The sequence below is a fragment of the Poecilia latipinna genome, unplaced genomic scaffold, assembly GCF_001443285.1.
Source record: "Poecilia latipinna isolate Pla-1442-1.1 unplaced genomic scaffold, P_latipinna-1.0 Scaffold2392, whole genome shotgun sequence".
NCBI lineage: Eukaryota > Metazoa > Chordata > Actinopteri > Cyprinodontiformes > Poeciliidae > Poecilia > Poecilia latipinna.
Window position 1 is genome coordinate 1 of NW_015115008.1, and position 58,118 is coordinate 58,118.

The 58,118-nt window shown below is 37.7% G+C and overlaps 4 protein-coding genes across 5 annotated transcripts; 1 reads left to right on the top strand and 3 right to left on the bottom strand.

Annotated features, from left to right (window-relative positions):
- Positions 1–12,176: 12,176 nt before the first annotated feature.
- Positions 12,177–25,945, bottom strand: caly (calcyon neuron-specific vesicular protein). Of its 2 annotated transcripts, none has more exons than XM_015019227.1 (5): positions 25,856–25,945; positions 17,619–17,781; positions 16,880–16,999; positions 16,613–16,726; positions 12,177–13,758 (listed from the first exon to the last, which is right to left on the bottom strand). In XM_015019227.1, the coding sequence occupies exons 2-5, from the start codon at positions 17,745–17,747 to the stop codon at positions 13,516–13,518; spliced, it is 606 nt and encodes a 201-aa protein (XP_014874713.1). In that variant the 5' UTR covers positions 17,748–17,781; positions 25,856–25,945; the 3' UTR covers positions 12,177–13,515. The 2 variants fall into 2 exon arrangements, with proteins under 2 accessions (XP_014874713.1, XP_014874714.1); XM_015019228.1 differs by having other exon boundaries at positions 17,619–17,813; positions 25,856–25,927.
- A 10,721-nt stretch (positions 25,946–36,666) lies between these two features.
- On the top strand, positions 36,667–39,472 carry LOC106937622 (trace amine-associated receptor 13c-like). The gene has a single exon (XM_015019231.1). The coding sequence runs from the start codon at positions 37,031–37,033 to the stop codon at positions 38,012–38,014; it is 984 nt and encodes a 327-aa protein (XP_014874717.1). The 5' UTR covers positions 36,667–37,030; the 3' UTR covers positions 38,015–39,472.
- On the bottom strand, positions 39,387–43,641 carry nsmce1 (NSE1 homolog, SMC5-SMC6 complex component). Its single transcript, XM_015019232.1, has 8 exons — positions 43,534–43,641; positions 42,360–42,482; positions 41,869–41,990; positions 41,687–41,764; positions 41,351–41,497; positions 40,336–40,452; positions 39,740–39,866; positions 39,387–39,527 (listed from the first exon to the last, which is right to left on the bottom strand). The coding sequence occupies exons 2-8, from the start codon at positions 42,475–42,477 to the stop codon at positions 39,493–39,495; spliced, it is 744 nt and encodes a 247-aa protein (XP_014874718.1). The 5' UTR covers positions 42,478–42,482; positions 43,534–43,641; the 3' UTR covers positions 39,387–39,492.
- Positions 43,642–43,742: 101 nt separating this feature from the next.
- On the bottom strand, positions 43,743–53,083 carry vps37a (VPS37A subunit of ESCRT-I). Its single transcript, XM_015019230.1, has 12 exons — positions 52,596–53,083; positions 51,198–51,272; positions 50,771–50,888; positions 48,138–48,241; positions 47,731–47,944; positions 46,972–47,042; positions 46,745–46,872; positions 46,591–46,649; positions 46,440–46,508; positions 46,083–46,226; positions 45,087–45,175; positions 43,743–44,951 (listed from the first exon to the last, which is right to left on the bottom strand). Exons 1-11 carry the CDS (start codon positions 52,703–52,705, stop codon positions 45,095–45,097), a joined length of 1,173 nt encoding a protein of 390 aa, XP_014874716.1. The 5' UTR covers positions 52,706–53,083; the 3' UTR covers positions 43,743–44,951; positions 45,087–45,094.
- Positions 53,084–58,118: the final 5,035 nt, after the last annotated feature.

Sequence of the window (58,118 nt, forward strand, 5' to 3'; positions counted from 1 at the left end):
TTGAAACGTTAAATGTACATTGAATTATGGGATTATGTAAATGTGTTCTTTAATTAAACACTGAGAAAGTGTGTCTGGTCATCAATGTCGATATAAAAATCGGAATAATTTCTAGCAAAAACATTGTGCTCTTAATTCAGAAATGCCCCAAAACAATTAAATAATCACATCAAAAGTTAGAAACTCTCTTTAGTCATTTCTTTGATTGCCAAATATATTAATGTGTGAGAAAATGTGTCAATGACAGGAATTAATTTAAAATACTTTATAGAACAGCAATTTCTGAAGTTCGGTCCATTTACTTGTATTAGCTTACTGGCAGAGAAGCCACATTCAATATGGCGGACGCTGTGACGTATCGCAGCAACGGGCCGACCCGCTCCATGAGGGTCTACGTGTTCATGTCTATGGCTGAAGAGATGACAGGGGTTACCCCAGAGGATGTGACGTGTTTGGAGGGATTCTCCGCGGCAGATTCCTTCCGAATAACCAAACCAATAAATATCAATAAAACCTCCACAGAGGTTTATTGTCCTCACATTTGGCTCTTGTGCTGCGCCACGCAACAAGAGCCAGCGGACTGAAGAAAGTGTCTGAAATTGACAGAGACGTTTTAATTTCCTCCATGAAGGACGATGGAACATGTACGGGCAGACAGAGATCCTCCAAATGACAGAGGACCGTGTTGTCCTGCTTTGGAATCTCGGTAGGATTTGCTGACAGGTCGCCCTCTGTGTGAGTGACCTCTCACAGTGGGGCTTCAGGCAATCAAGCCATCAGCGGTTGCATTCAAAATTAATCTTGAAAAAAATCAACCACAGCTGCCTTTTAGCTCCAAAATGACAGATCAGGGAATGAGGCCCTGGAGGTACTGATGTGGAGTTTAGCATTGGACCCACCCGAAGCAAGCTGCACCACAGGGTTCAGTGTTCACAAGGAAGTAAGTGATGACTGAAGCTGAAAACTTAATATCTAGTCATATTCAGCTATGAAAAGTATGCTGAGGCTTGTTTGTTTTAATAATAACCTCATAATTTTTGTAAACCCCGCATTTCTATATTAAACCTGCATCATGCAATTTTTATAAATATGTTGGGGTTTTTTCATATTCGTCATGTCGGGACAGTATGAGGCAAGGAACATTGTTCTACTCTACTTCCTCCCTTAGCTACTGCTGTCTTTAAACAACAAAACAGGCAAAAACAACCAATCAGAGCCAGGAGGAGGGTCTTAACGCTGCCAATCAATCTCATTAGCTCAATGTGCTAATGGCGGAGAAACAACTTGCCATTACAGGAAAACTGTTAATCTGCTGTCGTCGGTGGCTATGCTAACTAGCCTGAGCATTCGTGACAGGCTGTGCTAGCTGCAGAGAGCAAGTGGGAAAGCTGGAGGGGCACATGGATAATGATTGGCAGCACTAAGACCCGCCTCCTGGCTCTGATTGGTTGTTTCCAGTTGGCACTGGGAGAAGACAGAGGAGATCGATTTTTTTTCCACACATTATCTGTTTCATATCATGCTGTCACGACATAGTGATAGCTCCAACAAATATGTCCAAAAATATATTTTCTATTAATGTTTTCTTTAATTGGTCTGATGTAATATTCTAATCTTAAATGTTGTATTTTCATCAGCTAGTCTTAAATAACAGGAAATAAAAAGACTTGAAATAATCAGTCTGGATCACAGCGGGTTTTGAGGAGCCAAATCACAGACAACCATTGGAGTGTAGCATTAGGCTGAGTTATTTTCTCAAAACAAAGCAAAACCTTAAACAGGCCGGGCATGAACAAAGAACAGACAAAGCCTGCAGTGAACAAAGAAAAGCCAGACACTTAAATAGCCGGTGAAACAGGTGAGCAGCATGACTAAGACGAGGAAACACAGATGGGTTCAATGGACTTGATTACTGGGACAAAGTAGCTGAACTGAGGAACCAAAAGGAGAAACAGGCCTGACTATAATCTAAGAAAAATAACTAAATACACAAGAAGTGTAAGAAAAACATAACAGAGCAATTATTAGCCAAAGAAATGAACATCAGACCTGACCGGCACAAATGAAACTAATGAGGATGGATGAAAACCAGAACACTGACACAAGAACCTTAGAGGAATTAAGAATAAACTATGAATATAGAAATGAACTGGCAAAACCTGGTGAGGAAGGAAAGAAGGAAATGGACAGAATATAAAAAGACTTAAACCAGAATAAACTAAATCACCAACAGAAACAACACAGGGAAACTATTGAGGAAGGGAAACAACAGAATAACATATGAAAACAGACCAACAGACAGAACTAATAATGTAAAAACTATGAACCATAAATAACAAAAACCGCAAAACTCAACAACCACAACAGTCTGAGTATAAATCATCTACATGATGTATTTCCCTTAGTAATGGCTGCACTGGAACTAGTGACATTTTCAATAATACTGCAACTAATAAATATTTGATAACAGAAAAGAAATCATTTATTATCACTAAAAGATTTTGAAGTCTAAAGCAGGAAAAGACATTTAAATGAGCTGCAACACATGAAAACAATATTTTAAAAACCATCTTTTTTTTTATCTGCTCAGTTTGCTCGTCTGTTTTGCATTTGTGTTCTTTGTTTCGATCTTGTATATATTTAGTGAACTGAAATGTTTGTAAAGTCTTCACTTTGCTGTTGAATTCAGGGGATTGTACAGTTTGATATAATAAATGTGTAATCTTGTGGTTAGTAGTTGTGCTAATAGCAAAGTACTAACCGAAGACACGGCCTGCAACTTTAACGTTGGCTCAAAATCTGAATGTGTGACACATGCGCGTGTTTCACATGAATCACCGGTTATAGCATTTGTCAGTGTTTGGTAAATTCCTACACAAATAAAATAAAAACTGTCCCATTAATTGGTTTGAGTCAATGTGTGGATGTGAAGGACATGACAACACACAATTTTGGAAATTTAACCAAACCATCGGTTTTACTTTCCATGCATTGATCAAATTTGATCAAATTAATCGTGAGATGCTATGCGTTGTTTTTGTTTAGATCTACTCTGCTAAAAAGCAACCAGAACACGGTGCATGTGGCACAATAGCAAGAAGAACGTGTCAAAGATGGCAGAACTCGTAAAAACAAAAGCCACACGCATCTTATTAGAGCTTCTGATAATCTGATGTGTTAAAGGAACAGAATGAGACCTTGGACTGAACCCTGAGGAACACCATGATCCGAAGGAGGGACTTTTTTCCATGTTACTTTCAAACATGGAAAAAAGTTCTGGAAGAAAACCACTTAAGAAATTCCCATCTCACCCTGCCGTGGATGTAGCAGAGTTTTGCGGTCTGCTGTGTCAAAAGCTGATGACAGATCTAATAAAACTAATGCAGTTCACTGACCAGAGTCTGCAGCCATCAATTTATCATTAGGCTTAAGGAAATCTCACAAAAAACAGCCTACAGTCGGTTAAGAATGTCCTTTAGAAACTTTGTGTGGGACAAAATATTTGCATACAACAAAGCAAAGATTACAATGAAGTACCAGAGGAACATTCAGTACAAAAACCTAATTCTGCATGAGTCGGATCAGTACCAAGAACACAATTTGTGCTACCAGAACATGATGGCTTAACCAGAGGCCAAATGATCCAAAACTGTCTTAAACATCGACTAAAAACTGTAATGCTCTTATATCGTAACACTGAAGAAAAGCACACGCTTAATCAATATTCCACTCAATTAAATATAAATATTGGCCAAGTTGGGATCCAAAAGGAAAATAACAAAATGAATTGTTTTTGTTCATGTTGTTATTCAGAACATTCCCAAACCTCAGTCCTGTTTTGTTTTTCTCACAGATGTCTTTTGGATCCTTAATTTGTTGGATTTACATCCATGAACTTTCATGAATGTGTGTGAAACCTACTGGGTATTTCACACACAGTAGGTTTGCCGCTTGTTGCCATACTTGCAAATAAAACCCAAGCAGAGCTAATGTTGCGTAACGTTGCAATCTTACAGCATAGGCTGACTCTTTTTTCACTCCTTACTCCATTCTCTCCCAGGTTACTGAATATGTTCATTCTATGTCTTAGGATTTATCCTAGAATCCAAACAAAATGTAAGGAGCAGCACGGGGCCTCTCAGCCACAAAACAATGACAACACTGCTTTGAGACCAATTAAATCATGAGATACTTAAAGTATTTAACAATTTTAAAGAATGTTGCATATGCAGCAGATTAGATACAGACATATAACTCGAGGTTATCAAGGGGTTTGATATTGAAATTTCTTCTATTTTTGAGTAAAACTTAGAAATTATCATTATGACTTTTAGTATAAAGATGACATGATTAGAGGCAGCAAAGACCAATTATAGGCTCTTATATTTGTTAGTTTAAATTTCAAAGGACCTAGGAATTTGCTGTGCAAACAAGACAAAAAAAAAGACAAAGAGTAAGACATGTGGAGAAGAATCCTATTACCAGATAGGAATTAGTACACCACAGCGCATGTTAAATGTGAACAGGGATGAAATGAATTATTACCCGCTAAAACTCAGATATATCTTCTCCCCACAAAGTTTTTAAAATATTTAGCATTTCTGAGAAAAAGAGATGCTACTTGCTGGCTGTTGCATTGTCACCAGTGAAAAATGTTAAATGATTAAATTTGGGTTTTGGGTTTGGATTTTCAACACCCTTTATGGGAAACCCGCATGCCGGACTGCTACTCTGGAAAAAGTCAAGAGTCTGAAACTTGTTGGGGGACAGAAAGGTGTTGGTAGAGCTCTGAGGATTTTATTTTTTTATTATTTTACCTTGTTGCTGCTGTTTGCTTGAACCTGTCAAACTTAGCATAGACGTCAAAACAGCGTCCATTAAATAAACAATGAGATATAATTCTGTTTTGTTGTTTGAACTTTGTTCTTCCTCCTTCCACCTCAAGTAAACAAATTAATGTGATCGGTACTTGAGTTTAGGTTAGCTTAGTTAAGTTTATTAGCTGAACATGGGATATCTTAGCTCAGGACCTGTTCTGGTTTAACTTTTACATCAGAAAGCTCTCATTAGCAAGTGCTAAAGGGTACTTGGTTTAGCTCAGCTTAGCTTAACTTAGCCTAGCTAAGTTTAGTTTGTCTCAGCTTAGTTTACTTTAGCTTAACCTGGCATATGTTAGCTCAGTTTTACTTAGTTTATCTTATCTTAGAAAATCTCCTTATATTAACTAAGTTCAGTTTAACTTTGTTTATATTATTTCCGCTCAGGTAGTTTAATGTAGCTTAGCTTGGTTTAGCCTAGCGTGTCCAAGCTAAACTTATTGTTGCAAGGTATGTAAAAAATACATGATATTGGGCGCATTCATGTTAAATGAAATACAAAAAAATTAAATGTATATCATTTATTATTAAGACATCATTAACATAAGCGACAAAAACGTTTAAACTACCTTGAACTCAGTGGGCTAGGGTTTACACGACGTTTACGAGAACTCCATGTAGGATTTTATGGACAGGACTCTGTAATAAAACAATATGTATATTTCAAACAGAGGATGAGAATTGAGATTAAAATGTCAGAGCTCTGTTGCTGTGGAGTGTAATGAGTAATTTGCTGTGAACATTGTGTTCCTATAATTAAATTATGGAATCCCAAATATGCTTTGTCACCAGAAGAGATAAATGAGAACACCCACATGAACAGATGAGCACTTCAACATGAACATCATCTAAAATATTGCACGCAGGACAACAAAAGTTGTGCAAAAGTAGAGGTAGAGAGAATATTCTATATATAGTTTGCAGACAGATGGGTGGCGTTATAGTTGGGAATCAGGTGGGAATTGATCATGTACATTTGCAGCTTGTTCTGGCAAATTCTACACCGATGGTTTTTCTTTAAATAAATCAAATTCAACATCTGAAGTTGGTTAAGCTGAACAATATTTTAAAGCGTAACCAAACAACAAAACCTGAATCATCCCAGATTAATCTGTCATATGCTCCATGGTTTTCTGACAATAATTGCCAGTGATTATAATGAACATTAGGCTACCAAACAGCAAGTTCATCTTCATTAAACTGCTCCCACTGCAGCTCCAACATAACTGGAGACAGAAACCAGATCTCCTGTCTGGAGACATTTACAAACCAAGTTTGCTGAAAAACAAATGTGTTTGCGCGACCACTTTGGTTATCCGAACAATTCATTTTGTTGTATATTTGGTTTCCTGCTACATTTCTGCAGCGCAGCAATCTGCATTTGTCCTGCAGATGTTCATTTGCGCCGACGACTCGACCCATCTTACTTTTTAACTTTTTTTTGCCGCGGATTCAGCGGATCACCATAAATCACAGCATGACCTTCCTTTTAACCAGCCCCATCGACGGCATCACTCATTCCCGTTTGCCACGCAGCTCTGCGGGTCGATAATTGGCAAAGCAAAACACAGATTAAACCCAATTTGAGAGGTTTGGACTTGAAGTTGAGCAGAGACAGCCAGGGCCCGGGCTGAACTGGAGTTCACTGCTCTCTCTCTCTCTCTCTGGTCCCCTCTGGTTGTCTGAAGCTGCACCGGGAGGGAACCGCAAAAACCCAAATCAAACCAGTCTGTGCTGTTTGTGTGTGTGTGAGTGCTAGTGCACTATCCTACTCCTCCCTGCATCACTGTCACTAAAAGAAACCGACTTTCTGCGTTCAAATTTAATTTGTCTCATTAACCTATTCCTCTAAAGTTTAATTGCAGGATGTCGTAAAGTGACTCGGTCTGTGAGTAATGACAATATTTCAGCTCTGTAATCGCCAGAACAAAGCGAATCCGAATCTACGCAAAGTAAAGCTGCTTGTTTTTTCCTGCTGAGCGTCTGGGCTGCAGCTTTGGGCCATGCCGGTCGGATAATTATTTACTGGCAACGTTTTTGTTGCGTGAGGGTAACATCACTGCAGGCTAACAAAGTAATGACTAATTTCATGGATATTGAGTCATTTTTACAAATGGAACAAATAAGGAAGGTCAACTTTAATCAGCACCTGGAGTTCATCTGATTGCAGGGTATTCTAGTTAGGACCAATGAGGTAAAAATTTACTGGGGAAACAATCACATCGAGATTAAAAGGGCTTTTTTTTTTTTTTTTTTTTTAGGACCGCTGCTCAAAGTAGATGCTTCTCTTTTGCAGTAACCAGGAGCGCCCTGCAGGTGGCAGAGCGTCTCCTGAAAACTTCGCCTGGATGTATCACTGCAAATACAAAACACCGTCTCATTTGTACTCATGTTACATTATTGTTTTATGATTATTATTTTAGGAAAATAAAACCTGCAGAGCTTTGTGTAAGTTATGATCAGCTGGCCCGGCTCCTCCACGCAGCCTTTAAACAGCGGCCTGTTGTGATCCGTGGGGCTTGCTGGGCTTGTATAGTGTTACCCTCATCAAAGGGGGGACTGAACGGTGGTGAATGGAGGATGATGTGTGTGCTCCCTGTGCTTAGTGGAGGCATTTCCAGCTGGCGCCAGGGCAGAGGAAACCCACTGAGACACACAACAACACACACAGACAAGGGGGTCAGCTTGGATCCACCCTCTTCCTCCTCCTCTACCTCCTCTTCCTTCTTTGCTCAAATCCCCCCTCCTCACCATCACCACCTTCAGTTCCCAGGGATGGTCACTGCTCCCATCTTTATCTCTTACTTTTCTTGTACATTTCTGTCCTGCCTTAGCTTCATTAACTCTTTACCCCTTTTGATTTTTCGTTAAATATCTCGAACTGCGTTCAAAGGAACCGTAAGGAGCCAATTTTGGGGTTTTGTGCTGCTAAATAAGAGCAATCAGTGAAACATTTTTTCAATAGACTTCGATTAACAGCAACCTTTAACGAGCTCTGCCATGCAGAAAGAGCCTATCAGGAACCGTCTCGCTACGGTTTGCACAGTTGCTCGATATATGGATGTGGTTTCGGAGGTATTCTTCATGGTATGTTGGAGATTGCCATTTCCTGAGAAAAACAATAAAAAGCGAAATCACGTACTCTAATTTAGCTTCCAATAAAGCCCTTTTATGTCCCTCCATATGCAGCAGAGCAGCTGGGTTCTCACCAGAATCCATACTGCCATGCTCCAAGCAGCATGTTTGTGGCCGAGGCACAGTTGATTGGGACCACTCGCCGCTCTCGCTGCACAGTTGTTTACGTGTGGCGAAGCAGAAGCTCCAGCGAGAGATAAGACTTGTGTCCTTTAGATAGATATCAAAACTTTAAATAACTAAAAAGAAAAAAAGAGCACATTCATTTATTGTTGATGAAGGACATTTTCTTTAGTGCTCCGGATTTGTTTTGACAGGGTCTGGTTGGAGCAACACAGTTGCAGGGAACAAGAGACTGATTATCAGCAGCAGATTTTGGTTCGAGCTTGACTCAGTGAAATAATGTGTCCAACCAGTGACAACAGTCAGTGCTATCACTGGATGTCTGTTATAGAAAAACAGGTGCTGGTATTCAAGGTAAGGCAAGGCAAGTTATTTATTTACTATTATTATTCACAAGGTAATCCAACATGTTTTACAGGAGACCAAAGCAAAGACTGTAAGAAAATTTAACTTAAAGTTGCAGTGTGTAACTTTTATAAAGAGTATTTTATTTACATATTTGTTAAAAATGTCACCATGCCGTGACGGTTTGTTATGAGACAGATAATCTGTGCTGCTGTTGCCTCTGAAGAAATCAGATTCAGGAGGAGGCGCTATCACTCAACCTCGTGTACTCTCTGCTGAATGTGCTAATGGCAGAGAAACAATTTACCATTAGAGAAAAAACGTTTATCTGCCGTTATTGGTGGCCATGCTAACTAGCCTGAGCATTTACAACAGGATCTGCAGATGGGGGGGGGAAAACTGTAGCGATAGCATAGAGCTAGAGGGAAGGTGGAGGGGGAAGGAGATTATGATTGACAGCGCTAAGACCCGCCTCCTAGCTCTGATTGGTTGCTTCTAGTAGCACAGGGAGAAAGCAGAGGAACTGAATTTTTTGGCGCTGTCTCATACTATGCTGTCACACCATAGGAACTGTTTCAACAAATATAAAAAAAAATAGGTTTTTAAAAAAGTTACATACTGCAACTTCAAGCACATAAACAAAGAAAAAGATGTTAAAGTACGGACATCACACCTCAATGTCAGTTCAAGTGGAAAAACAATGATCCTCACTGTTAGATTTTTTTTCAAAGGTTTTATTGGCTTTCATGGCCTTTATTTGATCGTGCATTGACATGGAAGAGAGTAATGAGAGAAGGGGGAAGACAATGCGGCATCAGGCTAGGAATCGAACCTGCAACAGCCACGCCTTGGTCCTCCACACGTGGGCCACTGTTAGATATTTTTGGCCTCTTTTCACTTTGATGCCCCTAAATGAAGTCCAGTGCAACCAACTGACCTGTGCGGTTTATCTCAGTGTGAATGCAGCTGTTCTGTGAAGGCCTCAGAAGGTTGAGAACAGACATAATGAAGCTCTATGAACCTACTGAGACATGATCGTCCATCTAAACTGAAAGATACAGCGTGGTATATAGAGCTGCCCTGTGATGGATTGGTGATGTGTACAGAGTGTATCCCATCTCTCGTCCAGTCACCGCCGGAGAGAGGCATAATCTCCCCCATCGCTCCAGGAAAACTGGTCAGATCTGATTGGAAGATAGGCCAACATAAATTTAGAAGAATACTTCTTACAAGCACCAAAACGCTTGTGATGGAGGCCCAACGTCTAGCAGGACAGCAATGCTAAGCATGCAGACAGAGCTACAATAAAACGATTTAGAGATTTTTATCACCACATCAGTAAATGTTACGTTTTTCCAAGTACCGGCATCAAGACAGACACTTTTAAACAGTAGAACAAAACATTTTGGGGGATTTTACCATCTATTACTGCTACTTGAAATACAGATATTTTCTCACAAAAGTTAAGATTTTCATAATTGAAATTAAGAAAAAATTAAGAGAGCGGTCCAGATGGGAAGCTCAAAGGTTACTTACCAGCATTGCCCTCATAGTCCAACATGCCCCCCTTGAATGTAGTATATAGTGACAGGACAAACTAGAGAAATACATCAGCTTTAGTAGCAGTAATTAGCTTTTGTTACTAAGCAATGCTTTTCCGTTTCTCCTTTAAGTTTTTGAATAAAAGTGTTTCTATCTTTTAAATTGCGTCCAAGAATTCAGCTGCACCTGTTTGATAAGTCTGTGTACCCACTTGTATTATTTCACAGTACATTTCATTTAAACTAAAAGCCAAACACTGTGGGATGAGATACACATGGAAAAACAGAAAGATGGGAGCACTTAGGCTTAGTCACCCAGAAGCCCTTCTTCTCTGCTTCAGAGTCGGGTGAACCAGGTCTCAGAGGAATGTGAGGTTTGGGATGCTAACAACCAAATAACTCTTGGGAAGGTGATAAAATGGTCAGAAGGAATAATTTAAAAAAAAGAATATAATAAAAAAAAAACAAGGTGGGAGAGGCTCCAAAACAGTCAGGACAAATTAAAAGCTAACCTGCTATTTTACTGTTCGGTTCTGTTGGTGCTACAAAGTCTAAGTGACTATTCGGCTGATTTTACATGATTTTCCTCCGGCCCCGACTCTAAGCCTTTCTGGCTCCACTTGCTCTGTTTTGATGAAACCTGGGATCCGTAAATGCCCTAGTAAATATTTTTTAGTACTTCACTTAATTCCATGCCCTGGGCCAACAGCATCTAAAGTACTGTGTACATCTAAACTGTGTGTAATGTAGATTTAATTAATAGGCCAAACATGTTCTCTCTCTGTCACACACACACTTAGAGACACACAAGATACGCAAAGTTTATTACACATAGTTTAGGTTAATGATTTCATAGTGATTAGTGACACACATGCACACACACACGCATTCACACACTTCAGACCCACACATCTCCGGGTTTAAAGCAATGGTGTGAAAAAATGTGACTGTAAATGAGATGCAGACTGGCTCACACCAGTGAACCCAGAAAAAGTGAGGGAACCAGAGGATGTGGCTTGGCTTTGAATTGCTAAACTACAGTTTGAGGAGAAGGAAGGAGCCATATTTTGAATTCTGTGCATACTGAGCATCCCTGAGCAACGGAGTGTAAAGGATCTGCACATTTTCTTCTGGCTTTAACACAGTGGTCTGCACAGCAAATATTCCACTAAAATTGTTGTTTTAGTGGAATATTTTACACTGCATATACAACCCATTGCCTTCTTTGTGTTCTAATTAACTCCTGCAACATTTTTCTTCTCTTTTGTTGCTTTTTGTTCTTTTGGTTAATGTTTTTAAACTGAGCTCAGTTCTACGATGCCAACCGAACGACAGTGGCTCAATTGAAGCATTAAAAAAGTCGTACGTCTGGTTCCAGTTTCATCTGCTGTGTGTCCATGTAACACTGTGGAAAAGCCCTTTACCTCAAGTTCGCACTGATCTGGATATGAATGTTTAATTTGACCTGAAATAAAAATAATAAAAGGAACATTAAATCAAGATTACCTTTGAGTCAAATGACAATCTGATCTCCTTCCAATCAGCAAGATTTTTGATCCACACAGACCGGTTAGCTGTCCATGAGGTGCATTGACTGTTTCTGCCTCTTTAAAACTCCTTAGCTGTCACGAGAATACCAGCAGGGGCAAACTGGGGCAATAACACAAGTCAGGAATTTGATACCATCCCAGGCCACCACCACTCAATTAAGACAAACCACCAGGAAAGAATTTCATTTTAAATTAAATTGTGCACTTTACCATCAGCAGCAGAATATAAAAGCTACTATCTCTTAGACTGCACCCATTCCACTGATTTGTCACAGAATGCCAAAGTATTTGTGTTGTTGATAGAAACAACAACACAAACTCCATCAGACACCAACTTTAGACATTTGACTCAAGCATGTTTAGATAAAGGTGTTACAACCATAATTTATTTTATTAATCAGCAAAAATAAACCATTTTTTTCAGGATGTTCATAAATAAGAAACATATTAATGTGATAGATCTATTTTTAAAAGTTTGGATGGATGGAGCTGTAAACGAAGTAGAATTTGCTTATTGCAAAAATAACAACACTTTATATTTGGTTTGTAACAGAGCAGACTTAACAGGGAAAATCTGTGGCAAACAAAGCAATACGAAACAACAATTTTGTCAATCAAGTGCTGTTTATTTCTTGAAAAACAATATTAAGATTGACTTTGAATGACGTCCTTTACACTAACATGTCTATTTACAAAACACTATTTTTCAAGAGAGAAAACATTAATGTGTGATAAATTAATCAAGTGAATCTTTCAGTGCAAGCATAATACCCATGAATAACATTTATTTATGAGATAAAAGCTGCTATTTTACACATTCATGTGATGCAACACTGTGGGTATTATTCTAAGCATTAATGAAAACAAAGGTAATATTCTGAGAAAAACTGAAAATTAATGGAAAATTAAACACCAAAAGAAGCAAAAACAATGGTGGCACTTTCCTGCATTGTGTTTACTTCTAGCCAACACACATAAAGATACAGTGTTGTAGAGATGTAAGTTTTGTCAGCAGTAACACATAAATGGCTACATTCACAATACTGTAAGAAGCTTATATCAATCTGTAACATAAGATTGTTCAAATTAAATTGATTTATGGCTCTGGAATCATCAGATCCCCTTCACATGTTTACAACAATTAACTTTTAAAAAGAAAGTAGATGTGGTTTGCAAAAGAAATCCAAAACACTATTTTAAAACAGTACAAAAATGTAATTTATGCCTAATCTAGCATGAAATTAAAATATCGCAACATTAAAACTGGGCAGGGCACAGTCATTTATTACTTTAAGCATTCTGCTCTAAGACTAATGAACAAATCACAAGATGTCAACGACTTGCAGCAATCTGATTAGAAGCGTGTTCGATTCACTCCTCACCCCCAAAATCTTACGCCACCTCCTTGCTTTCACCTTCTACTTTCTCACACATAAGTGCACATTATGCAGTGTAGGTATGTACACATGAAACCATGAACGCAAATACGCATACACTGCATATCTGCCTGTAGGCAATGATGGCATTTGGGGTTTTTACGTGAGCGCATGCAAATATAGAATGCAAAATGGCAAACTTTGTTTAAATCCATGTTGAGTCGCGCTCTAAAAGTGAACCCCATTCCTGTCTCTAAACACAACGATTTCACCCGACGTTGCAGATTTTAATAGACTGTGTAGTTTTAAAGATTTGGATAATTCACACAAAAATACAAATACAGACCTAATGCTATTTTAAATTAAAGAATCATACCAGTAATCAAATCAGATTTCCCAAAGAAATCTCCTATTCCCTAGGCTATTTGCTCTGATAAAAACAGGTCCTCATAAGTTGGTAGTCAGGTTATGGTCCCCAATACCTGCAGAAAACAAGTATAAATACATGCACACACATCTTCACGCCATCATTTCCAGCTGGTTCGGCTGTATTTCTCAATTTTATTCTTCAATCCTCTCCTTCCATGTCTTCTTTTAGAGGCTCGGTGTTTTCTTTGGCTTCCTCAGGCTCCTGCCTGATTACTGGTAACCACTGCGACATCAACCCAGGCCCAGTCCTCTTGACCTGGTTGAGGTGGCTGAGAGCTGCGTAGAGCCCGGTACCGGCACTGCCACGGGCGCCTGGTTCCTCCCCGTCCTGCTGCTGCTCGGTGTAGTACATCTCCAGAGCTGTGGGGGTGCAATGCTTCTGCTGTTGTAGCGTAAAGAAAGAAACACTTTTGTTTGCTTCAGGACCCAGTTACGACTGGTATATTTTGTAGATATTTTAATAATACCATTAAAATGTAAATGCTATCAATTTGCACACAGTAATCATGATATTAAATGATGACATCATGACACCTGTAGCTATCTCTCCCTTTCCTTTAATATTTTTTTTTTACGCAGGTTATCTTAGCGATTGCTTTGGTGAACATTTAAGTTTGATAAAAAGCAAAAATAAAGAAATTCTGTGGGGGGAGGGTATTTATTCACAACACTTTTACTATTTATGTCTCCTGTTTTTCCTTGAAGATCACCATCACATGTAATCTAATCAAGCAACCAGTATGTTTGGAAGCCCTTATGAAATATAATGTAACACTCCAAAAAGGTGAGACAAAGAATTCACAGGCCTGTATACTCTACATTATTTTCCCGTCAAGTTATTCAATGTCAGAAACAATAAATAAAACTTGTGTTTGAGCCACACTGTGACTGTCTCATAAGCCTAACAACCTAAATGTAAGACTTGCTCAGAAAAGTGTGTGAAATGATGGATTTATTGACCTCCAAAGCTCACTAAACCATATGCCTCTCTGATTCCTTTTAATGTCTCAGACAATGTATTAACGGGAAAAAAGCCAAACTTGTAACCTGCAACAACTTCAAAAGCATTGCCAAAGGTCCTCTCCTCCTTCCACCTCCTCTCCTCTCCCTCACATCCTCCCCTCGCCCCCCACCCACTGTTAAGCCTTTAATCACAGTTTAGTCATGCTGAGTCCTAATTAAAGACCCCTCTGATTCACAGGAGGCATCCCAATCTGTGCCTGACCAGAAAGCAGGATCCATCGCTCCCTTCCCCCCTCTGTCTCAGAAGCAAACCCACCCTGTGGTTTGCTTCTGCGTGACAGGCTCTTTAGCTTAACATGCATGGCAGTGCTGGTGTGGTGCACGATGCCTCCAAGGTGTCGCTGGGAGATAATGAGTTTAGATTCCCAGCCCCATTTTTCAAGGAATCTCTCTGAAGTGACGGTTCTGAGGGTGTGACGAGAAACAAGCCACTACAACCAAAACCGCCCCCAATCATACAATATTCTTCCAATCTGACATAACAAAGCTTAAACATTTGCGGTAGGTAAGTGTAGCTTTTTGTAGAAAAACATTAGGTCTGTCCTGCTATCCTTAAGATATTAATTTAAGTTTAACTGTGTGTCAAAGTATAACCGAACCTTTAACATTACCTGGAAGTGTTTGGGAAAAAATTTTGCTTGTGCCAACATAATTTCAGAGAGAAAGTATAAAAGAAGAAGGAAAAAAAAACTGTGATGTGCCTGACATTTGGAGGAACTTTATGCTTTAACATGTTTTAAATTACGGTGGCAAAACAAAATTATTTTCAGTACGAACCAGTGAAGTGGGCGCTGAGATGTTGCCTGGTTGACCTTCACTTGAGCTTTTATAATTATCATTATTTTTCCCACAGAAATCAGCATTGGCGATCACTAGGAATAATGACGTTTGTTATCACCATGGAGACGGTAACCTTTGGATAACCATTCAGACTTTAAAAACTAAGGTGGCCAACAAATGTCTTTGCTTCACAAACCAGCACAAACCCAGCACAAACATCTGACACCGTTTTTGTTAGATTACAAGAATGTGACGTAGGAAGGCATTTCTACTTAAGGCACTGCTTGGTAAACCTATAAAGATCTTAAACTCACAAATAAAGACCTTAGACAGATATCAAGTAGCATCAAACTTTTCTGGAAAAAAATCACATGGTGTGACTGCCTCTTCAAGTGACACTTTTATTAGTAGCTGCATTCCCATTAAACAAACATCATGAAAATAAATTTACTTAATGGAAACAAAGCGACTTCAAAAAAATCTCACGTTATTCTAAAACATTTTTTCACTAAGATGAGGTGGTTTTTCGGCCGTAACGAAATAGATGTACTTTGCAGAACTGCAGTGGAAATATATTTTTCACGTCATGTGAGTCAGATGATCAACAGACGGATGTTACTACTGGCGAAATTGACAAAGAAGATGACAGGAAGTGGTAAGAGGATGACAGTAAAGCTGTTTTTGAATGTGTTGGATCCCCAGCTCTTCTGTAAAATCACCAACTATAATTTCCTCAAACGCTGGGTACATATAAAGAGCCTGTTCCTGTTGCTGCAACACCTGAATAAGACGCCAACGTCTCCTCTGGTTGGCTGATAGATGATGAATTATGACTATAATCTCAAGTAACTGTTTACAGCCATCACTGTGATTGAATTGTAATGACATATTGCACAAACAAGGTTATTCACGCTAGTACTTCATTCCATTTCTTATTTAATAGGAACACAGCAACTGCGAAATTGTGGGGGGTTTTTTACATTAGAAAGATGAAGACAAAATTTTACGCACATTTGTAATGGAAATGCAGTGTCTGTCTTCTTTTTTCCTCCAGATGAGTAATTCTACAACTCTCTGGTTTTTATTACACATCTTTTTAAAATCAAGGATTAAACGGAGATCAACTGAGTCACTTTATTCATCTATCTCCTTCCTGGATGAAACCATTGATGGAGGTCATTAACTACTCTGTGTTTTTCGTGTAGAAAGTACCTCTGACCCAATGTTTCTGTCAACAGATTGATATTTGTGTTGGATGTTTATGAAACAACTCTGCTGCTAGAAAACATAACATACAGCATCTATTACATTTTGCCTTGTTCAGATGGACAATAACTTTGAACAAAGGTTGTAAGGGTTTTTTCTTTTTCGGTGTAACTGGTTTTGATTGTATGTTTTGTCAGTAAATAATTGAATGTAGTTGTTGAGCCCACCTTCAGGACAAACCCCTCTGGGCAGGTGAGCTGGTCGTACCACATGGCTTTGTACATGAGGAGGAGGAGCAGGCTGGTCAAAAACGCCAGCGTGATGAGGATCAGGCCTGTGATCTGGGCAACGCAGAAACAGAGTGCATGTATAAGTTGCGCATGTTGATTTAGAAAACCTCAACCCGTCTTTTTATTCAGGGATTTAAGCTTAAACAGTAAACACCCAGACACTCGTATAATCAGATTTCTGCTTCCTGACATGCGATGCTGTACCTTAACTTTATCTGAGACGTCATTGTAGAAGTTGATGTTCAGCTTCTTGATGTTGGGAACGTACAGCCTGTTCCTCTGCTGCTGCTTCAGCTGAAACTGCGTCTTCGTCTTCACGATGACCTGGAGACGAGATGAGGGAGCAAACTAAGCGGTGCGGAAAACGACCGCAACCTCCGTTCATCTCCAAGGGCGAGTTTCCCTCTTACGTTCAGCTCTAGGGTTACTATGATGTATCCAGCAGCGATCTGAATCTCTGTTTTCCAACTTGTAAAACAAACAGAGCACATTTGCAAAAGCAATCAGTTTTACTGCCGCCCTTTAAGAGGACGTTTGGGGACTGTAGAGTGTTTTCATGATGTTTCCAGACCAGCTTCCACATCAGTGGAACGTTTTGCAGAACTAAATGCATCATCCAACTACAAACTGAAGGCTTTCTGCTTTCATTATGCATTCACAGCAGTGTTTATGTTGTGTGGGCTGATGCCAAGGTTTTCAGCTGGGACAAAGGGAAAGGAGCTCTAAACACACCAAGCTTAGCGTATAGTGGCCTTATGAAGGGACGGTGAGTGTACTGGTGGGAAATGTATTCATATTTGTCCCAGAATTTCTGTATCGACTGCTAATCTGTTTGTTTTATTTCATAGCAAAATGAGATTTTCTTAAAAGAAAAGAAGCCAAATCGAAACCACGGACAATTTGTGCCCGGACGGGAACCCGTCGCTAAGTGGATTGGACCTACCTTGTCAGCCAATGGCTGCTGGAGCTGGCTGACCTCCAACGGCGTGATGAGGGGGATGTTATCGAAGCCGTCATCTGCAGATGGCTGCTTCTCCAGCTTATCAGAGAGATTACTACCCAGCTTCACCATGGCTGCTCAGCTGCCTGGAATGGCCTGGACAGATCTAACCGACAGGGATGCAAAGCTCAGGTCAGCCTGATTCGGTTTGTGAGCTTTTTATCCAAATGCAGACCAAACACACACACAAAAACACAAGAAAGTAACGTAATATGGCAATATTATGCAAATCAGAAAACAGAATCAGATCAGATTCACAGATGAAGCTCAGCACCAGCTGCTGGTGTACTTTCTGTGAGTTTGTCAGCTCCTCTGCAGATATTTTCACACAGATGTAGGCAAGTTGCAATTAGCAATAAATCAATTAATTGCATGATAAATTAAAACAAATTTAATTTCTATTTGCATGATTTGTTGTTTTACTCCTTTTGCTCTTTCTACTAAACTGGATGACAAAAGTCTTCAGTCTGCTGCTTTGGTCTCAACTATTCCTATTTTGAAGAACAATTTAGTTTACAGAGATGTCAGTGTCCATTTTGTTTAATGTTTCTGTTCTGTTTATTTATTTTGGATATTTCAAATGTCTTTCAGTTCCAGTGTTAAATCTCCATTAGAATTTAAAGTTTATTATCATTAGATACTTGAAAATGGTCTCCAAACAACAATATTATCGTTTATTGCAATGACTTCTGGGACAATTTATTGCCCAGTGATATCGTTTCATCTCGGTAGGCCAGTGAGCATGGCTTGCAAAACTATATTAAGAGACATGGAGAATATGATGCTGAGCTAGCATATCATTGTTTTCCCCCAACCATCTGTGTCATGTCACCTGTTCTATCCTCAGATATAACAGCTGAAACAATATTCATTAAATATTATGTTGTTAAAAGCAGTGTGCTAACTTTATGATTTTTTTTTCACATTTTTCTACAAGTATTTAACTGGAACCACAGTATGCTATCACAAACAAATGATCAACAAGTCATATTAAAACAGGGCGCACACAAAAGATTGTTGACCAACCAGTCGAAAAACTTCATAAATCTTCCTAATAAAATGGTAAGATTAGCTTTTAACATTCCTTTAACCACACATCTTTAGCCACAGATATAGCGCTCCAGGGTTTATAAGGTTAAGCTGAGAAAATCTTTTGTACATCTTTATATCCTAATGCTAAACATAATCATCTGCTCATTGCACCATGTTTACTTTTGATTCTGTCGCTATCTGTATGTAAACAATTGTCGTGCAACACAAGACAAAGTTTGGACTTGCTCTGAAAATGAAGAAATATTGTATTGTGTCGTAAACAAGCTAACGCTAGCTTTCACGTTAGCAAACTTTTTTACATAAAAACATTGTCAGCAGGAGCAAGATGTAAGTTTATTGACAAGCATAGCTGCATGTTTAGATTCATATTGGAAATAAATGATAAATTGATACAAGTTGGTAACATAATATCTGCTTTAGTGAACTTTGTGTTTCAGCAGCATGCTAAGGCTAACAGCAAGCTACCGTCAGGAAAAACAGACAGAAGTCTTAAAAATTAATAGTAAGTTTGCCACAATACTGTCCACTTACCGATTACTTGTGTCTCTTGCTTTTATCATACTTAAACATTTTTGAACATCAAACACATTTTAATATCAGGAAAGATATTGAATGAACTCAAAATGTATTGTTAAATCCTAACTTAACTCTGACTACATTTTTGGTTAAATTTCATGAACCACACACAGGTATAAATTTTGAACAATTCAGAGGTTTTAAATTAAAGAAAAAAACAATTCCTTTCATTTTCTATTCAGATTTATGGGATCTTCTAAAGTTTTTTTTTTTTTAAGGGAAAAGCAGTCAAAGACCTTGAGAAACCCTGTCATGTAAAAGACAGTCTTGGAAGCAAAATATAAAGGCGTGGTCTGTCGCAAAAACCACAGGATTTAAGCAGATAATATAAACCATTTATTTTTGGTAGAATAAAATAAAATAAAATAAAAGTGTGGTTGATGGATGATTTACTTAAAACTGAGCAAAACAAATCCAACTGTGGTAGAGAGAATTTCAAAAACGCCGTGTTGTAATTTATTGGCTTAAACGGAAATTACTTTTATTATAAACTGACACCATATAAATGAACAGAATCGAGTCTAAATTAATTTAGTGTTTCCAAGTAATTCCAGTGTCAATGGCATGTTGACTAACCATCACGGTTTCCTCACGCCAGCAGGCCGAGGCAACTTCCTGTGCGTCATGAACAAAGGGAAAGCAGCCATTTTTGTTCATCACAGTCGAGAAGAAATGCAGCAGTTTTGTGCCAAAGCTTTAATCCTGATGTAAATTCCAGGCACACAGACAGAGTTGTTACATCTTCTGGAGGAAGTGGACTGAACGGGGAGTTTTCTGTCTTTCTCAGGCGAAAGCTTCATGAAAGGTCTGCTGCTGGTGGAAATATTTGGAAGCATGCATGTTGATTTATAGGTTATTTTCACGTAGCAATCAGGGCTGAGTCTTGCTCTCTCAGAGTTTTCAGTGAATATCAAGCAATCTCCTGAAATACTTCTTTTAAAAAGCTGCATTATGTCCACACAGGTAGCTGTTTTGGCTTCGTTCCTGTCACTTTTGCTGTTAAACTTAATCAACAACAGAAATAATTTATGACTAAAAGCAGAATCCTCAGTCTCAGCTCACAGATGTGAAGTTTTGAATATTTCCTCAGCTGCCATCTGTCCGACCTTTGCAGACGTTGACACGTGTTAAAGCCTTGCAAAAGCGTTAATACTCCCTGAACTTTGCCACATTCTGTCACGGTGAAAACCAATAAATGTGACAGACCAAGACACCGTGAAATGGAAAGAAAAAGAAAACACTTTTAAGGGAGAATTAATCAGAGTAACAAATAGGTCCATAGTAACACTGGAGGAGCTGCAGATCTCAGAGGAAAGTCATTGTTAAAAATAAGTCATAAAAATACAAACTTGTTAGCCAAAAACCATGTAGCGGACACAGCAAACGTGTGGAGGAAGACTCTCTCTCTCTGGTCAGATGAGGTTGAACTGTTTCATGTACAATGCTATATTGGGGTGGAAAATGTGGCACATTGCCTAGAACACTTAAAAGTAACTTTTCAGCAAGTTATAGGAGCTTGTTTTAAGTTAATAACTAGCTAATCTGTCATAGATGGTGCAAGATGAAGACCTAAATACAGACAGTCAGATGAAAGTAGATTTAATAAAGGTGAGAGTTACAAAGACCAGACCACAAGAGAGACAACAGCAGAATGAAACTGACAAAATGGAGCTTAAATACTGGCGAGTTTGATCAGTGGACGGACAACCGGTGGCTGATCAACAACAGGCTGAGAGACGAGGAGGAAGCGAGAGAATGGCTGAATGGGAGAACAAACAAGGGAAGCAGCAAAACGAAAGTGAAGAAATGAACTAAACACAGGATCTAAATAATACAACATCTAAATGAACTAAGAGCAGACGGAGCAAACCAAAAACAAATAAACTAGATCTGGAAGATAAAAACAAGAGAGCAAATCCAAGAATCTGAATAATAATTTAACTAACAGAGGGAACAAACTAGGATAAGGGAAAGTACAAATAAGACATCAATAACAGAAACCAGCAAGTCCAAACAAGAAAAAGTACTAGTTATACGTGAAACAATCTTTCAGTGGAACAAGATATTTTTTTCATGTAACTTATAACACTGTCACCTTCCTAGCATAACGGCTTAACTTTTTCCCCAAAAGATAATTTAAGTAAAACAAAAAATATATATATCTCAATTTTTCAAAAAAAAAAAAAAAAAATGACTTGGGCCCATTATTTTAGGAAAAATGGTTTGTTCCACTGAAAGATTGTTTTACTTATATTTTTGCACTTTTTCATCAATATTAAGAAATTACTAATTTCAAACAAACTCTTATACTGTGCTTAAAAGTTACTTCTATGTAAGTTCTGTCTTTTTTCAAAACAAAAATAAGACAACAGCTTATTTGTCTTAGATTTGAACTAAATCTGAGCATTTAGTGCAAATACAAAGACACTTACATTATAAACTAGAGCAAAAAGATTTGGTAAGAGTTTGTGTTTCAGCAGTGTGTGAAGAGGCTTTTATAGACCAGAGACAAGGAAGATAATTAGAGCTGATGGAAAGAAGGACGGAGCTAAATACTGGAGAAAAACCTGTTATAAGCTGCCAAAGTCTTGAGACCACATCAGCCGAGAGTTACAAAGCGAATTCCTGTGTTCGAATGGCCCAGTCAAAGTCCAGACCTAAATAGAATTTAGAATTTATTCATGGATGTAACCTGATAAAATGTGGACAGACTGAGTAAGAATGCTGTAAGTGAGCACTATTATATAACGATGTAATGAAGAGCTCGATGAACCGTTGGACTTGGGATTTTGGCGGAGTCGTCCATGTAGCAGAACCTTCTAGAATATGAAGCCATTGTTCCAACGACTGCATGTTTAATAACTCGGTGAAACTCAAAGTCATACAGCCTGAGACAAACACCATCAGACAGCACAACCTGCTCTTCCTTCCTACTCAAACAACCTGAGGAAGTAAACATGTTTCATAACTAGCGAGTGATTCATGATCCTTCGCCGCATCTTTTCCTATAATATCTTATCCTCAATGTATTTCTCTCTCTCTCTCTCTCTGATAGTGATTCCATTTCTGTTTTTTTCATCAAATGATCATCTAATAGCGGAGAGAGGAGATGAGCCACTTATCTCGTTCACACAGTGCAACACACCTTCCCCCAGCCGAGGAACCCACTGGCCCAATGACGCCAGTGACTCACAGCCATGATACACGAAGCAGGAGGAAGAGAGCTGCCGTCCACCAAGGGCAGGAAATGTGCTTTTAATGACGCAGGACCAGATACTGGAGCTTCCCGTCGCCATGACGGTGAACATAGTGGTTGTTGGAGACATGCAGTGCCTCACGACGGGATTATGATACCGCGTGAACTTTGGTTCCTCTTTGTCACGTTGCGGTCGCAAGCATCTGAGTGTTTAATGGAGGTGACAGACCAACACAAAGTACTGCATTGTTGTGAAGTGGAAAGAAAACCACTTGTGGTTTTCACAGCTTTTTACCAATACAAATCTGACAAAACTGTAGCATGCATCCCTTCGTTCATGGAGTCCCGTTGTCATATGGAGTGAAGTGAATCAGGTTAGATAAAAATCTCTAAGTAATTCATTTTAATTCAAATTCAAGAATACAATATTAATCCCAAAGGGAAATTAGATGTAGTTGTACCTCCTATTATCCAAGGTTCTTCAAAGAGTTATTGCAGATGTTGATGGCTGAGGGTGGGGAGTGCAGCAATAGCTTATCAACGACAGTCTCATGAACCGGATGATCAGGGTTGTCCATAATTTTTTTGATCTTATGAAGAATCTCTCTTTGCATCATCCTCTCCAGAGGTTCCAGATTCGTTCCCAGAACAGAACCAGACTACTATATCAGGTTGTTGCCCCAACAGATGTTGGCAGAAGAGATGATGCTCTTAACAACAGACTGATAGAAGATCAAAACTTTGAAGGATCTTCTTCAAGAAATCCAGTCTGCTCTGTCCCTTCTTATAGACGGCCTCACCAGTCCAGTCTGTTGCCAGGACGAACACTGAGGCATTTATATTCCTCAACCACCTCCACTTCTTCTCCCATGATGGTTTGCTCGAACCCTGTTTCACCTGAAATCAACAATCATCTCCTTTGTTTTGTTCACATTTAAGATGACACAAATCGGTCCACCTGCTCTCGGCACTCAGCCTCTTGTCCATTTCTGATACACCTGTCAACTACAGAGTCATCTAAGTATTTGCAAAACTCAGACTTGTGCTGGAAGCCTGAAGGGTAGAGAGTGAAAAGGAACGGTGAGAGCACAGTACCCAGTGGTGCACCTGTGTTGCTGACCACCTGGTTGGACACACGGTCCTTCAGTCTCACAAACTGTGGTCTGCTTGTGAGGTAGTCATAGAACCAGGTGATTGTTGAGGCCTCCACCTGCGTCTTCTGGAGTTTCTCACAGACCAGATCAGGCTGAATTGTGTTAAATTCACTGGAGAAATCAAAGAACATGATCCTCATAGTGCTGCCGGTGCAGGTGTATGACGGCGTCTTAAACTCCAACTGCATGGTGGCAAAGATAAACATTTGGATGATGGACTGAAAGGGCCTCCACTGTTTCAGAAACTAACATTATTTTAACCTTCTCAATTTTCTCTGCTGTGTTCACGGGTCTTCATGATGAATACAAAATGCACACCTCAAGGCTTTCCTTTTCAAAACAGTTTGAAAACCATCAATCATTTTCTCTCCATTTAATCCCAGTAAAACATACCAAAGCCTGCAGCTTCAACGTGACAAAATGTGAAAAAGCTCAAATGCAGGAATATATTGTTTAGCAGACTTTGCACGCTGAAAGTACTTGATGTTATTTCGAACGCTGTCAAATCATCGAAACCAGAAGGAGACGTTTCTGTCCAACGAAACAATAATTTCGAGATATTAAGTTACGAGCAGATCGTTGTGGACGAGTGGGCGGTTAGCGTGGTCATCTGGCTGCTGACCGCCATTTTTCTCCCCCCCACAGTTGGAGTGAAATGTGGGTACGGTGAATCATCCTGGATCTGTGATTAACAAATGAGCTGTGCCGCTGTCAAACACTCGGTGTTCCCACACTCTGCTGCTGCAAACAAGTTCTGTGAGAGCTGTGAATCACATCTTCTTCTCACTTGTCATCTTTCTTCAGAATAAACAAAAAACATTTTAAGTTGGATCAGTACGTAAGTCTCACAGGGGCGGCTTTAAAGGACATGGAAGGGGCTACGGTGCTGTCCTGGGTCTTCCCCTCATGGACAGCACAAACCTTTTTGGGACACTAATCATATTTCCATACCAACATCAGACTCCTTATCATTCATAAGCTACTGTACTGTAATGTGTTACTTTTAATTAGCTTACCAGTGTTATTGCTGACGATTTTAACCTTACAGAAGGAACAAATCAAGTAAAAAAAACTTGTATTTTGATTTAAATAACATCAGCTGACAAACACTAAATTTACAGTAAACATGTTAGGAAGTTTAATTATATTTGCCCAACAGTGGCAGCAACCATTAAGGTAAGGTAAGGTAATTTTATAGCACATTTTCAGCAACAAGGCAATTCAAAGTGCTTTACATGAGTTAAAAGGAAATACAAACAAAATAACAAACCAAAGGAAAGACAAAAGAGGGAAAAAAAAACTAATCTAATGTTGATCTAAAGTATGTAAACTAAGTGCTCCTGTTCAGGGTTGCTAACTACCTAATACCATTTCTAAATAGTGTAACCGATACATCTATAAGATTAATATAGAACTCATTTTTGCATGTGTCGTAACATTTAGTTTGCATTATTCAATGTTATTTTAAAAATTATATATTTTATCTCTCCAGCTTGGTGCTCTTGGGGGCCCCTTGTGGCGTGGAGGACCTAAGGAGTCGCTTAACTCTCATATACCTTGAGCTGACTCTGCCTCACCTCTCCTCCTCTCCGTTTATATGAATTTACTGTTCAAGAAAGGTCACTAGTGCTGAAAAAACTTTCTGAGGGAGAATACATTCAATGCTATGAATAGGTGAGTGTTTTTGGCTCCTTCTGTCAAGTTCTTCACGGTTTGCTGCTCATGCATATCTGAACTTGGTGCATTGAAGGGTGCTGCAACAAGACATGCAGCAGAGACAGGGAAAAAAAGGGGGGAGCTGATAAAACACATTTATTGGTCTCGGTGTGACTTTTTACAGCCGGCTTTCTATATATAATCTGTATAATTACACCGAGTCGCAGTAGTAAAGGTCTACGAGTTGAAATAAATCAGTTTTTAGCCTGTGGAGCTATAAGAGTAACACTTGATTCCTCGCAGAAACGCAGAGATTTGATGCTTTTCAGAAACGTGAATAGAGGATATTTATCAACGCGACTCTGTCAGTCGAAATAAAATAATAAAAAAAGCCCCATTTCAGCAACTTATTGCACAGTGGCAGCCCCCCTCCCACCCGGCTCGCTTCAGCTCCCGGGTCGAGCCCGTTTGGTTACGCAAACAAGCAGCCGCAGTGCCGCACATATATATATATATATTTTTTTTTAAAGGGGAGAAAAACTTACCGTGTCTTTGCGGGGATCTCCTGCCTCGTCGCCCGGGAGCGGATGGTCTCGGTGTCGGTGGCGGATGCTGGACTTGAACGCAGGTTGCCGTGGTGACGAGTGATTCAGGAACGGGACTGCGCATGTAATAAAAATAAACCGAGCGGCTCCGTCCTCCCGTGGAGAGGCGAACTGCGAATGTGCGCGCGACTCTCCGTGGACGAGACCGTGGCTCCGTCAGAGCGTGATCGGCTCGTGGGTTTATTAACGAGTGTTTGCTTCCGCGATGATGCGACACGAGCGAGCCCCCACTGTCTGAGGGGGTCTCACCTGATCGGCCCACGAAATATAACCGAACATTTAATTAATACGCTAGGTTTTATGTTATCTTTATTTCTTGGACATAGTGAGGAGTAAATTTGCCACGTAAGAGGTTCAAGGAAGAAAAAAAAAATACTGAAAGGCAACTTTACGATCAATAATAATTTATAAAAAAAAAAATATTTGGAACAATTACTGCCACCTGTACAAATTTAAAGCGAGCAGTGTAGCTGTGTAAATTTAGCTCTGAATCAGTTACACATGCATTTCATCGTATTTTTATGTCATTAAAATCAGCTTCAATGATTCAGTTAAAGAAAGTGTAATTCATATGGACTAATTTCATAATTCAGCACAGTTCACAAAATTATGTCTGATGAATAAATGTAATTTTGTGGTCATGTCAAGTACACCAGGGTTCTGAAACATGCAGCTCTGGAGCCACATGGTCCATCTAATAATTTTGATCAAAACTAATGCAGGACTGGAGTTACTTTAATTATATAAGTTTCAAAAAGGTTCATCTTAACAGATTTATTACTTGTTTTCACGTTCAGGTTCACAACAACAGTTCTTTTTTCAGTTTTATTATCGTTTTTGTAATTTCTTTCACACACTAAATATATTTTAGTGTGTAATTTAAAAAAAAAAACTGTTCCATTAAACACAATTTAGTCCTTCTCTTTGTAGACATTATGTGTATTCTTTATTCTAATGTAGATACAATTGTTGCTTTTAAACCAAAAATTTTATATTTTTGCAATTTATGCACAAAACTTAATAATAATTGAAGAATCAAGGAGGCTTCTTTTTTTACTTTTGAAAAATTTATTAGAAATTAGGTAAATAAATAAAGAAAAGTATATAATTCTATATAAGCACTACTGGTCCCAGAGCCTACACAAACACTGCAGTTGTCCGGCAGTCAGTGATGGACGTCCTCCACTAGGAGACTGAGCCACAAGCGTCCTTGTTAATGAATCTGATTGTTCTTGTATAAAAGCGAATCAGTGGGAAATTAAGTGGAAAGAAAACATGTGGTAGAAAAAAACAAGGCGCACAAACAACAGGGACTACTGCAGCCCTGAAAGTGCCGTGATGTGCAGACCACCCATCCATCCATCCATACAGGTTGCTGTGATGGTGTCCTTTGTGTTGGTTCTGGTGTGTCTCATCGTACTCCTGAGGTTTATGTTTGTTTTCTGGCCAATTAGTCACAGTGACGACATGGGCATTAAAGCAGCTTCTCATTCCTTCTCCACCACACGTTATCCTCCCACTCAACTTTCTGAGCAAACACCTGGGTACAGCAGCTTCTTTAGCAATCACCTTTGGTGTTTTTTACTCTCCCTGGGGAGTCTCTCTGCTGGAAGACTGTCAGGTCAGCAGTCTCACCAATAATTGTGTAAAATTCAAACATAACATTTCAACACTAAAAATCCCTTTAAAAAAAAAAAAAAAAAAAAAAAAAATGGTATTTATTTATTTAAAGTTATTGTTTTTCTTTACACTGAATGGATTTTTTTCTGCACTGTAAGCCACTGTATAATAGATATGAATTTCACTTATAAAAACAAAATTAATAAAATAAATTAACATTTCAATAAGAGTGTGTATTCACTGAGATGAACCAAAACCAAAAAAACAGCTTCCTGTGGAGCTGAAAACATCCATTTATTTATTTATTTGTTTCAGTTGATTTTATAACTTAAGCATATTTTTAGGTCAGTACAACATTGTACTTAATTTTTTAAGAGTACTAATTAGTAAGAGTAATAAATTAAATATTCAGTTACTGTACTATTGTCTTATATTTTTCCTGTGTCGTTAATTTGTCTTGTAATCTAAATTACAACATTAAAAAAACTTACTACTGTTAGGAAAAGAAAGATTGAAAATGTTATATCTACAACTTTATTTACACTTATGAGTCTCTGCAATAAAATATGTATTTATTTTAAAAACAGAAACATTGAAGTACTCTAAGTTATATCCAAATATCATTTATAATGTGTATTAAAATTATAGAAATAACAATCATGTTAAACTTTCCTCTGATCAGAAAGTTAAATTAAACACACATTCAATGCAACGATGACTGATGCTGTTAAAAGCAGAAATAAATTACTTTTTTTTTTTTTTTTTTTTTTTTACAAAAACTTGTAACATTGCGACTTTTCCAGGACTCCTTAAGATTCAAACATTACTGAACTTTTCGGAGCAACTAAAAAAAAAAAAAAGCTTCTCTGACAATAAAAAACTTAAACTTAAGATTTGATTGAATTACTAAGGTATTTTCTCTCCTTGATGTTTTTTTTCTTTCTTTTTTACAATTTATAGTTTTCAGGCATCCCTACTCAGATAAACAATTTTTTTCCCCCAGTAAAATGTTCAATGAGTAAAAAAGCTCCTCTGCATCAGGAAACACGTTTTTCTACAAGTTGCTGCGTTTCATCGCAGCTTTTTATAGCAGGTACATTACAGCTGCAGCTGAAGCAAAATCTCACCACAGGACGTCAGGAATTGAGGTCAGTTCACGGAGTCCTATAAAGGTGGAGTTGCTTTAATAAGGTGAAAGTTCTCTACAATTTTGAGTTTGGTTTATTTACATTGAACATGAATTATTATACTGCAGGGAGACAGACAGACAGACAGCGCAGCATAACAATAATTAATTCAACTGACAACAAAATAAGTCATGATTGTCAAAACTGTCAACATCCATCAGGGAATAAGAATAAATGACAAACAAACTCTTTGTTTGTGTTTACTTAATTCTAAAAGCGATGGGTTTGCTCTTTGTTTTCTTTTCTCTGGCGTAAGTTGACCAAAGCTCCTTTAAATGTGAAATTGTCCATAATAATTTCATAACTCCTAATTATTATTATTATTTTTTTTAATGGAACCATTCCTCCCATCGTTTTACCAAAGAGTGTGTTTTACGCTCATGCTTGGACTGTTTCCTGTTTATTTTTTTAATGTAATTTTCCTTCAATTTTCTGTTGAACTCCATCTAAACCATAGAGGGAATAAAAACATAAAAAAGTGCAGGCATTTGAAGGCACAGGTGTTTTTACATGACTGGCATACTGTTGATAAGACATATTTCATTTTTAACCGTATCGTGGGTGTTACTTTACAAATATTGTTTACTGCTGCCAGTCGTTGCCAGGACATCCCCGAGTTTTATTACAGTAGCATAAAATAAATTCTGAGAAATGTGGAAAAATCCAACCCTTAATTTGAGTGCATTTATTCAATGTGGGGGGAAAAAAATACCACAGGAAGACATAAATCTAAATATTATGATGACGATGATTTAGGAAAATCACATGGATGAAAATTCCTGTAAAGAAAAACGTAACTGGCTACTTTCCACATTATTTAAAAAAAAAAAAAAAAAAAAATCTAGGCAATTCTAACTATTAATCCATTGCTTTCTTGTTTCCCTGGGTTGAGAATGTGACATGACACTTGGGGGTAAGGCGGGACTACTGTTCAAAATGGGAAAGACAGGAAAACAAACTGACTACGGTGTGTTTATGTGTGTTTATCTTCAGAATATTTATCCACCACTAAATATCAACACTGCTCAGGCTATAAATTCATCTGTCTGTTAAAGCTAATATTTTCTGTGACTTTTGTTTGAGTCCCTACATAGTTTTTATGACTCTCAATTTATACATTTTTATGACCATTTTCTTCCCTGTATTACATTTTACATATTGTTTTATTTTGCATGTTGCGGTTTGAATAAATTGTTCAGAACTTTGCGTGTCTTGGTTTTCCTGGCATTAGTGGCCTCCACTTACTGTAGATTAGACAAGACGTGGGCAGAGGGAGAAGGGGGAAGACATGCAGCAAAGACATCTACAGTCATAGTATTAAAAAGTTTGAAACAGCTGAAAATGTGGCAAATAAAGCTGGAAAGAGGACCTAAGTTTAAGTTTTCAAAGTGTTTGGTGAGCAGGACGGTAAGGGAGGTCAAAGTAGAATCACCGTTGGCTTCATGGGGTCACCTAAAGCATTCCTGAACATGTCTTCACAAGAGGTGCCAATGAAAACGGAGGACTTTGCACATGTAGAGGAAGAAAAAGCGCAAACCAGTCTGGTCAGCAGATTTGGATCAAGCTTTTCATGCAAAGAGAACTCCTGCTGATTTCCTGTTGGGCCGTGACTGACTGTAAGAGTTCATCAAGTCTTTTGGGGATCACTCATCCAAATACCAACGCTGGAAACCCCCTCCACCCACCGCTGCCAACCCATCAATTGAGCCAACATTTATTATCTTGACCTTTGGTTTGACATCAAAGTGGATTTTCGACTTGCTCTTCTGTAAGAAGATGGCGGTGTCACGCTCACAGTGTGAGAGAAAGCCTGCCAGCCTCCGACGGTGTTGATGCCTGTGAAGAAGAAAGTCGTGTCTGACTGAATGTAATTAAAGGGAGAATCAATTAGACTGCAGTTTGTTGGAGGGAAAACACCGTGTGTGTGTGTGTGTGTGTGTGTGTGTGTGTGTGTGTGTGTGAACTTGTTTAGCTATTGTATTTAGGACCAGGTGTAGCATATTTACCGTTACAGGGATCCAGTGTTTAGGGTCAGGGGTTAGGTTTAGAGATATAGTATTAGGTTTTGGTTAAAGTTAAAGTTAGTGTCAGAAATAGACTAGTAATGGTTACGGTTAAAGAAATTGTCTGGGTTAGGCATAAATACAGTTACTAAAATGAATGGAAGTCAATACATGCAAAGTCCTAATACGGGTAGAAATACAAATGTGTGTGTGTCTGGTGACATGAGAAATTTATGAGCTTTGTCTTGAAGAGGCTTTTGTTTTTACCAAAATCCAAATTTTCTCTTCAAACTAATTGGACACTTAAAAGCTGGTTGCATGTTTGAACAATTTATCCCTATAGTTTTGGATGCTGTCCAGCTGGAAGGATATTTGCTCGGACAGTTGTTATGATTTGTAACCAATTAGCATGTCAATAGCTCAAATAATACCTGAACTATGACCCCAAATCCCAGCTGAGTAAAAAGTAAATAAATAGATAAATTGGGCTTTGTGGATGAAGAGCAGAGCCAAACAGCAGAAAGAGAAGTTCAAACCATCTCTTCCTGAAAATATAAAGCAAGCAGTCTTCAACCAGAGGCTCCTTCAGATACGTTGCGAGACTGACTGCTACTGGAGAGCCACCCACAACTACTCTGAAGATACTTGGATGATATGCTCTACAACAGCAATTAATTTCCCTCTTTTTAAATGGAGCTGAAAAACAATAGAACGGCGTAAAGGAAAGATTTAAGAGACGTAAACCAGTGCATTCAACTGAAGCTTTCAGACCTTTGACCTCTGAGCTGGTTGACATCTGCTCTATTAGTTTAACCAGCAATAAAGTCTGTGTGAAGCAGTCGTTGGATTAGCTCTCACCGTTCAACTCCATGATCAGCGATGATCTAAAAACGGTTAGATCAACCTGTCTGTGTCTCTGCGTCCTCTGACTGTACGATATTACCCGAGTCAGATGGAAGATCAGTCACATCTTTCTTTAGCTTGGCTGACTGTTGATGTAAGCAGCAAACACATTAAGATCGGTTAAATACTTTAATATTTAATGCATGTGGCCTCTGTTAGTAGCAATAAACAAGTTTATTAAAAGCCATTTTGATCTGCTTAGCTGTAAAACAGACATGATGACACATTTTGTTGTTAAATTTAAATATCTCAGTTTTAAATATACATTGAAATTCTTTTTACAGTGTTTGTGGTGAATTTATTATCCGGTTAATGTGAATATTAACAGTAAGCTAATCAAATATGCTGTAAACTAATATGGATAAATCAGTAGGATTCTTTTAAAAAACAAAGTTGCTTGAGTAAGTTAATTCAGTTGCAAATGTAGTCCTCTTATTGCAAAAAATGTACATAAATTCATGTGTATTAAAAATAAGGTTTCAAGAAGTAAAGCTTTTTTTAAGTTAGGTGGCTCTTCAAGTCAGAACTCAGATCTTTACCAACAGCGCCGTCTAGCGTCCGATTACTAACACAACAACTTAAGCAGAAGAGGGATTGAATTTGACAGCACTATTTTTTTTTCACCAAAACACACAAGCACAGCTAATAATTATTCTCACTATGCATTTGTCTTAAAAAAGAAATGAAAGAAAAAGGAATCAGAGAAAATTCCAACTTCAGTGAAACACTAAACTATAACTAGACATGAATAGGATCGAAAGACAGAGAGGTACTAAATATGGTGAAATTTGACAAAAAACACTGATAGCATGATCAAATGAATATTTAAAAAAATGAGCTTAATGTGAAGATAAACTAAACAAAGTTTGTAGGGAACAGACTGAATGGCATCTGAATGGCATCTCTCAGTGAATTTAGGAATGTTTCACTGGTTGATTTTTGTGAAAGACAGCCATCACTCATCTCATGAGATAATATGAGACTTTTTGGCAAGTAGAATATGCTGCACTATGTATAGAAGTAGGCCTAACATAATGTATCTAATGTATTCATAAGGAAATATATAAATGAAGAGCAGAAAGTGACCAGAGAATGATTCCTGAGGTACATCACCAATTAGATGAGTTATGGAGGATGAATAATTACGAAGAGTTTTTCCACCAAGTCAGTTCCAGCGCTAAACAGGTGCTAGCGCTTTCTAAGCTCGAGTTCTTTTTGTTTCCATCACTGGAAGCATCGACTCCGGTACGGATATACTGTTTTTGGGTTCATGGAGTCCAACAAGCAGTCAAATTGTTCTAAGTCCGATCCTTAAAACTCCTAAGCATTGAGAATGAACACAAACAGAAACTCAGATAAACATTAAAAACATGATTCAACTTTCTCCGACCTTCCAGCTATTATTCTATATCACCTGACATGGAGTAATCGGACAGTTTATTGCTGTGAGTATATGATCACACCTGCTGAATCCACAGATGGCATCCCTGACTTTATAAATCTCACTCCACAAGCTAAATCTGTTTGAGCAGCATGTCAGACAGAGGTCCGCTAGCTCTGATTGTGAATTACTTATGAAAACCATGTATTGTTTGAAATAAAGTTACTAAGTTAAACCAGTGATATTAGGGCATGTCTGTGGGGATACTGACATAAATCCTGAAGTCTTTTCATGAGGGAACCTCCATGAAACATAAGGATACACCATTTACTGAATGAAATGTTTGTAGCGATCTAATGATGGGAGTTCAAGCTATCTAGGTCTCAATACTAGCTAGGTGCTAGCATTAGCACCAGGACCACTTTGGTGAAAAAAAAAAAAAACAAACAGTCCAGTGGAACAGCCCAGCTGGGGCATATGGATGTAATATTGAGAGCAAAGTCTTTAATTGTGATCCAGGACTCTGGATGATGAGGATGTTGTGACTAAAAGTTCTCAATGTTGCATCTGAGTCTAAAACAACTAACTTGAACTATGTTTCTGTTGGCAATTAAGGGTTGCTCACTGGTCCATTTAACAAGTGTGGTTTCTGTATCTTGTAGGACTCTAAAGCTAGATTGAAGCTATTAAAAGCAAGGTTATTAAAAATAATCCCCGAACATTTAAGGTCTTCTAAGTTTTATAGAAAGAGCACATGAGAGAATGGCGTATAGTGCCATTAAATATTATTGCCCACTTACAGATTTCTTGGGGGATTTTTTGTTTGTGTTATTTTTTTTGCTGCACCGAAATGTTTCAATAGGGATTTTTGGACCATCGGAAATGACTCTAAGAGCACACTAAGCACTCTGGATATTTTCTAACCATGAGTTGAAAATTTATATTAATTACTTTTAACAGTATTTATGATCACTGGGGTTTCTGGATAAGAGCTGAAATAAGTGAACCATCCGCTGAAAAAACATGTTCTGAAAACAGTGAAACTTGCTGGCCTTCCACTGCCTTTGAGATCATCATCAATGTTTGAAGGGCATCATGATGTTGACTTTTGAGTCCAAAGTATGTAACTTTAAAATAAATTTAAAAAAAAACAAGCGTCTTTATTGAATCAATAAAAACCAAGCAAATAAGGTGAACAAAATGGAGCTAAATGCACCTCAAGAGCAAAAAACAATATAAAATACACAGCATGTGTTGCAAGGAAATCAGAGGATACATTTAGGAGAACTAAAGTGAAATACATATTTTAGGACAGGGAATACAATAACATAAAACAGATATAGATTGGAAGTTTAATATTTAAAAAAACAAGTCATATCAGAGGTTTATGATATTTTTAATATAAATAATAATAATAAAAAAAACAATCGAAAGTCCTCTTTTATTCTTCCAATAACTGAGCTGAATATTTATGACGCTGTTTACATTCATGAACAACCTCAACATTATGACTTCAGAAATGTACTTAATTTTAAATGTTTAACACTAACTTGCTAATTAACAGGCACACAAACCTGACAGTTCCTCAAATGATACAGGAAAACAAAGCATCACTCGACGTACCAGAGGGATGCCGGTTTGTAATTATTCCTGCTAACACATCAATCCACTGGTGATCTGCTGTCTGAGGTGTTAATGAATACACTTTCACAACAACAAGTGATGCAACCTGTCTCCACACGGTTATCGGAAAATATCTGATGAAAATTAGCCAAAGGTTAAAGATTTAAAACTAAATTATACATTAACTGGTGTGTTCTGTGTTATAGTTCTATTTAAACATTGAGAATTGTGATATAGGTCCTGACTTGAACCATGGGCATTTCAGCCTGAAACGTCTGGTCAGTGTAAACCTTCATCATGCTGCATGCTGATTATTAAAGTGAAACTTTACTGCAAAAATGATCCATTTTGTAAGATTGTTGTAAACTTTTAAATGAAACCAGAAACGGCAAACTGTGCATTTGCAACATTAACAACCACTGTTCCTCTTACAGCTAATTCATGTCAACCAGTTATTATCTTTACAGTGTTTTACAAAAATAATTGTACCTGATCAGCAAAATGCTGCCACCACTATGTTTTACCACATGGGTGCTATTTGAAGGTTGATGCAGGTCATGTGTTGCAATTTCAACACATGAAATTTTGGTCTTTCTACCAGGTACAATTCCAACAAAATACAATTCAGTTTTTTGGGTAAAATGCGATAAATAGTGGAAAGTTGAATACTTTTGCAAGGTACTGTAATTCACCCAGAAATGCAGACTGAAAACTGGACTGTTTCATCCCAGTCTGCCCAAATATAGCAAAAACAACAAATGAATTTCAGATAAGTTTGATCAAACCTAACAAGCTTTAACCACATTTTAGTCTCTTTCTTTAGTTGGCTTTCACTCTTTAAGACAGAATTGTGCCTCAATTGAGGAAAGATGCCAATAATTTTATTTTTAATAATCAATTTTATTTATAAAGTTATTACAGCTGAGAACTGAGGGAATGGACAACTTAGCAGAGCTTATGTGGAGGAGGGTTTGCTGCACAAATGCTTTTATCTCCTTCAGATAGCCAGAAACTGTGGAAAGAGTGAGAACGGTGGAGTCCCAGAGAAATTACAACCCAACATCAGGCACAGATGAGTGTAATCAGCATAGCAATGAAATGATGCTGCACAGCTGCTGATCATGCACCCAAATGGCACCAAGTATAAATAAAAAAGAAGGGGTCCCACAACTGATCCTTGGGGCACACCACAGGAAACAAAGTGGGTCAATGAGCTGACACGGCTAATGGAGACAAAGTCAGATCTGTTTGTCAAATATGATCAGAATCACTCCGAAACAGTGTGAGTAAGCCATGCAAGGTGCTCTGAGCGATGGAGAAGGATGTGGTGGTCCACTGCAGGAAAAGCAACACATAAGGGAATTCACTTTGCATTTTATGTGCATCCATCTACTTTTGCAGCACTGCAAAATGGATTCACACACGACTGCATGTTGGGTTGAAAGCACAGCTGAACTACGTCTGAGCAAACCACTAACAAGACAAGGGCAGGAGAAATATGGACACACTTTAAAAGAATAAAAAGTCGTTTATTTGCACTTAAGCTAAAATGTTTTATTCATTTAACAAAAATACACTTTGTAGGAGACGAATAAATTAGTACACACTGGCTTATACTCAAACTTTTGCCTGATAGAAAAGTCCAGTGAGATTAAACAGTCCTGTCAAGACAAAATGAGACCTGTGATTAACATATTAAAGGACAACTTACTTTTAAAAATTAATTTGACATTTTAAAACCATCATTTTTTAAGGATGCACAGACAGTCTGAGATATATATATGTATATATATATTCTCATTTTTTTCACGTAACTGTACTAACCTGTAGCCTTTTTGGCAATTGTCTCTTGCCTGATCATTTTGAAAAAAATAGCTTATTTTGATATTTTTATAATCTTTGCAAATTATGACTTCATCAAAAGGAGGTGACAAACCCCTACAAAGACACTTGAATTTTATTAGTATTTCCTTTATTTTTGCATTTTTAACACAAAAACAGAAAACCCAGCCTTGAACAAATAAAAACATACCAGCTGCCACACAAAAGAAAACAATCATAAAAACCTGTCATATTAACAGGGGCATGTAAGCTTTGTTTTTTTATCTGTAATGTGGTGTAGACATAAGTGCTGGACATCACAACTAAGATGTTTAGTGATGACAAGAAACACAGAACCTTGCATCATACAATGATGACAATGGAAGAGGAGAGGAAGGGAGGAGGAAAAGTGAAGGGGGAAAAGGGTAATAGGAGGTAGATGCAACAATGAGAGAGCAGAGAAATGTAAAGGAGGGAGTGCAGCAGAGAGATGCAGCTGAGAATAAGGAGCTTAGTAAGGGATAAAAAGAAGCAGAGTGAGAGAGGTCTTTAAGCTTTGTGAACTCCATCCTGACAGATGGACAACCCAGACAGAGTTGAACTCTGCTACCCCCAGCACCCAAATAGCTCCTGCAGCGGTCCGAAGCGACCTCCCTCCGAGTCCGTCCTGCTGTACACGCTGCTCTCCTCCGTCATTGTGGTCACCGTCGCTCTGAACCTGCTGGTCATCATCTCCATCTCCTACTTCCGGCAGCTGCAGACCCCGACCAACACCCTCGTGCTGTCCCTGGCCACCTCAGACCTCCTGGTGGGGCTGGTGGTGATGCCGGTGGAAGCAGTGCGGTTCATCGAGCCCTGCTGGCTGCTGGGCGACGTCATGTGCGCCCTGTCTTACATTGTCGGCTTCACGCTCACCTCGGCCTCCGTGGGCAACATGGTGCTCATATCAATAGACCGCTACGTGGCCATATGTTTCCCCCTGCAGTACTCCAGTAAAATCACTCGCAGCAGAGCGGAGGTGTCGGTGAGCCTGTGCTGGGCCTGCTCTCTCCTCTATAACGGCCTCATCCTAAAAGAGCACCTCAGGCAGCCGGACAGGTACAACTCCTGCTACGGGGAGTGCCTGGTGGTCATCAGCTACATCTCCGGAACCATAGACCTATTCTTCACCTTTGTCGCGCCCTGCTCGGTCATCGTCTTGCTGTACATGAGAGTGTTTGTGGAGGCGGTGTCGCAGGCCCGGGCCACGCGCTCTCACGTTACAGCCGTCACGGTCAGGGTCACGGCGAAGAAATCCGAGCAGAAAGCAGCCAGGACTCTTGGCATTATTATATTCATGTTTCTGGTGACTTTCTGTCCGTATTACTACCCGTCTCTCGCAGGTCAAGACACCTCTAACAGCGCCTCGTCTTGGGCCATTGTGTCCTGGATGGTGTACTTTAATTCCTGCTTGAATCCACTCGTATACGCCTTGTTCTATCCCTGGTTCAGAAAAAGCATTTCTTTAATTGTGACTTTGAAGATCCTAAAACATGACTGCTCTCAGACAAACATGCTTTAACAAAGATGTTCAATTCAACTCAAAGGGAAGTTAAATGTTTTAATTATTCAAACTTCTTCAGAGTTGTTGTATAAACTGTGGGCTGGACAGATCTCCTGTAGCAGTCCGTTTTACAGCGAATCTGAAGAAGCTTCTGACTGAAGATACTGTTGTGTGACTGACTTAAGATAATGCTAAATGGTTTTCTATAATTTTCCCATCTCACCTCTACATTTGACCTAACACTGTCCAGCTGATAAGAAAGTTATCTGCAGATAGATATAGAAAGCAAAGTTAACACAATATTTAGTTCACATTAAACAGTTTAGATCAGAGACGCTTCATTTTGTGCCATATCAAGATCATGAATGTCCTCAGAATGGCAGAAATTATAAAGAAATATTAAATACCTGCTTTTGCATTCAATGAGTACTTCTTAAAATTAAATAATGTTGAACAACTTTTCACAATAATGTAATTTGACAGAAAATGCTCTGATTGATGAAGTAATATTTAGGATTTGGTCCCAGAGCCTTGAGTTTGACACGTTGTTTAGATTCTTTGAAACTGTTGTGAAAATTTACAATGCGTTTTCTAAGACAGCATCTATTTCAATAAAAATGTAAAATAACAAATTTAGAGTAGCATTCATACCTAATGAAAGCTTACTAATAAAGAAAACTGGTTGAATGTAAGAACTGAGTTGCCTTTCTTTACCAAACTGAAGTATTGTCTTTTCAGAAACTGGTCTCATTTCTTGCTCCAGGTGAGGAAGCAGTTGTTTTCTGAAGCTTTTTGTCTTTGTTTGGTGGTCTGCTCTCTCTGAACGCAGCTGGAAAGTCAGAAGAAAACATCTACATCCTGGAATAATTTACAAAACGATCTAAAATTGTCAGAGCTGGTTGCCATGGCAAAACTAAAAGTCAATTTTAAAGGAACAAGAAAAGAGTTTACTGGGTCGGTGTGACTTTCTTCCCCAGCGATATTGCTGATCTATTTTTTTTTTTCAAATTGCCTTGTAAATATTCTAATCTCCATGAGATTTTTAAAAGGACAAAATAACAAAGTAGAGAAAGTCAACACCTCCACCCAAAAAAGCACTTTATCACTTCTTATCATGGATTAATATTATTGTATCTTGTGTTTTTGCTTGTATGATTACTGACTTCTTTCACAAAATTGTAAATATTGCATATTTGTCAGCATCACCTTTTCATATATTATTTAAAATAGCCTTTCTTAAGGAATTTAAACAGACTTATAAGAAAATGGGAACTGACAATAGTTCAACTGACCTGAACGAAGCTAATAAAGATATTACAAAAGACATTTAAAAAGTTCTTAGAAATCATGATTTTATTTGAATGTGTGTAAATGACAACAAGATACAATAAAAACAAAATCCAATTTATTTGCATAAACAGGAGGAAATATACAGCATGTTTAAATACAGAGGTTATAACAACATTTTGTTAAAAACAAAAACAGCAACGCTGATATCATCTCTTGGACTGAGAACGGAGCCCTCTTACTTCTGCAAAAGAAGAGCAAAGAGTATGAAGCTTAGTGAAAACACTGAGTGCTTACACTGTCTTTCTATATCTGTACTATTATGTTTAAAAAGCGTTTTCTGAAAAACCAGCAAAATAAAATGCATAGGATGCAGTGCTGTTTCCCAAATATGAAGCAAAACGCCTCAATAGATATATAATATATTATTTTGATATCATGATGTTTAATACGTACCGGGGATTTCATGCGGCCAAAAGTCGTCACAAGCTGGACAGCGTGGCTCCACTCTTCCTTTGAAGTATCTGGCAACACACGGGTTGTGGATTTTTATTCCACAGGAGGGATTCTCACAAATCTGGCACTTTGGTTAAAGAGAAAAGAACAACAAAGCATTACACACTGTACCTGTTTGAATTAGTTTTAAAGCTTTTTTTTTTTATAAAAAGGGAAGCTTGTGATTTATTTGGTATGTGTTATTACTTCATGGAATTAATTGAATAAAACTAAGAACTGAACTGAATTAGGCATTTATAGAGAGTTCATTAATTATACACAGTCTGTCCAAAAAAATCCCCCAAAATCCTCAACAGCGAAAGTCAAAGTATTTCCATAAGCATAATGTGAAGGGAATTGAAGATATTGAGACTAAAATGCTGTATAGCTTTCAGAAAACCACTTATAAAGATGGCGGAGCCATACCAAAACAGGAAAGAGAAACTGTCCAAGCAGAGTACATTGTATTTCTGTTTTGAAATATATTAAAAAAATAGTTTTGGGCGGGCAGTGCAGTGGTATGGTATAATATATATAAAAAAAAAAAAATTAATTACCTGAAAGGCGATGTTGTGACAGATGTGACACACTTTGACCTGGTCTTGATACATTGTGCGAATATACGGCTCCATCTCTATGATGCATCGAGTGGACAGAGTGTACTCCCCACGTCTCTAGGTTCAGAAATCAGCCACAGGTGAAACCAGACACACAGGACTGAACAGTCCCAAATATCAATGTGCTTTATGGAACACTAATGAACAACAGCATCATGAAGAAACCATACATATTGTGGAAAAACAGCTTAGATTAGGAGACGATCTCAAAGAACACCGATCAAGTCAACATCTTGGACTGGAAAGCCTACCAAGACATCAGCACATCAACCTAAAACGACGGTTAGGTTGATGTTTACATGAACTCTTCATTAAATCCGACAGATTTCAAGTTATTTTGCAAAGAAGAATGGTAAGAAAAAGAAACTAATTAAAAACTATGCATCCTGTACCAGAATGAAACAAGTTTCAGGCCAAAGCTTCAGCTTACTGAAACATAATTAAAGCTTGCATACGGGCAGTAGTGTATACCGGGAATCTGCATATTTTAGCAAGTCGAGGCTAAGACTTTTTAATGCCAGCTTGAATTAAATTAAACAGAAAAATAAGCTATGATGATTGGGGAAATCTGCTCAAATGGACTGGCAGAAGAAGTGAGCAAGTGGCAAAAACAAATGTCATTCAGCCAACAGGTCATCCATTAGTACATAGCATAATGGATGCAATAGTCCAGCCAGCTAGTTAGCTAGCAGCTAGTTATCAATAGCCTCTAATCAAAATGCAATGTCTGCACGACTCAAAACCTTGACAGAAAATTCCATTAAAAAAAAAAAAAAAACTACATACAAGACTGAATAATCTAGCTATGACAAAATGTATGACCTGTTATTAGTTTACTTAAGGCCCAACTTACATTTGTTCCAATGAATTTAAGACATTTTAAGGAGGCATGAACGCCCTGGTGTTGCTAAATTGTTTAACAAACCAACCAAAGCAGAAAGACAGAGTGTTTTACCTCGCAAAGCCACTTGTCCTGCACTAGTCGAGTCAGAAGGTGCTCTGTTTCACTCTTCTTCAGTTTTTTAGAGGTCATGGTGTCGGTGCTGTTCAGAATGTCTGTGGAGGAAGCCGTCCCGTTCTCAGAGCTAACAATTAGGTCCAGCTGGATTAGACAAGATTCACAATACATTTCTGGGTTTAAACAAGACCCCTAAATAAGTTCAATTCTCACCCACCCAGTAAGCGGATACTACATGATGCTTAAAAATACTTTCAATACAAATGATATTCCATTTACATTTAGTTCCTTCATTTTAAACTTGGGAGCTAAAGGTGAGTAGACTTCTCTCACCGTTTTCCTGAACAGCTCCAGTTCGTTGTCGGTGTAATCCGACGTCATCCTAGTGATATCGGTTTCTGCCATGTTGACCTGCAGAGGATCATAGAGGTTGTGACATTTTCAATCTGATAAAACAAATAAAATCAGTGGCCTTTTACCAGCACATATGTTTCTGAAGCAAAAAAATTACTGACCAAGGCATAGTACTGATGGCCATTTTCCTCAGACATGCCTTTTCTGATCTGCATGAACATGGGCTGCAGCCTGGAGTTGATGGCTTCAATGAACTCATCCAGTTTGTCAGGAGTACACGGCACTGCAAAAAAAAAAAAAAAAAGTTAAAAAAATAAATGAAAACTATTTTTTCTGAGACTTAACTGTTTATTTCATGATGTTTTTTGCTTCACTTTGGATATCAGCTGCTAAAAGTCAAGCAAGACAGATCAACTAATGTTAGATGTTACATTTCTACTTTTCATCGCATCATCTAAAAAACATAGTATAAATTTTCCTTTTGGATCTCATTTAATATTTTCAACCCGATTAGGGGTTGAAATTACAACACATAATCCTCCTGATATGAACATTTTGAACCTATGGTTGGAGAAATTATGCTTCTTGTTACTTTTGGACCAGCACTTGTCTATAATTTCTCTTTTTTAATAAAAGTAGAAAAGTTACTCACTCTTGTGTGTGTCACAGCAGTGCTGATAAAGTGCCCTTGCTTCTTGCTCGTCAGTGATGCCAACGGCCATCAGGGTCTGTAGAAACCTCCGGTGGCTGTCTCCCAGCAGTCTCGACATGTTTCCTGACAGAGAAGCCGTGATTATAGAAACTGCACATGTTCTGTTTTTACATTCAAGTGTCCAAATTTATTGTCGCAAGCTGAATTTTAAAGCATGGCCCTCAATATTATAGCCTACCAAATACTGCATCTAAATGATTAATACTGATATAGTCATGGGGATTTAATACACTGTACCAACAATTTCCATTTTAAAATCGTCAGTGGAAATGTCACTCAAGCGGGCAGCACAAAATCACTGAAAGGGCCAGAAATGGACCCTGTGCTGCACTTTGGTTCAAACCCCTAGTTTGAACCAAATTCATGTGTTAGAACGACCAAGTACCAAGCAAGACAAAATGTAATTGTTAATCTGTGGAAGGACTTGAATTTGAAGGATTTTATGTTCAAAGACACTCTCCAGTCAAGCTGCTAGAGCTTTTTTACAGAGCTAAGTGACACAAAAAAGAGAAATCTTCATTTGGGTGTGTAAATCTGGAAGTGACATACCCCAAAAAGACTTGTATGTGTAACTGTAATGAAACACATTTAGACAAGTACTTTATATCAGTGTAAGCAATAAATTAGCTACGATATCCACTAATAAGTGTACTTCTGGCATAAAAAAAATATGGAAAAGGTTTAAAACCTCGACAAACTCAGCAATTCTGTTCAGAGGTTTTGTACTTGTGACGAAAGGATCGCTAAATTAATTAATTAATTGATTGTTGAAGTAAATTATGAAGTGTGGGCAATATCTTTAAATGTACTTTCGGAAATATTACTGAATCACAGGAGACTGATCAAGTTGTTGACCCACAACTTGTTGGAAGTAAACAATACTAAGAAAAAACGTTACATTTGGTCCATTTTTCACCAACTCCGTTAAGTAAAAACAAGAAAGACAGTTAGAAACGTTTACTTTCACACTCGGCGCCATAGTGAAGCTAGGTTGTTTGCTTTGTTAGCTAAATGCTGCGCCGCCTGTTCCAACTGTATCCTGTTCCAACTGTATTATATTTTTCTTTTATTTTTTTTCCTTCTTCATAATTTAAGCTGAAAATAAAAACTTCACCTGATTCGCTTCCAGTACGGCGCGCCTTCCGTAGCGTCTTCCGGAAGATTTGGAGGCGTTGTGAAGAATTAGCGCCGCCTGCTGATCGGGGGCGTCACGTCGCTGCAGCACACGTTGCGTCAAAATCGCTGAACGTCATTGACAAATACTGGGAATTTCTCCATTCAAAACATTTCCCAATGTTACAATAAAACAGAGCACCAACCAGATTTATTCTAAAGGCTTTATTACTCTAACAAATTAAATAAGAACATATGATACAAGGTGTCTGAGTCTCTGATTATAATATAGCCTATTATTAACATTTAAATACAGTATTCGATGCCATTAAGCTTTTTTTCCCGCAACATATTTTTTTCCCCTAATATTCCCCCAGCATTGTCTCATTTCTTTTTCATTTTTTTCCCATGTAATATTCAAGTTCAAAAGATGTCAGGAAACAGCTTAGGTGTCATTACTGTGCAAGTAAGAAAAAAAAAAAAAAGATCATCAGTGTGTTTGCAGTGAAAGAGATGACTCAGCTAAGGTAGTGCTGAAGTAATATTGTGGCTAAATTATCCACATGACAACAAGTACTCTTTAGTAAAGTGGACTAATGCTCAAAAATGAGAAATCTTTACAAGAATCGAATACACAGATGGTGTACAGTATTTTATCTGCTCTTTAACTCAATGATTTCTGGGTTATTCTGTGACTCAATATTGAATAATCAATGTCAATGCAAACACACTGATGATCTCAGGGTTCACTTTCAGAATAAAATCAAATCCTTTCACAAAGAAATTCTAGTTTTACAGTTTTCATATAAAAAGCAGGAGTCAAATGTCAACCCTGCCTTTTTTTTGTAAATCTGAATTTAGCCTGGTTAACTTAGCAACCAGGAGTTGCAAAGGTTTTTGGATAATTACTGTGCAGCGGTTAGCACAGTATCTCTGTGAAAGAGGAAGTAAAACCACTGAGGATAAAACCATATAACTAGAGTATAAATACTGATGTTTGACTTGCTCAATATTTTCTTGGTGATGTTACCTTAAACTTTTTACTTTTGTTGGTAAGTGTGCCAAGCCTTTGTAATTTCTTCAAAAAGTGTTCACACCAAACAATCTGATACTATGTGGGTGTCCCCTGCTGAAAAATAAAAGTGGAATAAATCCCAGAACAAAACTATATTTCATCACTGTCAAACAACTGGAAAGCTCAAACAAAACTATCCACAACATGTTCGGGCGTTTCCGTGGCATCAGCCCGTTTTCCACGTGAGTGACGCTCATCCTCCAAAGTTTCATCGTCACCAACGTCTTGCTAGTTGTCAGTCATTGACTTGATGTGCTTTCAGCGCCTGTAAAGTTTTTGATGCGTTTGTTTTCTGTTGGCAGCAGTTGGCTGAGAGAAAAAAAACAAAAACAAAAACACCAATCCTGGAAGACCAAAAAATACAAAGTCAGGAGCTGAATGAGAAGATTGTGAAAATCAAGGGTTTTTTGCTTGTTGCAAAGCTGTCAGCTGAGAACTACAGTTTCACTTTATCAGAAAACAGATGACTGATGTTGTACCTTGTGTTTTAGTGACTGGGAGGGAAATGACCCTGTGTGTTTATAGACTGTTGCAACTTCTCCTCTTTGGCCCTTCTGCTGTGGCAAAGCTAAAGACAGAAAAACATCAAGCATTATTTTCTCTTTATGTGAAATTTTACTTTTTTATTTCAAAATGTCACACTTGACTTTCCAGAATTCTTTACTGTAATGTCTGTTTTTATTTTTCATTTAAATCATCATGGCACAAAAACTTATTTAAAAGCAAGAATTTCAACCCCAATACTCTTTTGGTGTACCAATTGCTAATAAATGAATATTTTTCTCCATTAGAAAAATACTGATAGTAAAGACAAAACAGACATTTATCCAGTGGTGGGCACTCTTGCGTTCATCTGTTAATGCGCTAATAGCAAAGCTAATTTTTCATGTAGCGCTTTAATGCCAACTTTGAAATATTTACCACATTTTTCAAAGTTTTGTTTTTAATATAAATTCTTAAGTGCCAACTAATTTTTTGGGGGGTATTTTGTAAACTTTGACTTCAACGCAGTTAAATGTCTGTGTTTAAGTTTTGGTTATCGACTGTTAAGATTTCTTCAAGTACAACTATCAAAGTTAGCAACGATGAACAACTATAAAACTGAAACGATGAGTGGAAGGCCTGTTACAAAGACAGGCTTCCTGAAATACAACAGTTCAGATAGGTGAGCAATAACAAATTTGACCTTGTTGAACATGGTATGCTTAATTTAGCACTTTAGCATTAGCTTAAAGTAAATGACTTGCTGGAATTGCACATTAGCAGAACTAATATTTATGATTCGTGCTTTAGTGTTAATGCAGGTAGCTTTTTAGCTAGCAGTGCCCACTGCTTCATTTATCCAGTCATGTTCTGTTTTCCATCATTAATATGTAGAACTGGAAAACTATTAAAAGAACAGCTATAAGAAACCTTGAGAGAAAAACATTTAATGCTAAACATGATAAACCAAACCACCACGTTTCTTCTCTCACCGTTCTCTTCTCCATGAAACTAGCTAAGAATTCATCGATATCAATGCGTCCTTCTAGAAAGTTTTCAGCCGTCTCCTCCGACTCCTCCTCTGCCTGGTGGGCTGCGACTTTTAGCCGAGCCTGCAGAGTGCTCAAACTGCAACTCTGGTGAGGGTAAAACAGTGGAAATTAAACAGGATAATCTCCAAATGTTTTTGTCAATTCATCATTTATCGCAGCAAAAACAATATTCCTGAGATGTCACACAGGTTTTTGTTATATAGAATTGGACGTGCAAAGAAAAACAATAAATTATCAACACAAATGCCTGGTATTTCTTTAAAATAAAAGCCTGGTGTGATGAGTGGAGTGATTTACCTCACTGAGTTCATGCTGTCTCTGCATCTTTGTCTCAAAGGCTAACTTCATCTGAGTCAGCTGTTCATACTGTGCAAAAAACAGCAGACAGAAAGCACGTGAGCAGCTGGACAATGACAAGCGTGAAAGGAAGCGGCACCCGGAGGCTGACCTTGTAAAGCATCTCTTGTCTTTTTCCCTCCAGCTGTGGCTCCATGTGGAGATTCTTTTCTGCAAGAAACAAGATTTACAGGTTTTGTTTTTAATATAAAACCTGTAAACTCAGCAACAATCTCTTTGCAAAGACTGACAGAAGAGGAACTCACTGGCCATCTCCAGTATGCTGTTGACCAGATCCTCTTTGTCACCCGTGACTTGTTTGAGCTGCGGCAAACTCACAAAGAACTCCAGCAGGACGTCCTCGTTTTCAGACATGTCTGACAACTGAGTCAGACTTTTGGGGAAGAATGGAAGAAAATTTAAGTTCACAATGGCTTGAATTGTTTACATAAAAAAATGTAAATAGTAAATTTTATATTCTAGGATACTTTACGTTTTGTCACAGAGTTCAGGAAAAGACTCTGGAATCTCAGGCATCTTGTAAATGTGTCCATTCAGTCCTGCCTGGAAGAAAAAGAAGCAGTTTAGCTGCCTTACTTTCTTATTTTACTCCTATTTGTCTTTTGCTTTAACATTATTTTTGCGTGAATACTGTGCTTTTTGACAGTGTTTTTGCGTAAAAAACACAAACTTTTAAGAGTTGTACTTTGTAAGCAATAGACAAACACAAAGTAACTGTAATCACTACTTTGTAATGATTACAAAGTAATGATTACATTACTTTGTAATCATTTTTCTGACAGAAAAGAATGGCAGATTATTTTCTGCCATTGTGAAATGACAGAAAATAATCTCAATCTACAAATAAAACCCCGAAGAGAGTTTCACCACAAAGAGCCATAACCTAAATTAGAATCAGCTTTATCTCTATGATAATCACCTATGATCTGTCGCCAAGAGACGACAACATGTGCTACAATAGTGAAAACATTTTCCTAACACTGCTTATGTGTCTGGCTGGTGCCATGGAGACCAACCAGAAAATCCAGAGTCAGAGCAGCGTCTAATTTGCCTAATCTGCGAGGAAACAATAAAAATAGCGTAGCTTCTACATGGATGTGCTGCTAAAGCATCAGCTGCAGAGGGATGATCAACCGTTCAAAGGTTTCAAAGGACATTTTTGTAATACTAATTATTTGACTAAAATAATTTACTTCCACTTTAAACACTCTAAGCTTCATAATCAGTGTACCTGGGTGTCTCCGGTTGGTACGGGGAGCGGCAGCTCGGTTATCAGTCCGTACGGGGCTGGAGCTCGAGGGAGGCCGTGAGCGACGTCGACCGTCGAATGAGGCATGGGGGCCTGAGACGGAGCCGCACCAGAACCAGGCGGCGGCGTCTGGCTGGGACCCACATGACGGGGGCCGTAATGGAAAGCTTGGGCGGGGTAAGGTGGCTTGTACATACTGCAGCAAGACATGAGGGAGAACATAAGTAAATGCACCTCGAGATATGCGTAGGACGTCAAAAGAAAGGCTACTGACGCTCTATGCTAATGCCAAACTAATATCAGAACTGCTCCACTCGTTTCTTGGATAAAATCAGTATGGAAAATACTTTGTGGAAGTGCATAGAAATCCAAGACAACGTGACACTCACTATGGGAAGCCTCCAGGGCCTGCAGACATTAAGACAGGTGGACTTTTCCAGAACTCGTCGAGTAGACTCTGGATGACTTTACCCAGATCTGAGTGCATACCAAACTGTAACATACGCAACAAGACAAAAATGAAGTCAGACTTTTACTAGGCCTGTCACGATAACAAATTTTGCTGAACAATTAATTGTCTAAAATATTATTGCGATAAATGATAATATTGTTTCAAGACCTTTTGACACTGATTTAATGGAAATGACTGCATGCTATTTCCTGCCATAGATACACTTTATTTTCAAAAGAACACATAACACTGGAACTGATAAACTAAATAAGCAAAACAACCAAACATAAAATGGATTCTCAGTCTCCATTAACAAAAAATGTACTTGAATAAAAACTAAACAACATAAAGCCAAAGTGGAAATAAATACTGCATTCAACCAAAAGAGTGCAGATTATGAAGTCTGTATACTATATTGCCCTTCAGTTATTAGTAGATTTAAATAGAGAAGATGGGCACATCCAACTACCTAATGCAATAGTTCACACTACACGATTTTTTGCCCCTATTTTCTCCTTATCACAATCTTAGATTGTTGGCCGATGTAAGATTGTCGCTAGTGATTTCGTAACCGATCATCCTGCAGTGTGATTTGGATCGCCGTGGCCGCTCCCATCTAAATCAGGGTTTTTTCCCCGACTGGGAGCTTAATGCTGAATGTGACAGGTAGCCAATCAGAAAGCCAGATTCTCCTCCGTGCTTTCTGAGGGGCAATTACGGAGGGGACATCTTCAATTCCAGCGGACATTGGAGATGACATGTGGAAACAACATTAATGTTTATTCAACATTTCATGCAAAGAATATAGAAATGACAAGGGGAGGAGTTGAAGCCAAATTGCTACCGCAGTTGATAAACCCGGTAAGTTTTCAGCCGTTCTTCGTTACCGTGACATTAATAGGTTATAATGATTTTCATTCAGTCAGGACTTTCTGCTGACTCTAGCCACATGCATTGCAGATAGATTCTAGTAAAGCATTGATTAATGCCTGGTTTTAAAATTACTTAACTGGACTTGTAGCCCTTATTTTGTGCCCAGGTGGCTGGACACCACACGGCACGACGAACCCGATTGAACCGTTATACCTAAGATTTCTGTCGGCTAATGTGTCTCTCAGGTTTTGAAAATGGGCCGACAACTCGTGTAGTGTGAGCTGGACATTACACTAAGGAAATGAGGAAGGGAGGGTCAGTGGAGAGCACCGGAGCTGAGCCTTTTTTCATTCAGTGTCAGCAACAGAAAGAATAAAACGCAGGAAGACACGATAAAGCCGATAATTAAAATGAGGTCGAAAGGTTTAATTTATCGTGCGATTAATTGATTTATCGTTTATCGCGACAGGTCTAACTTTTGCAACAACAAAAAAAAGAAAAAAAAAACTCTTATTGGTGCCTCTAATCAGAGTAACAGATAAAAGTGTTCATATATATTAAGACAGAAAATGGGTTAATCCGTACTCCAAAATGGCGTTATGATGTGACCGGAGTGGTGAAGAGGTTAAATGAGGGTAAAGAAAACAGTCATCTTCTCTGTCACACTGAGTGGTAATTGGTGGAAACCACCTTCCTTTAACTCTCATTTCAGTTTCAGTTTTAGTCAGATGATAGACTTTATTACAGTGGCTACAGTCATAGCGTCATGGCGGTCCTACAGCGATGCTTCTACTATGTACTTACTGAGTTCATGACAGGGTTATAATAGCTCGGAGTTTTTCAATATTGTTTACTTTTATTTTGTTGTGACTTTGTGGTTTTTCTAATTCAGTTTTGATTAGTTTTTCGAGTGGGTTTGCAAGTTTTCATTAGTTATTATTATTAGTTAAACATTGTTTAGTTTCAGTTTAGTTTGTATTAATTATAGTAGTATTTTTAGCTTTTTCAGACTTTGGTTAATTTCATAATTAGAATTCAAAAAGGTCAAAGGTCATACATCGATTGGGTAATGGACACTTAAAAGAATACACTATTTTCACAAAATGTATTCAATTATTGTTGAAGAACCAACTAAATCTATCGTTTTCTCCCAACTTTTGCTGTCACCATTTTGTGGATTAGCAAGATGATTAAGGAGTGCCGTAATTTGCCGACAGCTGATGCAAACTGCTTGTGTGAAAAATAAACAAACACACAAAATCACTTTCACATCAGTTTGAAAGACTGATAGTACATTAATAAACACAAAAACTAAGGGTATTATAGGTATAATTCCAGTATATTTTAGTTAGTTTCAATACAGTATATTACAGTTAGTTACAGTTGTTCCCCATCAATTACCTTTTTTATTAATTTCAGTTAAAAATGTTTTCTCAATTTCAGTGTTTGTCATTTTGTTCATTTTAGTCAACTATAACAACTTTGGTTCATAATAATGTTTTAAATCCATATTTTCAGAATAATAGTCATTGTTAGGATTGATCAGATTGACCTGTAGTCTGGCTTTTAGTAAAAACTCACAATCCTATTTTGAATGCAGCATCAGGAATGCTTAGATCTAGACTGCAAAGATGTTCTTAGCTAGTTTATTTTGCTGATGCGAGGAAGCACACTGTTTTATGAGAGGCAGATACTTACATTAGTGATGAGGGGGCTGGTGATCATCGTGCCATTATTGCTATCTATTAAATGATGACCAACAGGGGGGAAGACGCTAATCACTGGCTTCTCCTGTGGGAACTGAGGAGGCAGCAAACTGTGGGAGAAACAGCAAGCAGAATTGGTATTACAGGCACTGAATTAGTGGGATCCAAACAAGTAAAAGCAATATTTGAAATACTGTTTATCATGCATTTCAAAGAGAAAAAAAAGGAATAACCAGGAAGAATAACCCGATTATGTTTACATGAACCTGGTTCAGTAAGTTTCATACCGGAACTGTTTTTTTGGAAGAGGCTAAAAATCATTGTTGATATACAAAGTGGAAAGTTGCCAGTTACAGAAAAAAACTAAATGAATGGGTAAATATCCTAAACCACAAATACAAGGCTAAAGATATACTCACATGTTAACAGTAATGGTGGAGTTGTTGACTGTAAATGGTATTCTGTACTCAACATCTTTCTGGATTTCTGCAAGGCTGTAAGGGGAAGGGGGGAAAGTTGTACTTAAAATGCACTAAAATCAGAGCAATGAATCATTCTGAATGACAGGTTTACAAAAAACATAATTTTACCTGCCAAATTTAACTGATTAAAATATGTTTGAACGTTACATAAAAGAGAAAATGTGCTTGGATGGATGGTAGTTTTGGATTCCATAGAAAATAAAGAAATTATAAAACATTTATGAATTGAAACATCTCTTGAGAGCATCACAATACATGCCATTGGTTTAGTGTATATGTCGACTGACAGTGGTGTAAGTTCTTCATTTAGGAAATGTTTAGCATCTAACCCAGAATCACATTGAAGACTATATATAGACTCTGTATATTAGCTACACCACTTTATAAGCATCTTAATTTGTACAGAGTCCAGAATTTTTCTGAATATATTTATAATGCCCTGAACATTTCAATAAAAACTATAATATTACTCTCCGTCATGGCAGTAACGATTTATCAAAAACATGATTTGGAATAAAAACCAAGGGGAAAAAACTGTAGTTAGTGGCTGCCCAAAAAAAAAAACAACAACATTTCATTAGTTTGCAAATAAAAGCCAAATGAGAAAGTTCAATCACATGGACTATAATTTAAATATTTTTTTTTTGTTTTTTTTTGTTTAAATGTGTGTAATTTCATTTATGACACACATTTGGGCAACTATAACTTATCAGATCAGGATGGTAAATTGTCATTTGCAAGTATATTAACAATTTTCTGCTACCTGAAGAAAAAAAATAAATCTGTCACAGCCATGCTACAACTCCTAGTAAACAAAAGCTAATACTTTAATCTCCAGCAGTAACAAGCTCATCCTGAAACTACATGCGTGACAAACTCAGGAGTGATCACAGGACATGGCCAGCCGTTCACAACTTGTACAATCTGACCGAAATAAGACGCTGGAACTGTCACGGATAGATTAAATTAGCTTCACAGCTAACACAGTGAATGACAGCTTCCTACTTTAGGACTAGCTACTCTGTGGTGACGTTCCTTAATAATCGGGAGTAGTAAATTACTGTGACAGAGTTCAATAAACTGTCCAAGCAATAGTTTTAAACATGAAGTATTTTAAGCAGAAGGGGTTTTGTTTACAGTATGTACTTCTGATATTACATAGTCAGAAGGCTAGCTAGGCTAACACAAACAGTTTGAGTGTCGTATAAAATTACCCACGTCGGCAAAGAGATTCTTATTACCGTGAGAAATATTTTCAATTTAAACATTGCTATTAAGAAGCTCTTGTCCAGCGCGACAGCTGGGTTCCGGGTGACCGAACATCGATGATGTTACCTGGGGTGAGCGGCTTTCAGCGACTCGATCTGCCGCTGTCTCTGTTGTTGTAGGCTGTTGAGAGGAGGGATAGGTCCGGAGCCTTTTGACGACGTGAAAAACCAGCTCATTCTCCCTGGGAGAAACAACCGACTGAACTTCGCGACAGACTGGAAAAAGCCGACGAATTAATAGATGAAGGAGAGAGTGGGCATTAGGGGCACACGGCGTGGAGATTTATGTTGCTAACTCCTATTAGCTAGCTAACCAAACACTCCCGTTTCCTCTCTTCACAAAATATAATTCGCATTGACGTTACAAAGTCATATCATGCGTTACAGAATAATTAAAATGTCAGTTCCTTTCTGTTTTTGAAGGCCCGTGCGCTGTTTTCGACCTGTCATTAATATAACTGAAAGAAAATATGGAGACAACAGCCCAACTAATAACAGCTTGGCCAACTTATTTACCTATGACGATACGTAGCGTGCGTAAAACTCAACTTCCTGTTTCTGTCATATTCCAAAATAATAGCGTGGATTTAAAACTAAAAAATCCCATCAGCCTGACAAAATACCTTGAAAGCCAAGATTTAATATATATATATATATATATATATATAATTTACATAATACAAATACAGTGAAATATTTTAAGCTAAACATCAATGTGAAGTGCCTTGCATTAGCGTTTTAGCTTGTCACATTAAAACGAAGCACTTCTATTTAAATAACGCGCACCTGTTGTTTAGCTTGCAAGGTTGTTCTACACACTGATTAGATTTTGCAAACGACATATAATATGCCCACCTCACATTCATCTTTGTTGGTGTGTTAAATACAATCATAATAAAATAAATTAAAGTTTGATTGGAACATGACAAATTATGAGAAAGCTCAAAAGAAAAAATACCCCTGCAGATTACTGTAAAGCACAGTTATATATATTTATAAAAACAGTGGGATAGCACATAACTGCTTTCATTACTGTATGTATCATGAGGGTCATTTGTTAGATTAAAAGTATATTTTAGACATACTTTTCATTTAGCCCACATTTCTGTTTTAAATTTTTTTTTATTAGAAATCTTTCAAAGTTGAAAATCATCATAATTAAGCAAATAAAGACTTGAAAACATTAGTCTGTGTGGAATTAATCTGCATAATGTGAAACACTGAGTGAATAGAGTTACTGAAATAAATTACCTTATACTGATATTCTAATTTATTCATTGTGACTTTACGTTCCTCTAACTATAAATGTCATTATCAGATTTGCCAATATAGCCCATTTAAAAACAATACAAGATGACAGAAGTTCCTCACCATTTTACCAACAACCATAAAGTAAAAAAAACTGTAATAAAAATAAATAAAAGTCGGAGGAGGTAAGACCTCTAAGGACTATTTAGCGTGTCCTTCTCAATCACTCAAAGTTCATTGGCTGGTAAGGGAACTTAATTCGGTACAGGACATTCCTCAAGCCTTCCTAGGGTTTTATTCTTTTTCTATCTAGTGATAAACCTGTGGTTAATCCTGTCCTCTTTCCAGCTTAGGCCAGGAAATATTTATTTCCATCATCACAGTTTCTTTCTTTAAGCACCATTTTATCTAACCACGTATCTTTCTAGGATAGAGGACATGGAACAGCAACTACCAACTTTTAACGTCGTTTTATACAGAACAAAATGGCATCATTTGGGAAGTTGTGCACAAAATGTACCCTCTACTAAACTATTTGTAGTTGTTTAGATCTCGGGCTTTCTTTTAGGAACTGATATGGGTTAAGGTGGTTCACAGAGCCATCCATGCCTCAAACATGAGTTTGGTTGTCCGTCCTTCAGGAACACAGTGACATCTCCAGTATGGCTGTGATTGGGACCAGCTGGAAGAAGCCTGGCAAATTTCTATGTTTATGTTTAAGAGACCATTCAACAGGCCATTTTATGTTATTCTTGTATTTTTTTACTATCACCAACGCATTCAGAGAGAGCTGGAAATACATTATCATTACAATGATCATGTATAGAACTCTTTCTTCGTTGTTAGTAATTTTTTTTTGCTATTCAAACATTCAAAGAACTTCTATACAGCAGCAAAATTCACAGACGTACTACCAACCTGAGGTTGGTGCCTTGCTCAGGGGCAGTCAGTCTCTCCAGTTATCTCATCTAGAACTTAGTTAACTTGAGAAATGAGCACTTAAATTGTCTCGTTAAACCATAACGATGAGAAGTGATGATCCCTCGTGAGCACGGAGAAACTTGAACATGATGTTCGATGATGAAGCGATTGTGGTTGAGTGATAGCAAAGTGATTAAAAACAAATGACTAAAGCCAGGTGTTGACGTTAAATCTTGGTTAATCACAAAGGTCTAAGAAAAGTGAAAACCCTGAGTCAGGTGGACTCTAGCAAGTAATAAAATTCTCATTTACTGCCATAAATAAGCACAAATATTTCCAAATTAGAACTTCAAACACTTTGATTTTCACACTTTGATTTGTATTGCAAGATGTTACAAAAAGAATCATGAAATCCAGGAGGGACTGAAAAGATAATTAATTTTAACAGTTTGTGAACAGGTTTCATCAATACATTCTGGCACAACTGGCCCTTTAAAAGCCTTCATGATCTTGATTTGGCCAAAATGAAAATGAGTTTGACACCCCTGATCTAGGCAATTATTTTCAGCATGATGAGCAGCACCACCCTAAGTGTTGAAGCATCTGACCTGGCAGCCATGCAGGATTTGAGTAGAACATACTGATCTGGTAACTGTCCAATCAGTAGCTGATTGACGATTGCTCACTTAAATTTAGGTGGTGACTTTTTGATCAGGCAAATATTACCTTATTGTTATACATAATGGGGATTTTGACAACGCTGTGTTTAAATTTCAACTATAAGAATTTGTTGTATTGGGACTAGATGTACAGATTTATTTATTTTCCTTTTAACAAAAACCACTCTAACCATATTCCATAAAGAACAATCATCAATGATAGAAAACGTATGAAATGAATCATTATTCTCTATCCACTTCACACTCAGAAGGGAATATCACAACTCTTCATCGTGGTTAGCGAGACCATACAAATTAGTATCACATTTCTCAAGTCAAAAACTATAGAAATGATCCCAGAAAGTACAGTCTTGATAAATAATTGAAACAACACAGGATATCATTTCCTGGTCACCCAGTCTCAATAATGGTGTCCTGATGTCCCGCAGCATACGGGATAATTTGGCACGTCCGGAAAAGTCGCATGAAACAATCAAACTTGTAACGTTATGAAAGAGCTAAGTGATGAAAAACCACCGCTGAAAAATTACACAACAGTTTTTAGTTGTCTTAGCACATAAATGTCTATTCGTATGTCTAATAAGTCACATATTAAATTCAAGCATTATTTTTAAGTATTATAAAGCACCTTTTATTAGGATTTTCCTCTGTAATTTATGCTTAATGGCAAACAGCAGAGTTTAAAATATTAGCTCTACAATACATGTCATTAATTTGATGAGAAAATTAATTTTTTTTGTCTGAATTGATGTGAAATACTTTTTATTTGGTTAAATCCAATGTCACTGTTAGCAATATGTTATATTTCCTTCACGCTGTAAAACAAAACATTCATTATTCTCTTCCACATCACTCTGTTACATGCAAAATTTTCAAAAAGAAAAATTATTTAAAAATCATGTACCTCACTGTTTAAAAGTGAAACTCTTGAACAGTACTTTCAATACAAATTAGCAACGTGGTTCACGAGAAATCTTTTTCGTAATGGCTCTTTACCATGAACGACAAGACTCAAATTTACGTTGTGTACGACTTTTCTTTCTTATATATTTTATTTACATAGATATTTTATATACATATATATTCTACATATTTATATACTCGATATACAGCGTTTTTTCTGCAAGAACATACTGCTGATTTTTTACTTAATATAAATGGAGTCTACATTTTATTGTAAACTTCATCCATAAAAACGTGATTATCTTAGTATGAAACAAGTTTGTATTTAGAAAATTAGTTTTTAAAAACAGTTCTTTTAGCTAAAAATCAGAACAGAAGACTTAACTTGGTCACAGCAGCTACAGGTAAAAATGTTGATTTTAACACTATCAACCTTAATTTTTATGTAGTATTTCTTTAACAGTAAGAATAACCACTCTGACCATATTCCCTTCCTCATTACTCCACAAGGAAGTAAAGAACGATCATCAATGATAGAAAACGTATGAAATGAATCATTATTCTCTATCCGCTTCACGCTCAGAAGGGAATATCACGACTCTTCATCGTGGTTAGCGAGACCATACAAGTTAGAATCACATTTCTCAAGTCAAAAACTATAGAAATGATCCCTGAAAGTATAGTCTTAACGAACAACAGGAACGATAGAGTATATGAGTTCCGGTACTCTCGCTCTCAGTAATGGTGCAATGACATTATGACAAACAACACGGTGAGTAAATAGTAATGAGTTTACTCTGATGAAACAGCAGAGCGCCGACATTTAAAATGTTTCCAAACAAGGTTTTTTAACTTATATTCTGATTCCTAAATACCCACAATGCCTTGAGGGTGCTCTGACGTTTCATTCAGAGTGACCCTCGTGTACATGAGCCGGTTTATTTCCTAAATAGCACTTTAACACATTGACGAATCACTGCATTGACATAGAGTCAAGGGGTGCTCAATACGACAAATAAACAATTGTATTATTGAGTGTTAACATAGTTCCATAAGTTGAATAAACACGATGCGGTTACGACCTTTAATATTCCGGATACAACACTGTACAACAAAAAGCGTTCCGCTCACTAGAATAATCAAATATCTAAGGACACTTGCCTATACTGCATAGTTTACTGACTCCTACTAATAAGAGATAAACAACAAAAGAAAATAATCAAATTCCAATTAAAAAACTTTGTTCAATATTAAATCTGTCATAAGTCTTGTACATTTACCCGCAGGGATCTATTATTGCACGCGGGGGCAGCATTTCACACTTTACAGCCAAGCTCTACACGTTTTACTGCTAGTGCTCAGTAGAGAATGATTATGTTACAAATATAACCAGTTTAATTAAACAATTTGTGATTTGCGAACATTTAACTTTTTTGTGAGGACACAAAAACTGACCCTATCACGTAAACACGACATGATAAACCATATAAAGCAGTGGCATTTATGTATTTTAATTTTATATCCAGTTAAAACTTGCTAGCACTAGATAAGCTAAAATTATTGCTAGCTTAATTAACATCATTATCATTTCCAAAATACTGCATGAATTCCTCTGCTTTAGGTCTTTCATGTTACTTAGAGCCGGAAACTTACCAAAGTGGTCTTCCTCTGCAGCTTTATTTTTCTTTTTGGAACATGTAAAGTTATTTATTTAAAAAAAAAAAAAAAAAACTTCGGCCGTAACAGAGCACCCAATGAAGTCTCTTTCTCTGCGCGTGCCCAGTAAACACCCCGTTTTCTTAAAAAACTTTATTCATGCGTGAAAATTAATTCACTAA

Bases quoted from the DNA above. Each gene is read 5' to 3' on its own strand.
- caly (XM_015019227.1), bottom strand. From the start codon at position 17,747: ATGGTGAAGCTGGGTAGTAATCTCTCTGATAAGCTGGAGAAGCAGCCA. The intron at 17,000-17,618 runs GTAGGTCCAATC...TCTCGTCTCCAG, and splicing joins AGCAGCCATTGGCTGACAAG to GTCATCGTGAAGACGAAGAC. The intron at 13,759-16,612 runs GTGGGCTCAACA...ACGCTACAACAG, and splicing joins CAGAGGGGTTTGTCCTGAAG to CAGAAGCATTGCACCCCCAC.
- LOC106937622 (XM_015019231.1), top strand. From the start codon at position 37,031: ATGGACAACCCAGACAGAGTTGAACTCTGCTACCCCCAGCACCCAAAT.
- nsmce1 (XM_015019232.1), bottom strand. From the start codon at position 42,477: ATGTCGAGACTGCTGGGAGACAGCCACCGGAGGTTTCTACAGACCCTG. The intron at 40,453-41,350 runs GTAAAACACTCT...TTCTGAACCTAG, and splicing joins AGGACAAGTGGCTTTGCGAG to AGACGTGGGGAGTACACTCT. The intron at 39,528-39,739 runs GTACGTATTAAA...CTTCTTTTGCAG, and splicing joins TTGGCCGCATGAAATCCCCG to AAGTAAGAGGGCTCCGTTCT.
- vps37a (XM_015019230.1), bottom strand. From the start codon at position 52,705: ATGAGCTGGTTTTTCACGTCGTCAAAAGGCTCCGGACCTATCCCTCCT. The intron at 51,273-52,595 runs GTAACATCATCG...TTCCCCTTACAG, and splicing joins CTGAAAGCCGCTCACCCCAG to CCTTGCAGAAATCCAGAAAG. The intron at 46,650-46,744 runs GTGAGTTCCTCT...TGTTTCTTGCAG, and splicing joins CAGCATACTGGAGATGGCCA to AAAAGAATCTCCACATGGAG.